This window comes from Callithrix jacchus, chromosome 17 (genome assembly GCF_049354715.1).
Source record: "Callithrix jacchus isolate 240 chromosome 17, calJac240_pri, whole genome shotgun sequence".
Taxonomy (NCBI): domain Eukaryota; kingdom Metazoa; phylum Chordata; class Mammalia; order Primates; family Cebidae; genus Callithrix; species Callithrix jacchus.
The window spans coordinates 10,850,418-10,922,506 of NC_133518.1; the positions used below are offsets into that span (position 1 = coordinate 10,850,418).

The following is a 72,089-nucleotide window of genomic DNA, read 5'->3' on the forward strand; positions in this document are numbered from 1 at the left end:
AGAGTTAATTATACTGAAGCTAATTATTAAGCCTCATAGTAAGTGATGCAACAAAAACTATACTCTATGCCCTCTGAAAATGCAAATAAGCAGTAAATGTTTTCTTCTAATTTACTTCCACTTAAAATTTTCATGATAGTTGATTGTCTGAGTGCTGTCCATTATGTGTATTTACATAACTAAACTTTAAGTAGAAATACAATCTCTCTTGATATACTGATTAACCATAGGAGCTGCTTAAAAAGAAAGAATGATCATCATAAACTTCCTGGAAACTGACTTGGATCCAATCATGCTGAAAAGTAACATCTCCACTTCCAGAGTGCTCAGTCATTTTCAAAACATAAATTGGTTTTACACTTACGCTTGGAAAATGTAAAGCTGCTACTGAAAAACACATTCAGAGATAGCAGTGACTACTGTGACTTGCAGCCAGAATCTCATTATGCCATTTGAGCTTAAAACACTATATAATAGATTAAAAACAATTTGCTCAAGTAAATGAGGTTGAATATAATCTATTTTTTAAAAGAAATGCTTCACATTTGTGTATTACACTTTTTAGCTCATGGACTGTGTTATTTTAACATTGAAAAATCTTTTATTCTTATATAATTTCAGTCCGAATATAGTGGTCATATTTTTTCCAAGATGACGTGGTTAATATATAATTTAAATAATCAAAAAATATAGAGTGTTTTGTAACACATTTTTAAAGCTGACTTTCATTTTGGAATTTATCATTTAACACTTTTGAGGTAGATAATTGTAGTTTTCAGAAGAGTTGAGTGTAGGAAAAAACTTAAAGTATTTACACCTGTTAAAAGATTTCTTTACAGAAAATTAATGTTAGAATGAAGAAGTTGATTCCTATTATTGTGAAATTTTTTGGTGTTGTTGAATGGCTGGTATTGCCATTACTGTTTTAATGTTGGTGTCCTTGTCAGTTGCATGCATCAGAATTGGAAAGGAAATGGCATTCTGTATGTGCAGACTATGGGCTGACTTAGGCTACAGTCAAACCCCTGTTCACATTTGATGCCAATGAGGAGGAAAACTATCCTGCTGGCAGTAGAATGAGAAACCAATGAATTGAGAAGTTTGGAGGAAAGTTTTACAATTAAAAAGGCTTCCCAGAAGCAGGCATGGAAGCATCAATGGAGATCAAAACCAAGAGATCAGCAAGAGGACCATAGAAACAAAATGCAGAGTTCTTCTTAAAGCAACTCAAGAGATGTAATAGAAGGCAGGTGTGCTATCACACAACTGTAGTCCCAGCAACTTGGGATGCTGAGGTGGGGAATCTGTTGAACCCAGGAAATGGAGGCTGCAGTGAGCTATGATTGTGCTGCTGCCCTCCAGGCTGGGTGACAGAGTGAGACTCCATCTTTAAAAATAAAAATAAATAAATCAAAAATGTAATAGAAGGTGGTGGGGGAAGGCTGCAGCCAGGCACGGTGGCTCCTGCCTATAATCCTTGCACTTTGGGAAGCTGAGGCAGGTGGATTGCCTGAGCTCAGAAGTTCGAGACCAAACTGAGCAGCACGGTGAAACCCCATCTATAGTAAAATACAAAATATTAGCCAGGCATGGTGGCAGGCACCTGTAATCCCAGCTACTTGGGAGGCTGAGGCAGGAGAATCACTTGTAACTGAAAGGCGGAGGTCACAGTGAGCTGAGATCGGGCCACTGCACTCGAACCTGAGCGATGGAGCGAGACTCTGTCTCAAAAATGAAAAAAAAAAAAAAAGGAAAATAAGAAAGGCTGTGAATCACCATTTTCATGGGCTTAAATAATCTTGTTATTTTCTACATTTGTGATTTTGGACACATGTTGACACCCTGGGAGTACAGTAGTAATAACATCTACTGTTGCCTCAAAAGTTTCCTGTAAGGTTTAAAAATAGTAATTTCTGGTGAATACCTAACAGTACCTTGCACATAATGAGTAGTCAGAATATTTATTCTTGTTAATACCATTCCGTATCTTTATTCACTGCTGGTCTTTAGTCTAGTTCATTGTTTGTGGGAAGACTTTCCTCTGCATGCCTTAAGGTTTCCAAGTGGTTTTGACAATCCTCAAGTTACATGATGCCAATGTTAAAGTTCTTATCATACATTTTTTCTTCTTTTTTTTCTCCTTTTTCCTTTTATTCTCTCTCCTATTTGTCTCCTGCTTGTTTTGCCTTGCTGGTTGCTTTCTGTATGCCCTCTTATTTATCTTAAACACATATTGATTGGCCTTGGGTATATATAGTAATATAATTCATCTCATGGAGAAGTCATAGTTTACTTGGCAGCAACAATGTGTAAAGGAATATTTATAACTCACTGGAATATGTAGTAAATATTTTTGAGTGATTAAATTTCAGTTTACTCAACTGGGCAAACTTGAGAATTGAAAAAAAAAGCACCTCATAAATTTATCTTTTCTAGGCAAGAGGGTTATAATGAGCAATTTCTATAGATTCCAAAGCATAACATAAGCTTGCAGAACACACTGCATTAGATTCCTAGGGCTGTCATAGCAAAATATCACAAGCCGTATGGCTTAAAACAACAGAAATTTATTTTCTTACACTTCTGAAGGCTAGAAGTTTGAAAACAGCAGTCAGCATGTCGATTTTCCCCATGAAGACTCTAGGAAAGAATCCATTCTTGTCCCTTCCTAGCTCCTGGCAATCCTTGCCATTCCTCAGCTTGTAGATCCACCACTCCATTCTTTGCCTGTGTCTTCACATGGATTTCTCTTCTGTGTCACCTTTCTTCTTTTTATGAAGACACCAGTCTTTGGACTTTGGGACCGCCCACTCCAGCAAAACATCACCTAAACTTAAATTCCATCTGCAAACACCCTATTTCCAAAAAGATCACTATCGGGGTTCTGGGTAGACAATAATTTGGGGGCATGGTATTCAGATTATTATATACATTTCAGTTCATCTCCCTGTGCACAGACAGGGTAACTTCCCAATCATACCTGTAGACATAATATGAGTAGAAGTAGAAATAACCACTATAAGCCAATGGGTCAGCTTGGATGTATACCAAGAACTTGGCAATTCACCTTTATCTTCGACTATATATTTAATTTTTCCTAAAGAAAGGAAGAGAAATTGTGCGTCTGGTTACAATAATAACCTCTAAAATCAAGATACAGAGATTATTTAAAAGGTTTGATTTTATGCCTTACTCCTGGCTTCCGAGAGAAGAATATAAAAAACTTCTGTTGTGTGTATTTAGGGCTGCTGACTTTCAGAAGAAAATACTGGAAAACCACAAACACAAACAGAAACATGTGTAACTAACTTTAGGAAGAGAGTTATTTAATGAAAAAAATGCAGCATTTTGTTTGGGAATTGAAAAACATTAATGTGAAGTTTTATTCAATAAATATAACTAATACACATTTTTAGCCAACAAAATAGAAAAAATGAGAAACAGTCTGAAGAAAGGATAGAAAGAGGAATGAGAAGAATGTGAAAAAAGAAAATTGACAGAAAAAAATAGGCATACAAAGAAAGCCAGATAAAAAGAGAGAGAAAGCCAGTAAGATGGAGAGACTGTGAAGGGGAGAAGTAGGTTTTATATTTTGTAAGACTTCTACAATAACTTTTTTGCTACTTCCAGACGTCCCCGTCATCTAACTACACTTTCTTTCACAACGGTCAGCACCTTGGACAGCGCAGATGCCAATACCAAGTTTCCACATGTCTGCTAAATACAACTATTGAATTTTACCTACGCTACTTGCTTAATAGCAACTCCTATTTCTCTTAGAGATTTTTTTTATTGTGTCCACAGGATCTTTGGGTCATTTATCAAGAGCTGGTTTTGTACAGCTAGATTTTTTTTTCTGCTAGGTTTGTATTTGTCTCTGTTGTTCTTCATCAGAAGAAGTAAGGAATTCCTAGTGAATCTTTCAGAAAATTTCCCTTGAGACAAATTAGATTTTCAGACTGTAGATATTCCTACATCTTGTGTAACATAATCATAAGTTTTACGTCCAATAAAGTATATATGCTTATTTTTTCCAGAATGAAGAACAATGCCTCTGACATTAATTATGTGAATCATTTCACTTAACTAAATATTCTCCCAATATTTATTAATCTCTACTTTGTGCCAGACATGTCAGAGACAGAACATGTCCTTCTTGTCTGCATCCACACATGACATAAGAAAAGCATAAATGCTGGTCAGTTTTTTAATTATTTTATGATTCTTTGATTAAAAAGCCATGGCATCTGCATTCATGATTGCCTGATTTTAGCAATAAATTATAAAATCCAATAAGAGTCTTCATAGAACATCTTCAGTGAAGATGACTGAAAAGGAGAGGTTTCAGTCATCTTCACTGAAACTTAATGTAATCTTTAGAGAAATATATTTTTATATCACCTCACATTACAAATTAGAGCATCTACACCTTGATACAGTCTCCCATAACAGCTAACCTCAAGGTTAAACAATATGCTGATGCTAAAGAAATAGCAGAAACAGCTATAGAATACTGCTTGAAAGAAAATGTTACACATCACAGGGAATGAACTGTTGACCCATGCTCTCATTGAGAGCAGCAAGGGATCAATTGATAACTTCTAATTATGCTTCTATGGTTATTTTTCTAAGAAAGGAAAAATTATTTCTACAATAACTGTTTCCCCACTTCCAGAGATCCCCTTCCAGAGATCTAACTGCACTTTCTGTCACAACTGTCAGCACCATGGACAGCATAGATGCCAATACCAAGTTTCCACATATCTGATAAAAACAACTTATGAATTTTACCCAGGCAAGACATGACTAACGTTTACAGCCATAAAATATTAGTACTTTTAGTACTAGCAACTCATAAATTAAAAAACGTTTGGACTTAGAGTGTTAGTTAAAGCTCATACATTTAAATGCTTGCCTACATTTTATTATATCATAACTTTAAAAAAAATCAGATGCCCCAGTTATTGCTGCTTAATTTCAAACACATGAGCAGAGATTAACCAAAGTAATTATGTAGTAATCCAGAGTATTAGTCACTGTAGTCCAAAGACACATCTTTATGATGATGTTAGTACTTCATTTTGATGAAAAATATTATAATTAAGACTAATTATAATTAAATTGGGCTGCTGGATTGGGCAATGCCTATTCTGTTAGCATCCTCTATAGTACTCCTTGGCTATATAATCTCTGATCCAGCCCTTTGAACTATATTGACCTTGTAATTAGGTTGAGAAATGAAGTGATTCTGCTGTTGGTTCCCAAAGCATATGGTTTTTTAGCCTCAGGACATTCATCAGATTTCACCACCATTGTTTCTTTTTTCTTTTCTGAAAAAGCATGGTCTCTATTAATGAAAGCCTAGCCTTGCTACTATTATCCCAAGCTAAAAATAGTCTTGTTGTTATTATCTGATAGCAAGTGTTCAATAAATGTTTTCTAGATGAAATAATAACATCATAGTTACTGAAAAGGATGCCATCATTGTTCAGTGAACTATCTTTTTGTATACCTATTTATTAAAACCCAGACTTGCCTCAGGTAAAACTACTCTTGTTAAAAATATCTTTTTAGAAAAACTACAAAGGTCATGCACTGCCATTAAAGGAATACACAGCAACTGATAATGTGGAAGCATAATGGGTATTCATGCCTCATTTTCTTAGATAAGCAATAAATTTGCCTTGGAATGAGATCACCATATTGTCGCATTCAAGTGTAAGAAAATCAGGAAAGAAGCTTTTTACACTTATTAACTATTAATTTAAAATTTTCTTTCAGGCCGGGAGTGGTGGCTCATGCCTGTAATCCCAGCACTCTGGGAGGCCGACGTGGGAGGATCACTTGAGGTCAGGAGTTTGAGACCAGCCTGGCCAATATGGCAAAATCCTATCTCTGCCAAAAATATAAAAATGAGTTGGACATAGAGGCATGCACCTGTAATCCCAGATACTTGAGAGGCTGAGGCAGGAGAATCACTTGAATCTGGGAGGTGGAGGTTGCAGTGAGCTGAGATTGTGCCACTGCACTCCAGCCTAGGCAATAGAGTGAAACTATGTCTTAAAAAAATTTTTATATCAGAAAACTTTAGTTTTTAGATGCGATATGATATCAAAATTTTGTATTCATGCCAGGTCAAAAAAATGGCTTTCTAATTAATACACTGAGTAACATTTAAAAATCAATTATTTTTGTTTACAAATTACTTTTTTTTTGTTTCTGGCTTTTTAAGTTTTAATTATTCAAACTCTCCCTCCCCTGTTGTCTTGGCTCACTGGAGTACTTTAAATTAGAAAAAAACCTTTGAATAATAAAATATTTCACAATTTTATTGGTCATTGTGATAGATAAACTTCTAAAATTCCTCTTGATGATTTCTATCTCCAAGTATCTATGCCCTTGTATAATCCTTTCCCTTTGAGTTCACGCTGGACCTAGTAACTGGCTTCTAACAAGTGGAACAGAGCAAAAGTATTTAGATGTGACTTTCAAGATTTAGTTATAAAAGACTGGGATTTTTGTATTCCTTCCTCTCTCTCTCTCTCTCTCTCTCTCTCTTCTTCTCTTCCATTTGCTCTGATGAAACAATCTGGTATGACCTAAGTGTTAAGGACTGAGGGAGGTCTCTGGTCAATTGCCAAAGGGGAGTTGAGGGATTCAATTCAATAACCCTCAAGGGACTAAATTTTACCAAAAATCCTGTGAGAGAGCACAGGTTCTCTTCCAGTCGAGTCTTCAGATGAAACTACAGCTACAGTTAGAAGCTCGATTGCAGCCTTGTGAGACACCCTAAAGCAGATGACTCATGTCAGATTCAACTTGCAGAAATTATGAAATAATAAATGTATATTCTTCTAAGTTGCTAAGTTTTGTGTTAGTTTGTCATGCAGCTCTATAGAATAAATGCAACTATACTCCATGGCTAGATGTCAGATAATAAACAGAATCAAACATAATTTAAAATAAAGATTTTCATAAAACTTAAAGATTCCAAAATTACATTAAATTTCAGTGCCTCTGAAATAATCACAGCTGACCTGTAGGTTGAGAAATATGGAGGGAATTTATCAAGAGATATAATTTATTGCTTAACTTGATTATTGCAACTGTTAATCAAAGTATAATCCTATATTTGATAAGAATATGGACCTTATTTTTCATTATAATTGCTGTTCATTATTAAACTTTACAAAAATCACACTGACATACTTAGCAGGAGAATGCATACTTGCTTCACATTAACCAACCGTGGTAGTCATTTAACTTTTAAAAATATTTTCAATTTTCTCTTCCTTGGTCTCATGATAGAATTGTACTTTCAATTTAACCAACTGAATTTGTGTTGTTTCCTGGAATACGATGCTTAATAGCCAGTGTGAAACACTGCATCAGTCTCTTCAAACTGATTGTGGAAATGTGTTTGAGACGGAGCCTCTAATAACATAGTTTCCTGAGTAACTACAATGAGTAATTAAGATGGAGCCTCTGACAACATGGTTCCTGAGTAACTACAATGAGTAATTGAGATGGAGCCTCTGACAACATGGTTCCTGAGTAACTACAATGAGTAATTGAGATGGAGCCTCTGACAACATGGTTCCTGAGTAACTACAATGAGGAATTGAGATGGAGCCTCTGACTACATGGTTCCTGAGTAACTACAATGAGGAATTGAGATGGAGCCTCTGACAACATGGTTCCTGAGTAACTACAATGAGGAATTGAGATGGAGCCTCTGACAACATGGTTCCTGAGTAACTACAATGAGGAATTGAGATGGAGCCTCTGACAACATGGTTCCTGAGTAACTACACTGAGTAATTGAGATGGAGCCTCTGACAACATGGTTCCTGAGTAACTACACTGAGGAATTGAGATGGAGCCTCTGACTACATGGTTCCTGAGTAACTACACTGAGTAATTGAGATGGAGCCTCTGACAACATGGTTCCTGAGTAACTACACTGAGGAATTGAGATGGAGCCTCTGACTACATGGTTCCTGAGTAACTACACTGAGTAATTGAGATGGAGCCTCTGACAACATGGTTCCTGAGTAACTACAATGAGTAATTGAGATGGAGCCTCTGATAACATGGTTCCTGAGTAACTACACTGAGTAATTGAGATGGAGCCTCTGACAACATGGTTCCTGAGTAACTACACTGAGGAATTGAGATGGAGCCTCTGACTACATGGTTCCTGAGTAACTACACTGAGTAATTGAGATGGAGCCTCTGACAACATGGTTCCTGAGTAACTACAATGAGGAATTGAGATGGAGCCTCTGACAACATGGTTCCTGAGTAACTACAATGAGGAATTGAGATGGAGCCTCTGATAACATAGTTTGCTGAGTAACTACAATGAGGAATTGAGATGGAGCCTCTGATAACATGGTTCCTGAGTAACTACAATGAGTAATTGAGATGGAGCCTCTGACAACATGGTTCCTGAGTAACTACAATGAGGAATTGAGATGGAGCCTCTGACAACGTGGTTCCTGAGTAACTACAATGAGTAATTGAGATGGAGCCTCTGACAACGTGGTTCCTGAGTAACTACACTGAGTAATTGAGATGGAGCCTCTGATAACATGGTTCCTGAGTAACTACACTGAGTAATTGAGATGGAGCCTCTGATAACATGGTTCCTGAGTAACTACACTGAGTAATTGAGATGGAGCCTCTGACAACGTGGTTCCTGAGTAACTACACTGAGTAATTGAGATGGAGCCTCTGATAACATGGTTCCTGAGTAACTACACTGAGTAATTGAGATGGAGCCTCTGACAACATGGTTCCTGAGTAACTACACTGAGTAATTGAGATGGAGCCTCTGATAACATGGTTCCTGAGTAACTACACTGAGTAATTGAGATGGAGCCTCTGATAACATGGTTCCTGAGTAACTACACTGAGTAATTGAGATGGAGCCTCTGACAACATGGTTCCTGAGTAACTACAATGAGGAATTGAGATGGAGCCTCTGATAACATGGTTCCTGAGTAACTACACTGAGTAATTGAGATGGAGCCTCTGACAACATGGTTCCTGAGTAACTACAATGAGGAATTGAGATGGAGCCTCTGACTACATGGTTCCTGAGTAACTACACTGAGTAATTGAGATGGAGCCTCTGACTACATGGTTCCTGAGTAATTACAATGAGGAATTGAGATGGAGCCTCTGACAACATGGTTCCTGAGTAACTACACTGAGTAATTGAGATGGAGCCTCTGACTACATGGTTCCTGAGTAACTACAATGAGGAATTGAGATGGAGCCTCTGATAACATAGTTTGCTGAGTAACTACAATGAGTAATTGAGATGGAGCCTCTGATAACATAGTTTGCTGAGTAACTACAATGAGTAATTGAGATGGAGCCTCTGATAACATGGTTCCTGAGTAATTACAATGAGTAATTGAGATGGAGCCTCTGACTACATGGTTCCTGAGTAACTACACTGAGTAATTGAGATGGAGCCTCTGACTACATGGTTCCTGAGTAACTACAATGAGGAATTGAGATGGAGCCTCTGACAACGTGGTTCCTGAGTAACTACAATGAGGAATTGAGATGGAGCCTCTGACTACATGGTTCCTGAGTAACTACAATGAGGAATTGAGATGGAGCCTCTGATAACATAGTTTGCTGAGTAACTACAATGAGTAATTGAGATGGAGCCTCTGATAACATGGTTCCTGAGTAACTACAATGAGTAATTGAGATGGAGCCTCTGACAACATGGTTCCTGAGTAACTACACTGAGTAATTGAGATGGAGCCTCTGACTACATGGTTCCTGAGTAACTAAAATGAGGAATTGAGATGGAGCCTCTGACTACATGGTTCCTGAGTAACTACAATGAGTAATTGAGATGGAGCCTCTAATAACATAGTTTGCTGAGTAATTACAATGAGTAATTGAGATGGAGCCTCTGATAACATGGTTCCTGAGTAACTACAATGAGTAATAGCCATTGTTGACTCACAATGGACAAAGCAAAACATAAATTACTTTTCTGATAAAATACTACAAGTTTTGTTACTGCAACATAACCAGGCTTAACCTAAATGATTTCTGCCTTGACATTAAGTAGATCCCATAAGTCAAAATATGGAGGCATTTGTGTGACAAACTTGTTTTTTTTTCTTTCTAACTCAAAATGCAGAAAACATTTTAATCAGATAATAGGCCATTGAAAGTTATCTTCTTTTAAGTTGCTTCCTAAAAGCTAATAGGAGAAAGAGCAGAATTTGAAAATTTTCTAAAACCTCTGAGCTTATTGATTATTTTATTTTAGTATTTGACTATGAAGTGGGTATTACTATTACTAGTCATTTTTGTAGAAATTAAACTAAAATGTAATTACAGTAAATATTCAAATACATTATGATATTATAAATATATAAGAATTATATAATTAACATATTGGGCTGGGTGTTATGGCTCATGCCTGTAATCTCAGCTGTCTGTGAAGCTGAGATGGGTAGATCACTCAAGGTCAGGAGTTCGAGACCAGCCTGGACAACATGACAAAATGCTGTTTCTACTAAAAATACAAAAATTAGCCAGGTGTGAAAGTGGTTGCCTGGATTCCCAGCTCCTCAGGAGGATGAGGTAGAAGAATCACTTGAACCTGGAAGGCAGAGGTTGCCATGAGCTGAGATGGCATCACTGCATTCCAGCCTGGATGACAGAATTTGGCTTCATCTCAAAAAATAAAATAATCATAATAATAATAAACATATTGAATATATATCATGGGAACTGTATTATCCCAAGAGCTTAGTCAGTCATGTGTTTCAACAATTTCCCAATATTTTAATCTATATCATTTTTAACTCTCTGCTAATCATCTTCTTTGAAAACAAATATGCAGTCACATCTGCCATCTGGATACATAAAAAAACAAAACCTCAAATACATTTCCACCTTCCGTTGTAGTGTCATCCCATCCTTTCTTTTACTGAAAAGCTCTTTAAAGTAGTCTATTCCACTGTTTTGATTTCCTTCCTTTGTTTCTTTCTGAATCTGCTTCAGTGTTGCAAAATTATTATTATTTCCTTATCTCCTCCCCTACAACTTGCTTCTTTCTCCATATTTCCCACCTGAGTTGATGACAACTCAATTTTTCTTTTTATGTGTAGACCAAATAATTGAATGCCATTGTTGATGGTTTTATTTTGGACATGGTCCATGCTCAATCCATCAGAGAATTGTGTTGGCTATCTTTAAAATATGTACAAATCCCAATCATTGGGATTTTGCATTGCTTCTCCTGTTGCTACATGAGTCCAAGCTGTTCTTACCTCTTGCTTGGAATTTTGCAATAGCCTACTAATTGGTATTCTTTATTCTACCATGCCTCCTACAGTCTACTTTCAGTGAAATGACTAGAGTAACCTTTTGGAAAAGTGAACCTGGTCATATTTTTTTGTTATCATTTTATTTTTTATTTTGTGTGTCTGTGACAGGTCTTGCTCTGTCACCCAGGCTGGAGTGCAGTTGCGCCACCTTGGCACATGACAGCTTCTGCCTCCAACAATCAGGTTATCCTCCCACCTCAGCCTCCTGAGTAGCTTGGGCTACTGGCACACGACATCCTGGCAGGATAATTTTTGTATTTTGGGGTGTTCAAGGTTGTCTTGAACTCCTGAGCTTCAGGCAAACCCTCTCACCTTGGACCCCCAAATGCTAGGACCACAGCATGAACCACTGTGCCCAGTTAAGCCTTATCGTGTTTTTTCCTCTGCACAATACCCTCTAATGGCTTGTCATATAATTAACAGTAAAGGGCCAGGTCCACAATAGCTTTTAAAACTTTCCATAGTTGACACCTTTTTACCCATTACATTTTCCTTCTTCTGTTCTCTTCCTTCTTTATTCTATTTTGGCCATACTTGCCTCATATCTGTTCCCAAATCATGCCAGACACCCTAATGTCTCAAGGTATTTTCTATTACCTTTTTCTAGAATATACTTCCCTGGTATCTTCATGGGTTTATCTTCATTAATTGTATTTGTTTATGTAAAATATCATCTTCTCATACCAACGATTTCTATTCCTTTTCCAACTTTGATTTTCTCCATAGCACTTACTATTACCCAAATTCTTATATATTTTTACTATTCATTTTATTTAATATCCATCTCTAAAAGTAGAATATAAGCCCATAAGTGCAGAGACTTTGTATGTTTCTATTGCTATATTCCTATTACTAGAAGTTTGTATATTATTAAATAATTTAAGGAAGAACTTGGCTCCTACCTTCAAAATATGAAGTAGTTATCTCTAGGAATGATGATGCATGCCACCATTTGTCATTTTCCCCCTGGAAAATGGTTGAGATATCTACTCCCTTCCAAGCATCTGTTTATAAACTTAAGAAAAAAGAGTTAGCATCAATTTCCCAGTCATAGATTAATGCCATTCTTCCCTCTCTATTCTTAGTTGCTTGGAATTTTGGAACTCATATAGAATAAAAAAGGAAAGTGAATATAGCTCCTCCTCATCAAATACGTGATTCGGATATTCACAAATGCACAGTTCAACCAGCGAATTGCAGCACTTGTTCAAAACAAATGAGCGAGTGACGATGTGTTGTTAAAACATTGATAATTTAAGCCTCTCATCAAATAATTGCATTGTTTTGTGCTCCTAAGCCAATAGTGTGGTACATGGTGTGGTAAATGATGAGGGTGAGTTCAGAAGGAAGGTGGATAAGCAACAAAAGAATGATGCCAAGACCAGGCAGTGAATTTTACTCGAAGTTATCCACTTGAGAAAAGAAAATAATCAGTAGTAGGTAACAATTTAAAACCATTTTCAGAGGTGAAAAAAGTAAGGGGCAAAGAGATTATCAGTTGTCTCGTTTTACAAATCAGTAAATCGCAACAGTCTGAGCTTAAACGTGATAATTAGTGCTTACATCATCTTAGTTTTCAAAATGTGAATGTCAATATTAAAATATTTAACATATACAGCAGGGCTTTCAGTTGATCTATGCTTTCTCTGCCCTTTCATTCAAGACACTAATAGAAAGTACTAGAACTAAGGATAGACATAATTAGACCTGATTACAACTCTGTCATCAACTTTAATATTAAGATATAAATTTTAAAAATTTTGATAATGGTAAAGAAAAGCAATGCCAGATAACCTTCATCAATTTTGATTATTTCAACCCCAATTTTTTTTTCTTTCTGTATTATAACTTCCAGCCCAAGTCTCTCAAATCATAATTCATATGTTTATTATCCTTTCAAAGTGTCTTCTAATTTCATAGTCATTTTATAGTCAAATAATAAAAACAACAGAAAAAATTAAATAATAAAAAATAAGTGAATAAAAACAATGTTGTCATTTTTCTGCTTTCCTTAACTATTTCTCATCAGTTTTCTTCTGGTGTCATCTGGCCTGTAATAAATGGTAAACTTTCAAAGCAATAATAATATTATTACTTTAAAAGCCTCATTCTGAAACGTATCAAGGGCTATTTGGTAAAATACAATTCCTTTTCGTTTGTCTTATTTCTCTTTTCCTTTATAATTTTTATTATGCTGTGTTTTACATTCAAGAAAACAAAGAACTGTTCTCCTGTGATTTCTAACTAAGTTTATTTTACTCTTCATAATGTTTATTGACTGACATATGTTTCTCAACTCTGTGAGCCTGTAGTACAATAAATTTAAGTTATCAGTAAACTAAATGAGACATTAATGGTAAAATTATTTTGACTCAGATTACAATATTTCTCACATACTTCTGATTTGCTATCATCATAAAACTCATTTATGTGGATTATAAAAGTGGCTCTTCTGATGAATTATGTAGTGTTCTACTTACTAGTCAAGAAATAAGCCATTTATATTCATTTGATTTACTTCCTTCAACTGAAATTTTTCTTCTTAATATTGTTATTGAATCTTATAAAATGTTTGTTAAAATCCATATTTGGCCTAAAATACACATATAAATTATAATTCTGAGAGTACATTTCAGCACCTTGAGATCTGATCTTTGCTGAATATTTTCTAAATAGTCCATAATTTTTCTCTTCAAATAAAACACTTTTAAAGAATATTTATGGCCCTTTCATAGTCAGCTTTTTGTTGCTTTTGCTACTCTTTTCTGTCCCAGCTTTTCTGTCCCAGGAAGAGTGATGGAATGACATAGAGACATACCGGGTTGCTGCACTCATAACTCCATCAGGCTATACCCTGAGCATATTCCCTTCATAGCCTGTGAGGTGCTCAGGGAAAAGTTTTCCTGAAGTCACAATAAGGCACCCCAAGTTGTTTCAATATGAATTTTCTGTATTTCCAGTAAGAAGCACATATTTGTTTTACAGAACCCATCTTTAGTAAGACGGAAACCCTCTTGCTAAAATATGACACACTCTTGAATAAAGAGATGCCTCTGATTAGACAATAATATAAGGCTCAATATAGAGCTGTTTCTGTAAATTCACAGAAACTATATCTAATGTAGTGTTATATTAGTAATATGGCTTGAATGTGTCCCCATCTACATCTCATCTCAAATTATACTCCCTATGTGCCAAGGGAGGGATGGGTTCCTCCATGTTATTCTCATGATAGTGGGTGAGTTCTCATGAGAGTGGGTTGTTTGATAAGTGTCTGGTGCTTCTCCTTTTCTCTCTCTCTCTCTCTCTCTCTCTCTCTCCTGCCACCATGTAAGATATGCCTTGCTTCCCCTTTGCCTTCTGCCAAACTGTAGGTTTTCTGAGGCCCCCCCAGCCATGTGGAACTGTGAGTCAATTAAATTTCCTTTTTTATAAATTACCCAGTCTCCAGCAGTATCTTTATAGCGGTGTAAAAATGGATTAACACAGAGAATTGCTAGCAGTAGAATGAGGTACTTCTATAAAGATAAACTGAAAATGTGGAAGCAATTTTGGAACTTGGTATTAGGCAGAGGTTGGAAGAGTCTGGAGGGCTCAGGAAGATGTGGGAAAGTTGTTAAATGGTTTTAACCAAATGCTGATAGTGACATGGGCAATGAAGTCTAGACTGAGGTGGTCTTAGATGGAGAGGAGGAACTTATTGGGAACTCGAGCAAACTTCACTTTTGCTCTGCTTTAACAAAGACATTGGTGGCATTGTGCCCCAGCCCTAGAGATCTGTGGAACTTTGAAATTGAGAGAGATAATTTAGGCAGAAAAAAATTCGAAGCAGCAAAGCATTCCAGACTTGAATTGGCTTTTCCTGAAAGCATATCATTATATGCACTCACAAAGAGATTCTTTGAAATTGGAACTTACATTTAAAGGAACTTACATTTAAACTTAAACAAGAGTTTAGGTTTGGGAACCTCCTTCTAGACTTCAGAGGATGTATGCTAATGCAAGGATGTCCAGGCAGAAGTCTGCTGCAGGGGTGGAGTCCCCATGAAGAACCTCTACTAGGAAAGTGCAAAGGAAAAATGTGGAGTTGGAGCCACTCAACACAGAGTCCCCTCTGGGGCAATGCCTAGTAGAGCAGTGAGGAAAGGGCCACATTACTCCAGATCCCAGAATGGTAGATCCATGGTCAGCTTGCACTGTGTGCCTGGAAAACCCACAGGCTCTCAAAACTAGCCTGTGACACCAGCTGCAGGGGCTGCATCCAATAAGACCACTAGGGTCTAGGTGCCTGAAGACTTGTGGGCCCACCTCTTGCATCAGCATGCCCTAGATGTGAGACGTGGAGTCAAAGGAGTTCATTGTGAAGTGTTAAGATTTAAGGAGTGCCCTGACAGCTCTTAGACTTGCATGGGTCCTTTTGTCCTTTTGTTTTAGCCAATTTGTCCCATTTGGAACAAGAACATTTAACCAATGCCTGTATACCCATTGTATCTTTGAAGTAACTAACTTTTATATATATACAGGCTTCTAGGTGAAAGTAACTTCCCTTTCCTGAGATGAGACTTTGATCTTAGATTTTTGGGTTAATTCCTGAATGAGTAAAAATCTTGATGACTATTGGGAAGGCATAATTGTGTTTTGAAGTGTGAGAGGGACACGAGATTTGGGAGAGGCCAGGGATGAATTATATGGTTTGGCTCTGTGGGGTGGGGACCCAAATTTTATCCTGACTTGTACTCCCCATGTGTTGAGGGAGGGACCTACAGGGAGATGATTGGATCATGAGGGTGCTTTCCCTCATGCCATTCTTATGATAGTGGGTGAGTTCTCATGATATCTGATGTCTAAAAGTTTGTCAATTTTCTTTTCTCTCTCTCTCTTGCCACCATGTAGGATGTGCCTTGCTTCTCCTTCATCTTCCACCATGATTTTATGTTTTCTGAGGCCTTCCCAGCCATTTGGAAATGTGAGTCAATTAACTCTCTCTTTTCTTTATAAATAGCCAGTGTCAAATATTCTTCATAGCAGTGTAAAAATGGACTAATACAATTAGAAATCTATGGGAAAAGTTTTGACGGTTAGTATGAAATATGTTCTGAGGTCAAAAAGAGCATAATTGTTTTTCACATATCAAGGAGCATCAATTTTTGGAGAGTACCAATGAAAAAAAAGAGTTACCTAAAAAGTAAACTTGCTAAAATATATGTTTAATTATTTGGAGAGATTCAGTTAAAGAACAATTGATGTTAACACTTTTCATAAATTTACACTGATTCAGAACTAAGTAAACAAATGTGATCTCTTTGTTATAGTTTGGTAATTTTATTAATATCACTTTATCTGTGACATATATAATATTGAGTTTTTTTATCTATGTTAAACAAACAAAACAATAAATAACAAAACCTTTGACAAAATCTTAAAACTAGCAAAAAATGTTCAGAATGCTAATTTATTTGAAAACTCTCTAATGAGTTATATTTAAGAAAACTGGGAATATAATTTATTAAGTGAAAACTTTAGGAATCTGACACCTGTCTCTGGGTATTTAACATGCTATGATCTGTAAGAAGGTTTAGACATTTGTCTCTGTAGGTCAGATCTTGTACAAATGCTTTCCTCTTTCAACTCTTCTATTGATGGCAATGTGCCCTACAGTAGCCTTAGTTCCAAGCTTTGGTTCTGGAAGAGAGAACCAAAGCTTGCCTTGACTGTTCCAAGCTTTGGTTCTGGAAGAGAGAGACCATGCAGATCCCAGTGAATATCATGAGTTGAGACAGAGCTGAGAGTACAGGGAGAGCAAAGTGTCTAGATTTTTCAAGACAAAGGAACCAAGACAAGAGAACTACAAGGAAAGAGAATACTGGCAATCTACAGAGCATCTCTGTAAAGTATTCAGTAGACTACTGATTATTGAGTATGTATGAGGAAACTACCCAAGCACAGAAAAAGAACCAGCTGAAAAGATCAAATGAATAGTGCTCAGGGTTGCACAGTGACAAAACTAGAACCAGCCAGGCAAGAAAATCTCATAATTTATGGAGCATTAAGTAGAACACTCAGAAATGCCATGCCTCTCTAGTGGTAAATAATTATCCTAAATCAAACACTGTTTCCAATTGGTCAAACAAAACATAAAACAAGATCTGTAAGCATCAAACTGTAGCCAATTAATTTAACCCCACCTCTCATGCATGCAATTAAAGTTACCCAGTATGCAAAGAAGCAGTAGAAACACAGCTCAGAGGGAGAGAATAATCAATACCTTAATCAATAATTTGAGAATTGAGAGAGCTAAACATGTTAAAATTTACAGAAAAGAACATTAAAGCAACTATATTAACTGTATTCCATATGTTCAACAAGTTAAGAAAACAAGTAAGATCTCTTAAAAAACAATTCAATTTTAACTCTTAGAAATGAACATTATATTGCTTAAAATTAAAAAAAATACACTGATGAGATAAATCATGGATGAATATTGCAAAAGAAAAGATTAATAACCTTGAAGACATAACAACAGAAGTAAACAAAATGTAACACAGAGAAAAAGAACCTTAAAAAACGCAAAGAACATGAATGAACTGTGGGAAAATCCCGACAACCTAATATACAGACAGAGAACTTGAAAGTGCAAAATTATACATAAATAAATAAATACTGAAATGTGCCCAATTTGATACAAAGTCCCATAGATAAAAATCTCAATGACCCCAAAGCTCCAGAAAAACGAAATGACACTATACTCAAATTGCTCAAAACCAGTCCGAAAGAGATAATCTTAAAAGTAGCCAGATGACAGGAAAGTGGGTAATGGTGATGTTATCACAAATTGGTAGAAACATTCAATAGAAATTTAGGACAGATACAGAAGGCTTGGATGCCTTTCCCAATGAAAGTGGACTAAAAATTATTTTCTAGTGCACAGTGAACATTTACAAACATAAAACACATTCTTGGCTAAGGAAGAAGTATCAATGAATTTAAAAGTTATCACATCATATAATGCATTTTATCTGATAAAAATGAAATGAAATTAGAAATAAATAACAAAAACACATTTTGGAAGATTCCCAAATATGTATTTGGAAACTAAATAGAACACATATACAGAATAAAGTAGAAAGTACATTGAACTGAATTAACATAAAACTGAAGAACATCAATATTTGTAGGATGGATCTAATGTAGTATTTAAGGGAAATTTGTGTCAGTATATGCCTGATTTAGAAAAGAAAAATTCCAAATTGATTTAAGTCCTAGGAAAACAGAAAAATACAGTAAGTAAAATACAAACCAGTGGAAGAATCATGAAGATCAAAGAGGGAGAGAGCTAGACAGAGAGGCAGACACATAGACAGAAAGAGGAAAATTAAAAGAATTAAAAAGTATTTCAGAAGATAAACATAGTTGATAAATTTTTAGCCATATTAATCAGGTAAAACTGATAAGAAAGGATGAACGAGGCACCATCACTACAGATTCCATGAATATTAACATAAAAATCTAGTAATATTATAAACAATTTGGTACAAGTATATTCTTTAACTTAGATTTAAATGAGCAATTTCCTTGAAGATCACGAGATACTAACGTTGACTCAAGAATAGCTAACCCAAATACCCTTATATTTTTTAAGAATTGAGTTTTCAGTTAAAAGCCTTCCACAAAGGAAAACTCTACTCCCAGAAGGCTTTAGTTAGACAGTCTACTAAATATCAATGGAAGAAAGAATATCTGTTCTGCAAATGCTCTTCCAGAAAATTGACCAAGAGGGAATTTTCTTAAATCATTCTATGAGGTCAGCATTATTTTGATACCAAAATTAGAAGAAGACATTATCAGTAAAGAAAATTATAGAAGAATATCCTTAATGAATGTATATCCAAAAAAGGTTTAACTGAATGCTACCAAATTAAATACAATAATATATAGAAAGATAATATATGATGAGAATAAGTGAAGTTTATTTCAGCAAAATACATGGCTTAACATTCCAAAATCAATGAATGTAATTTGCCAAATATTGTATTAAAAATAAAAGTCTTATGATAATCTCAATAGATGCAGAAAAAGCATCTTAAAAAGTCTAATATCTTTTCATGAAAGAAGATTTCAGCAAAGAAGAAATAGAGAACTTTCTTATCTTGATAAAAGACATCTATGTAAAAACTTATAGCTAACCTCATAATGAAGGCTTTTCTCTTAAGATAAAAAATGCAAAGATTTCTGCTCTCACAGCTACTATTCCACATTGGATTTGCAGCTCCAGTCAGTGCAATAGGCAAGAATGAAAGGCATTCAGATTAGAAAGAAACAAAACTATTTGCAAATGATATATTTGCCTGTGTACAAATGCAGTGGCATCTACAAAGGAGCCATTAGAATTAAAGTGAGTTTTGTAAAGACGTAAGATTAACATATGAAAATAAACATTTCTATTTTTTTGTTGTTTTTGGAGACAAAGTCTCCCTCTGTCGTCCAGGCAGGAGCCCAGTGGCACGATCACCACTGAATGCAGGATCGACTTCCCAGTCTCAAACAATCACCCTGTCTCAACTTCCCAAGTAGCTGGGACTACAGGCCTGCACCCCTACACCTGGCTACATTTTGTATTTTTTTTTTTTTTTTGTAGAGACAGTGTTTCATTATGTCGCTCAGGCTGGACTTGAGTTTGTGAGCTTAAGCCGTTTACCCACCTCGGCCTCCCAAAGTGCTGAGATTATAGGCATGAACCATTATGCCCAAACATAAATAATATGTCTATACACTAACAATTAATTGTAGAAAATTAAAATGTTAAAATACACAATATATAATAATGCCAAAATATAAGACATATTGAGGTATAAATTTGATCAATAATTTGCAAAACTTACAAAAATGGTTAACACAAAATAATTTCTGAGAGTTTTTTAAAAGAGCAAAATAAATAGAGAATATAATGTTGTTGGATCCCCAAACTCAACATCATCAAGTTTTGTACAAATTTATGTATAAAAACAATATCACTACAACTTCCAGCAGGTACTGTTCATTGACATTGATAAGCGGATTCTAAAATTTATGTAATAATGAAAAAGCAGCTTTGAAAAACAAGAAAGTTGAAGAATCTTGGCGATTTACTTTAAATGTTTTAATATTTTAAGATTTGGTATTAATATGTGATTGTATTTTAATATGTATTTTAAGTTTATAATTATCATAAACCATAATAATGAAGTTCATATACTACTGGTATGAAGATGAACAGTTAAGTGGAACATAAGATAAAATTCAGAAATAGTTCCACAGTAATGGTCAATCAATTTTTATGTAAAAGCAATTCAGTGAAGAACATATAGTATCTTTTACAAATAGTGATGGAACATGCAGTTATGCATTTGCAGGAAAACAGCTTGTATAACTAATGCTATAATAAGTCTAAATGGAAAACCTCATGTTATAAAACTTCTAGAAGAAAAGATGAATGAAAAATTACTGTGGCCTTGAATTAGGTAAAGGATTTCTTAGCTGTAACACTAAAAACACACGCTACAAAAATACAGATAAATTAGACTCTCCCGAAATTAAGAGATTCTGCTCTCTGAAAGATTTTAAGAAAGAGAAAAGACATGTCCTGAATTGGGAGAAAATATGTTTCAATTATTTATCTGACAAAATTTTTGTATTATGATTTATAAAGTGTTCTCAAAGCTCAATAATAATAAAATATACAACCCAATAAAAAATAAGCCAAGAGTTTGAAGATTTTATCAAAGAAGCTATATGAAACAGGAAATAAAACTATCAAAAGATGCTCAACATCATTTTTATTTAAAAAAATGCAAAGCAAAAGCACAATGAGATGCCACTATGCATATATTAGAATGCCTAAAACTTAAAAAAAAATTATAAAGCCTAATCATAATGAATGTTGGTATAGGAGGGAACTGAAACTCTTACCCATTGCTGGTGGGACTGTAAAATGGAACAACTGCTTTGTAAAGTTGTAAAATGGGCCAGGCACATTGGCTCACTCCTGTAATCCCAGCGCTTTGGGAGGCCCAGGTGGGTGAATCACCTGAGGTTAGAAGTTGGAAACCAGCCTGGCCAACATGGTGAAAACCTGATTCTAATAAATATACAAAAAATTAGCCAGGTGTGGTGGTGCGTGCCTGTAGTAGCAGCTACTGTGTAGGTGGAGGCGAGAGAATTGCTTGAACCTGGAGGTGGAGGTTGCAATGAGCCGAGATCACACCACTGTACACCAGCCTGGGTGATACAGCCAACAAACATCTGAGAAAAAGCTCATCATCACTGGTCATTATGGAAATGCAAATCAGAAAATGAAAAAACACACTGAGACACCGTCTCACACTAGTTAGAATGGTAATCATTAAAAAATTAGGAGAAAACAGATGCTGCAAAGGATATGAAGAAATAGGAACACTTTTACACTGTTGGTGGGAGTGTAAATTAGTTCAACCATGTGGAAGACAGTGAGGTGATTCCTCAAGGACCTAGAAATAGAAATTCCATTTGACCCAGCAATCCCATTACTGGGTATATACTCAAAGGATTATAAATCATTCCATTATAAAGATACATGCACACACATTTACTGCAGCACTGTTCACAATAGCAAAGACTTGGAAACAACCTAAATGCCCATCAATGATAGACTGGATTAAAAAAATGCGGCACGTATATACCATGGAATACTATGCAGCCATTAAAAAAAGATGAGTTCATGTCCTTTGCAGGACATGGATGAAGCTGGAAACCATCATTCTCAGCAAACTGATACAAGAACAGAAAACCAAAAACCTCATGTTCTCACTCATAAATGTGTGTTCAACAGTGGAACACATGGACACATGGAGGAGAACATCACACACTGGGCTCTGTTGGGAGATGTGGGGCTAGTGGAGGGATAGCGGCTGGAGGGAGATTGTGGAGGGATAATATTAGGAGAAATACCTAATGTCGGTGACTGGGGGATGGAGGCAGCAAACCACCATTGCATGTGTATACCTATGCAACAAACCTTCATGTTCTGTACATGTACCCCAGAACTGAAAGTATACTGATAAAAAGAAAGAAAGAAAATGATTTGGTAATGTTTTACAAAGTTGACTATACATTTATGATATTGCTCAGCTATTCCACACAGGATTTGAAATTTTCCAAATATACCAAAGAAATGAAAACATATGTCTACAACAAAGACCTGTACATTGATGTTTATAACAAGTTGACCTGCAATAGGCAGAAACTGAGATTAATCCAAATACTCATTAAATGTGAATAAATTATATTATGTCCATGCCTCAGTAAAAAAGAGGAATAAACTACCAAAAACATGCAACATTATGGATTCATCTCAAAAAATTAAACTAAATGAGAAAAGGCAGGTACCAAGCAACAGCATAAAATTTAATTTCATTAATACAAAATTATAGAAAATATAAATTAATTTACATAGATAGTGAATCAGTGGCTCCCTGAGTGTGGCTAGAATAAGGAGGGGTAGGAATGAGAAACCCTCAAGTGGTACAAGCGGACTTTGGGAGTTAAGAATATATTCAATAGGCTGGCACGGTGGTTCACAAGTGTGAACCACCAGCACTTTGGGAGGCCAAGGTAGGCAAATAACAAGGTCAGGAGTTCAAGACCAGCTTGGGCAACATAGTGAAATTTCATCTCTACTAAAAATACAAAAATTAGGTGGCTGTGGTGGTGGGCACCTGTACTCCCAGCTACTCAGGAGGCTGAGGCAGGAGAATTGCTTGAATTCAGGAGGCAGAGGTTGCAAAGAGCCTAGATCGTATCATTGCACTACAGCCTGGGAGACAGAGTGAGACGCCATCTCAAAAAAAAAAAAAAAGAATATATTCAATAAATTGGGTGAACTGATGGTCTCACAGGTGCAAACATATATAGCTTCTTATGTTACACATTTTCAATATTACAGTTATTTCTATTTCAATTACACCTTTAAAAAGCGGTTAGAAGACTTGATAATCTTTATTTCATATTAATTTTTCTCAATCTCAAAATTATAATTTATAGAAATATTTAGAATTCTACCAAAGCACAGTTAAGAAAACACATAGTGAATTTGTTCTCTGATATAACCATACATATTCCTAACTAACCCCAACTTCCTTAAATGAATGTGTGTATATATATATACACACACACATATATATGTATGTATATATATATATATATATACACACACACATATATATGTATGTATATATATATATATATATATACACACGCATATTAGCATTAGAAGTAATTTACATGAAAGGAATCAAAATCTTAATTAATTTTTATTTTGCTCAGCATCTTTATAAATATATTTCTTGGCAAACAGAAGTGTTCAATTTTCCTTCTTAACAGTCTGCTTTCCTTTCAACTACTTTCTCTTTATTTGATGACACTTGTTCTGAAAGTCAAAGGATCTCCTTCTAATGAAAGCTCCTGTTAGCATTGTGTTTCTAGAATCTGCTGTGCATCTGGGCCACACTAGCGTGCTTGGTGGGGTTGCATTTTCCCCTAATCACCTCACTGACAGAACAGATTAGTTTTATGACTGAAATATTTCCCTGTTAAGTATCTCTTCAGTATTTCTGCAACTCTAGCACCAAGGAAAGGAAAATGTAATGTTTCCATGTGTTTTATTTTAATTGAATTAGCTGCAAGAACAAAATACTTTTCATTTTCAGATTGAGAGAAAATTGCTGCCTTGGTTCCAAATCACTGCTTGGTAACCAAATAGCTCTTTTCAACCTAGATTTATTATATTTCTACTTTCATGTGGAAAAATTTTGCAGTCACTGTTGTTTGGAACATTAGTTGGTAAACTCTTTTCCTGCCTGACAGTTTCCTCATTAGGCCACTGAGAAAATTAAACTGATTCTATCACTCTCTTTCCTAATACACTGGTAATATTTTATGTGCTATAGGCTGAGAGAGAGGAAATTTAACTGTGACTTCTAAGAACCATCTTCCCATTAGGGTAACAAAATATTTTATGTTCCTGTCAGGGTGGATGTGGTGGAATGACTGAGAAGCATATTTTTTAATCTCATCGCCTACAAGCTGTGGTAAATCGCCAGGTGTACCCCTAGCGTTGTTCCTAGAACAATGTCTGAGACCTTTTAAAACAAATATATGAAGGGGCCAAATATTTCCTAATTAGAACTTTCATGTGCTCTAGGTTTTAATCAGCAGTCACTTTGAGACAGTCCTTTACAATCACATTAGAGAATTTATGCCCTTGGGTAAGACTTTCCCTGCCTGGGATTAAGGTGTGAAGAACACAGCCTTTGGAGTAAGAAACACCACTACATTTCGATTTGCCACTTCCTGTTTGATATATTCTTGACGTAAGTTTCTTCAAGTATCTGTTTATGCTTCTGTGATACAGTGTTAATAATTTTAGTTAGAGGAAAGCTAAATTTTGTCATAAACAGATGCAAAAAGCAATGACTTAATTAAATAAGCAAGAAGTTTATTCTCTCCCACAAAGCAGTTCAGAGTTGAAGACAAGATGGCTTTGTAATCTTCAAGACACAGGTTCTGTCTCTGGCAACAAGGCTGTTGTGTATCATCTCCAGCCGATAGAAAGTGTAAGGAGGAAAATGAAGGTAAGACATTTTCACATCAAAGATTCTATACAGTGTACACAGTCAACACTCCTGCTTTCTTCCTGTTGGCCAGGGCTTGGTCACAAGGCCCATGAGGGTGCATGGAAGCCTGAGAGAGAGCATCTCCAGCTGGGAGGCCCTGTGCACAGCTAAAACTTGGAGATATGTCTTTCTAAAAGGAAGAAGGAATAAAAGTAAATAAATAATCTACATTTACTAGCTATTACATATGTTGCAAATATGTTTTCTAGGTCTGGCACTTGCATTTTAGATTTTCTTATGATGTTTTGTCACATGGAGATTTTCATTTTTTATTTGACTTTAGTGAAATAATTTCCTTTTTCATAAGAATGCTTACATTTGTTTGTTTTTTAAAGGCTGTAAAACATTTCTTTATAGGAGCTTTTAAATGTTTGAAAGTTTCTTTTTAGTCATTTTGATCTTTAATGCATCTGGAGTTTATATGTTATAAGATGAGGTGTGAAGAAACAGTCTAATTGTATGTCTTCTATGGAGAAATAATTATTATAACTCTTACTGACTACCTCATTTTTTATCAATTTCTTCCTCTTCTCCTTTGTCTATTATAATTTCTGTTCTTTTGTTTTTTTTCCAGTACACAAATAAAGTTTTGTGAATAGTGATAAAGTGAACTCTCAGGTAGCAATGATTCAAGTCAAGCCTACTCCCTTGTATTTTATATTTCATATTCATCTCTCTTTTCAAGTTTATTCCATTCTCACACCCACCCATTTTTACACTTCTTTCTTTTCCTCATTTCCCTTTATCTTTCTCCTCCTCCTGCTCCTCCTTCTCCTTCTCCTTCTGCTTCTCCTTCACCTTCTTCTTCTTTTTTTTGGGATGGAGTTTTGTTCTTGTTGCCAAGGCTGGAGTGCAATGGTGTGATATTGGCTCACCGCAACCTCTGTCCCCCAGGTTCAAGCGATTTTCCTGCCTCAGCCACCCAAGTAGCTGGGATTACAGGCACCTACCACTATGCCCAGCTAATTTTGTATTTTTTGTAAAGATGGGGTTTCTCCATTGTTGGTCAGGCTGGTCTTTAACTCCTGATCTCAGGTGATCTGCCTGCCTCGGCCTCCCAAAGTTTTCTCTTCCTTCTTACTTCTTTTCCTCTCCATCTCCTCTTCTGCATCCCACTCTTCCTATTTTCATGTAAATATAATACTAAATTAGTGCATGTACTAAGTTTTGAAAAATTCAAACTTATATGTCTAACTAAAATAATAAACAAATTAGTAATTCTTCCCTCCAAATTCCAGTTAATTCTAAAAAATTATAGCTAGTTAGGAAGCTAGACAGTTGCATATGTATATATTCATATATATATATATACACACACACATATTTATATACACACACATAACTATAAAATGTATAATATACATAATATTTGTATATAGCACATAAACAAATTATATAATAAATAAGTGTATGTATATAAATAAATAAATATAAATATATATACTTAATAATCTAGGATATAATTAAACATATATGTCAAAGCAAATAAGACTAACATGTTTTGATTTTAAAGGCCTAATTGCCTTACAGAGAATTAAAAAATCCCATTACACTCTCATTCAGAGATGATGACAATATATTGAATGTTGAGACTCAGAAAACAATACACCCAATATTGTGCTTCGACAGGCTGTAATAAAGAGGCAGCCTGAAGGTCTGCCTGACCACCCTGTAAATCTCTCGATCCTTTGTTTCGCCTAAAACACAGGATAAGGCCATTCTGAAGTTTCCTTACCTGCCAGAAAGCAGAACTTACAGAGAAACACAATTGCCCTTGATCCCTTCCCTGAAACTTCATGAAATAGATAAGATTAAAATTCACATCAAAGAGAAAGATGTTGAAAATTAAACACCAAACCTAAACCACAGGTGAACTTCGTTTCAAACGATTACATGTTCTCAGGTCCCAATTCAATTCCCAAAGAGAATCATCTACAACCAATTACCTGGTCTTCAGCCCCCACTCTTCAAATCCCCTTCCAACAAAGAGGGTATTTAGATATCAATTATCTGGTCCTTTCTTTGAATTTTTATGTTTTGTATAACTTCCGTGAACATGTGCGCACATAATAAATTGATTATGCTTTTCTGAAGAACTTTTCTTAAAGGCATGTCAGCCATAACCCTTCACGATGAAGAATAAAAAGATTACTTCCTTTCCACCTCTAAATTAGTTAATTTCAAATTTACCAAAATTGTCATTCTTTTTCATGAATATGTAATGTATTTGACATAGTTATGAAATGCAGCTAAAATAGTTCTTTGATTTCCATAATGTACCATAATAAATATTAAGCAAATAACTAGAGATGTGATTTTAGTTCACTGAGAATTGAGGGAATCTTGACTTGATGGACTGACTACCCTTCTACGTACTCTTTCCTGACAGCCCATTTAATCTCCTAGTAGCTATAACACAAAAATATTTTTTTGTCTCAGAAACATATTGTTGTGTTTTCCCTGAGGCTGTATCCACATGCAATAATTATTTTACCTTTTTTTTTAAGGATACATAAGAACAAATGGTTTTCGCTGAACTTTCAAAGCATGATTTAATCAGATTAAGAAAAAAAAGGACCCAAGCTAGTTAAAAGGCATAAGTGGCAACCTTTATTGAAAAGGCACTTGATTTTTGCTCTTTGGAGATTTTAGTGTCATCAGATCACTCAAGAAATGTTAAGAGTATACAACTGACATCAGTTGAATTTTAAACCCTGGAGAAATTGTATGTACTCTGCAAACCATTCTGACTTTTGGTGGGTCTCATTTTACTTTTTAGCAAAAAATAGAAAACAAAAGCTAAATACTTTTGCTAGATCTTAAGGCCTACCAATTTATATTATACCAGCTTAAATTCATTTATATATTTTAATAGCTATTTACTAATTGCATATTATGTTAGACTTTATAGGTTGCTAAAATAGATGAAAAATAATTGAGATGAGTAAGAAATAATCATTGATTTGCCTTTAACAAGTTAAACCAAAAGGGAAAATGCATTAGTAAAAAAGCAGAGGCAAATTTCATTTTATTGTGTTCATTTTGTTGAGCTTCAGGTGTCACAGTTTTCATAAACAGAAGGTTTCTGGTAACCTTGCATTTAGTAAGTCTATCAGTGCCATTTCCCTAACAGTCCATGCTCATTTCTTTTCTATGTGTCACATTTAGTAATAATCTCAATATTTAAGACAGTTTCACTATTACTGTATCTGTTATGGTGATTTATAATCAGATATTTTATATTACTAGTGTGATTATCTTGGGGCATCACAAACCTTGCCAAAAGACAGCAATGTATTGATAAGACAGCAAACTTAATTTATAAATTTCACAGGTATTCTGATTGCTCCAACAACCAGTCCTTCCCCCATCTCTCTCCCCGTCTATTCCCTAAGACACAATAGTGAAACTAGGTCAAATATTAACCCTACAATGTCTTCTCTGTGCTCAAGTGAGAGTCACACATTTCTTACTTTGAGTTAAAAGCTAGAAATGGTTAAACTTAGTAAGAAAGATACAAGCTTCTTGGTACAAGAGGCCTAGTTTTTAGCCTCTCTGTTTGTGGCATATTTTCCTCACTAAGTTATGAATGCAATGAAATGGTTCTTGGAGAAAATTAAAGTGCTACTTCAGTGAACACATGAATGATAAAGAAAGGAAAACTGCCTTTCAGTGGACTGAATAGAAGACAAAACCAGCCATAGCATTTCCTAAAGTCAGGACATAGTCTGGAGCAAGACCCTAACCCTCAATTCTATGAAAGCTGAAAGAGTTGATGAAGCCACAGAAGAAAAGTTTGAAGCTGTCAGACAGTTTCCATAACTTACAAGTCCAAGGTGAAGCAGCAAGAGCTGACATAGAAGCTGCAGCAAGTTACGCAGAAGATCTAGCCAACATCATTGATGAAGCTGGCTTCACTAAACAGATTTTCAGTGTAAAAGAAACAGTCTTTACTGGAAGAAGGTGCCATATAGGCCTTTCATAGATAGAAGAAGTCAATGCCTGGCTTTGAAGTTTCAAAGGACAGGCCGACTCTTGTGTTACGTGCTAACGTATCTGGTGACTTTAAGTGGAAGCCAATCCTTGTTTACTATTCTTGAAATCCTGGATATGACAAAGCCTGGATGAGAGTACATCTGTTTACAGCATGGTTTACTGAATATTTTAAGCACATTTTGAGACCTACTGCTCAGAAAAAACCTTAATTTCAAAATATTACTGCTCATTGACAATGCACCTAGCCACCTAAGAGCTCTGAAGGAGATGCACAAGGAAATTGATGTTATTTTGATGCCTATTAACACAATATGCATTCTATAACCCATGGATCAAAAAGTAATTTCAACTTTCAAGTCTCATTATTGAAGAAACATGTTTTGTAAGGCTAGAGCTGCCATAGATAGTGATTCCTCTTATGTATCTGGGCAAAAGAAACTAAAACCTTTCTGAAGAGGGTTCACCATTCCATGTATCATCAAGAACATTCATGATTCATGAAAGGAAGTCAAAACATCAACATTAACAGGAGTTTGAAATAAGCTGATTCTGACCCTCATCGATGACTTTTAGGTGCTTAAGAAAAAAGTAACTGCAGATGTCATGGAAATATCGAGAGGACTAGTGGAAACTGAAGTTGTGACAGAATTGCTACAATCTCATGATAGAACTGGAATAGATGAGGAATGGTTTCATAAGACAGAAACTACTGTTGGTGAAGATGCTGTAACATTGTTGAAATGACAATAATGGATTTAGAAAATTTCATAAACTTGGTTAGTAAGTAGTGGCAGGGTTTGAGAGGATTGACTCTAATCTTCAGACAAGTTCTGCTGTGGGTAAAAGGCTGTCAAACAGCATCAGATGCTAGAGAGAAATCTTTTGTGAAACAAAGAGTCAATTGATGCAGTGAACTTCACTGTCGTCTTATTTTAAGAAACCGCTAAACTCGCGTCAATCTTCAGCAACTACCACCCTGAGCAATGAGCAGGCATCAGCATAGAAGCAACACCCTTCACCAGCAAAAAGATTACAATTCGTTGGAGGCTCAGATGATTGCCAGCATTTTTAGCAATAAATTATTTTTAAATATAAGTATTTACATTGTCTTTTAGACATACTGATATTGCACACTTAATAGACTACATTATAGTTCAAACATAATGTTTATATGCATTGGGAAATCAAAAAACTTGTGTGACTCCCTCCAAATTTATATGTTAAAATCTATTCCCAATGTGACAGCGTTAGGAGATGAGGCCTTTCAGGGGTGACTAGGTCATAAAGGTTGACCTTTCAGGAATGAGATTAGCGTCCTTATAAAAGATGTCCCAGAAAGTTGCCTCATCCCTTCAGTCATGTGCAGACACAGCAAAAAGATGGCCATCCGTGAACCAAAAAGTGTACCCAGCCCTCACAAGTTGCTGAATCTGTCATGATCCTGTTTTAAAACTTCCCAGCCTCCCTGTGGCAGATAAATTTATGTTGTTTATAAGCCACCTAGTCTATTATATTCTTACGGCAACCTGAATGGACTAAGACCTCTGTGCCATGAAAGATGAGATTTGGGTAGATATTTCCACATAAACAGCACTTCAGCAAAGGTACACAAGTATTAACCAGTTTTAAGTACACCAGGAACTGTTCCCTCTCCTCCTCCTCCTCCTCTTCCTCCTCCTCCTCTTCCTCCTCCTCCTCCTCCTCTTTCTCCTCCTCCTCCCCTCTCCCCACTCCCTGTCCTCATCCTCTTCCTCCTCCTCCTTCTCCCTATCCTCCTCTTTTTCTTTCTTTCTTTCTCTTTCTTTCTTTCTTTCTTTCTTTCTTTCTTTCTTTCTTTCTTTCTTTCTTTCTTTCTTCCTCCTCCTCCTCCTCATCCTTTCTCCTCCTCCTCCTTATCCTCCTCCTCTTCTCTTCTTCCTTCTTCTATCAGAAAGGATTAGAATGGAAGGAGAATCCTACCAAATATTTATGTAGTGTGTGGACAAAATACCTGATCTTGGGGTTATTTGAATACCTAGCAATAAAAAAAAATGACTCTATCCAGAAATTGAAAAGTTTAAACAAGACAATGGCATTCTTAGACAAATATTTGAAACAATCACCATTCAGGAAGAAACTATTGTAAAAGTGTATTTGAAGAATGGTGAGAACCTGAACATGTATAATCTAAACAAACATGGAGAGGATAGTTCTAATATAAACAGTAGTAAAGTTATTGAATTAGCAGGTGTTGATTAGAAACAGGAGTACCAGAGAATGCAGAGTCATGGGAGGCACATTCGCAGACATACATCATGTAGTACTTATATAAGAAGAATTTCTGAGAATAATGTAGAACAACTTGGATCTGAAGAGTCTCAGGTACAAGGAGAGTTGGATGAATCTATAAAATTAGGAGTTTATAATGGTTGATGGCCAAAAATACAAAGAAAATTTAATAAATTTTCCACATGATTTAACTGACATTTCAATCAAATGTGAAGTAAAATTAACCATTTATTATTATGAAAACATGATAGATGGTTTTTTTTTTTTTTTTTTTTTTTTTTTAGATGGAGTTTCGCTCTTGTTACCCAGGCTGGAGTGCAATGGCGCGATCTCGGCTCATGGCAACCTCTGCCTCCTGGGTTCAGGCAATTCTCCTGCCTCAGCCTCCTGGGTAGCTGGGATTACAGGCACGCACCACCATGCCCAGCTAATTTTTCTGTGTTTTTAATAGAGACGGGGTTTCATAATGTTGACCAGGATGGTCTCAATCTCTTGACCTTGTGATCCACCCACCTCAGCCTCCCAAAGTGATGGGTTTTTATACATTAGGCTTATTATTGGGGAAAACAGTAATTTGGATATTTTCATTGATCTAAAGACCCATAATTTTCAATGGCAGTGGTTAAATCCAGAGAAGGTATTTGGAAAATAAGTATGCTTTTGATTATCAGATGATTCAATATTGGCCTTCACCAGGTGGCAGTCAGATAGACTAGGCAACCTACAGTATTTTCAATATACCTGCACAATACAGAATTATGTCATACACTGCACAAATGTGGAATGTCCCACCAAATTTTCATGTAATGAAAAGCCTGTTTACAACCTTTTTAGTCTAGAGAATTATGTTACATTACAAATAAATTCAACTTATTTTTATACCCTTTGATGTTACATTTTAGTCTAGAGACTTATGTTACATTACAAATAAATTCCACTTTTGATTCCATTTGATGTATGTGGAATTTTCTAGGAATGCTGAACACTTGCAAATAGAGAGGGATATATTTTCTTGGTTTGAAAATTTACAAGATTCTTTCATCATTTTATAAGATTACATCAGTGCAAACAGCACTGCCTGTGATTTAGGAAAAACCTATACAACTTCTCTGTGTCAGTCTGCATTTGTAGCTACAACTTTCTCAGTCATCTTTTTTTTTCTTTGTTTGAGATAGAGTCTTGCTCTGTCACCCAGACTGGAGTGCAGTGGCACAATCTCAGCTCACTGCAGCCTCTGCCTCCCAGGTTCCAGCGATTCTCCTGCTTCAGCCTCCTGCATAGCTGGAATTATGGTTGCCCGCCACCATGACTGACTAATTTTTGTCTTTTTAGTGGAGACAGGGTTTCACCATGTTGACCAGGCTGGTCTCGAACTCCTGATCTCAGGTGATCCACCTGATTTGGCCTCCCAAAGTGCTGGGATTACAGGCATGAGTCACTGCACCTGGCCCTTCTCAGTAATCTTACACAGAGTTGTATTCATGTATGGTTCATTTGGAATGTCCTCTAGAAATGCTGTTTTCTAACATTTATGTACTGAAATGTATCATTTAATTATTTTGCTTTTACATAATCTTTATATTATAGTTGGGTAATTACAATGTTTCTTTCCAAAATTATGTTTGTAGGTAGTGATCTGCTCTATGAATTTTACTATGGATAGTAAAGATGGTATAAAAAAAGGATGTATACCTTAGAGTTTGCCATAGTGTCTGTGGAGCTTTAAAATATATTAGCCTCTTTCACCCGCATTTTGTCATTCAATCTTCTCACTACTGTTTTGGGTAAATAGGGCAATAGTCATTTTTAAGTCCCATTTTTAAGATGTAAAAGCCAAGGTTAAAATATAGATAATGATTTATCAGTGATCATACGAGTTTAGCCAGTGCCAGATCCAGAATCAGAATACAGATCCTTGCTTTAACTTTGAACACTTAGCACAACGTCATGTTGCTGCTTTAGGGTATGCAGTGAATACAGACTATCTTATAATAATTTTCTTTCTTTTCTTTTTTTTTTTCTACTCCAATGCTCTTATATACAGAATGTTGTGTCCACTGTTTGGACATTTTGAGCTTCCTTAAAACTCAAATTTAGCACAAAACTTCATTTCCCATCATATTCTTATACAAATATAAATCTTCACTAATAAAGGGAGCATGAATATTGAGTCAATATTCTGAATATTTCAGAGCCAAACTAAAACAAACAAACAATATCCCTCAATTTTAGCTTTAATTGGTAGGTATTGCAAATCAAATAAATATTTAGTTTTTCTTTCTGGCTATATTTTTTCCCCTAACCCTGGCTTGTTCTGATAATTGTAATGAACACTTCATTTCATTTTCTTGCTGTCAGCTTCAGCCCGGCAGCTTTGCTCCCTACTGCTATCAACCAATGCTCTTTTTGAGCAGGCGGTGCAGAATGGCAGCGAAGGACACACTGATTGCCTGTAATGAATGGAATTTGTGATGGTGGGTTTCCAATGGAATCTTTAAGGGAAAGCTTATTCACATCCTGCCTCAGTAGCAACAGAGCAGTGGCAAAACTTTTTTGGCTGTTTACTAAAAGCTTTTACTTTACAAAAATTTCACCTCTGCAAGATAGATAAATGGTGAAATAGCAAGTGGAAAAATTATGTTATTTAGGAATAATAGAAGAAAACATATTAGAAAACCCAACACCTCTTCCAGAACTACAAATTTAGGTGAACGGCTGATGTACCTGAATTTCTGAAGTTTTTTACTAAAATAAATGTCAACAGCTTCAAATACTTACATGTTTTAGAAATGCATTTAAGCCAATTATTAACAGAAAGAATTTGGTTGGTCTTGTATATAATAAACAGATATCTTTAGAAAACACACAAAGTTGTACATTTTGTCTCTAATAGTTGAATAGTATACTCACCAGATAAATATATCAGAGAGTAAGCTTAATAAGGTACACCATTCTCACCAAAACATTATCAATATTTAAATTTCTCTTTAAATTCTCTAGCTGTCTCTCCTTACCCAATCTTCTTTCCTCAACTTCCTCCTTTCTTTTTGTCCCAAATTTACCCTGCATAATTTTCACTAAAATTTGGGTGCAGAAATTACTACATGGCATATTTAAGAGGGTCAAACAGAAAAAATCCCAGTGGAAACAACTCGTATAATGAAAGGACTTGAAGCAAAGACACGGAGGAGGAACAGTCTTGTTAATCTTTAACTATGCTTTACCCTAGATTATAGTCTTATCACTAACATGGATGAAGTACTTTCAGAAAACCACATTTACATAAGACTTCAGTGTATCTCTAAATAAGCTTGTAAGTTCATACAATCAAGTAATATGAAGAGCCCTGAAAGAGTAGACTATGAAGGTGAGATCAGGCAAGAGATCATAACTACAGCATATTTGACTTTTGAGGAAAGTTTCAGAGCAAGGGGGTTTGGTTACCATGATTTCAGCTTGATCTTGCTTCTAAATATAATTAAGCATATGAAGCCAGGCCACAGTGGAGCAGCATTTTTTAAAAAGTTGAGAAATTGCCAACCAATGATATTATATATGGACAAGCTATCTTTCGATGAGTTGTAAGTGCCACCTAAATGTTGATGATTTAAATCCTTCATTACTCGGCATCTATGCGAATGGCGCAGTGTGGTTGATCCATTTGCCATCAGTTATGCTACAAAACCCAGCTCAATATATAAAGGATCACATCTCTATGTAAAACCAGCACTCACTCTTTTGTGCCTCATTTCGTTTTTCACAAATTTAACCCAATATATTCAAAATGTTATGTAAATGTGTAATTAATATAATATTACTAATAAAGGGGTTTTTGGTACTAAATCTTTCAAAGTCACTCTGTCTTTAAAGCTTCTATCACTTCACAATGCAGACCAGCCACACTCCAGAAGCTCAGTAGCCCCATGTGGACACTGGTTGTCACACTGAAGTGCAGCTCTGTGGGCTCTGACTCTTGTGACTTCAGGGACATGGAAGGCCTAACTTCCCTTTTCTGCCAGAGGAAAGGGAACACCCTCTTTGGCCAATATCTATCCTCAGCCCCAATGGTGAGAGAGACAGTGCCCAGAGAGAGAGAAGGGAGATACAAGTAGGAATTGTCCACAGGTAGCACACCATCTCCCACCTGCTGCTTCAGGGTGATCTATCCCCACTTCCAAAGTTCTCACAGTGAACAAAGGACACGAGGCCCCAGAGAAGGGAGCCCAGGTCTTCATATTTATCCATAGCCTTGACCTCCAGAATTTAGATGTGGAGGAAATAGATTAAGGACAAACGTTTTATTTTGTAATTCGGCCCTATTCCTAACGGTCAGACAGTGCTTCTCTTTCCGTGGCATGGGACACCACGTGAGATTAAGCAACAATCCCATGCATACATGTCTACATGCATTTCTTCATAACTCAACACCATCTGACAAGAGTTACAACTTTAAATGAGGGAAAAGAATATCAGTACCTACAGGGTGTCTTCTGTTTGCCAGGTAAACAGTAATCAGCTCTGTCATTCAATCCTGACATGCTATTAGCATTGGGTATACATATTAGTTAGCTGTTGCTGCATTAAAAGCCACCCCAAAATTCATGATTGAGCTGGTGAGCTATTTTGGCTGGGTTCAGCTGGGCCATTATTCTGGTCCCAGCTGGGCTCCTTCAGGCATAGATCATCTTCCGGTTGAATTGGCAGCTTTGCTTCTAGCAGTGAGCTGGCTGTCAACTGAGGCACTTGGTTTTCCTCTCCATGGTATCTCCTGCTCCAGCAGGTTAATATTGGTTTGTTCCCATGGAGATCGCAGAGTTCTGAAAGAAAAAGCAGACACACTAAAGAACTTTTGTCCCCAGATCCGAAACTGGGACAGTGTCATATTCACAGCTTTCTATTGGCTAGAGCTAATAAGGCCCATGAGATTCAAGTTTTGGGAAACAAAATCTGTATTGGGAGGAGCTAAAAAAATACCTTGCTAAGGACATCTATATAAGGAGGAATGAAGAATTGCTGCTGTTTTTGCAATCAGTATCATTATGTCTTCTCTTTCAAATACTTTACATAATTGTTCTAAGTCAAGGAATTTGTTCCAAGCCCCAGGATTAACTCTCCCTGATGCAAAAGGCCAGGTACCTCCACAGACCACATGACTCATACAGCTCCCTAGTCCTGCGAGGTCCTGGAGAGTGACAATTCCACAATAGCAGCAGGATTTTTGTGAGGTTCTCATCCATCTAGTACTCTTCACCACTGGGAATAATCCGCTCCAGAGAATGCTACTGCAGTGTCTTGGAAGGATCTAGAATAATCTGGGGAAATGGCAGAGCACTGAGTTTAGAAAATCAAGACCTAACATTATATTTTTCATTTCTCACCATAGGAGAAATTTGAAAACATGTATAATGCACTCCACATGTCGGCAAATTCTTTTCATCCCTTTTTGGTATTTGTAGGCTATTTATGATTTTCAACACAGACTAAATCAAAATACTGTGCCTGAAACAACCTCATAGTCTGAAAGCAAGTGACATAAATATAGATCTGTTGAAAAAATATTTCCTCCTTCTGCAGTTTAGCTGAACAGCTGAGTGTGCCTTGAAGTTGTCCTTTGATTTTACCAGAGCAGAGCTCTAAGATCTAAGATCTCAACAGACCATATGCATGTCAGGCTATGATATCATCTCAGAAGGCTGCCCATATCCTAGGTGTAGGGGTGAAGTGCTGAGAGGGTTGAACCGGCGGTTGAGTAGCCATGGATCCATAGGTGAGATTCATTCATCAGGTGAAGTGTTTTGGGGTCCTGATGTTTATGGCAAATTAACATATATGTGTTACTGAAAGTAAATTATAGAACATTACAAATAATAAATCTATATATAAACTAAACGTTAACAGTTATAATTATTGTAGTCACGATAAGTATGATTACTATTAATATCACTATTAGAAGCAATAGTTGTTGCTGCAGCTGCTGTTTTAAAAATGGTGTTAAAAACACTGAGTAAAGCTCTGTGGTTTCCTCCTGTTGCTGTTTCTGGGACTGCTGGCTCACTAGTTTGGTGCAGACTTGGGGCCTTTCCAGTGAAGCTGTAGCTGAAGAGACTTCAGGTGGTCTGCTGTAGTTGGAGAAGAGCCTGAATCAAGAATGAAAGCAACAATCCTATAAATGTAGTGAGGTAAGATGGTTCTGGGGTACCATCCTACAATTTTGAACTCAAAGGGCATAACAGCTCACACACCACTTACTGAACCAGTGGAAGTCTATGGTGAATGACAGGGTTTGTCCATGAGGCAGATCAGATTCTAATTTGATGGTGAGTTCATGAAACAACACACCCGAGGAAACATGCTCCTGCCAGTTCTGGCCCAGAGTCTGTTGCCGCACCTCTCCCTAGGGACCTGGAGAAGGTTCTCTCTTGGGTCTCTGGCTGGCCTCATGGCCAGTCATCCTGCATTTGGAGACATCATTGCTGGCTCTTCCTGAACTGGCATATTTGTGTCCATATTTTGGGTGGAGGGCAAACAAGCTGGTAGATCCCCATCTGTTCCTCATTTCTTAAAGAAAGGAGTCACTTCAATTGTCAAGTCTTAATTTACTACTACTATAAAAGGTCAAACTTTCATTGGCTAAAAATCAAATGTTTTTATCTGAAAATTAGAGTTAAATATAAATAAAACACTTTATTTTTAATATTCTAATAATATTGAGCTATAAATTTAAAGACAGTTTAAATGGTTAAATTGCTTCAAATGTTATAAAAATAAATCATTCTTATGTTTTCTCATATTTCATATATTTTTCTTTATAATTGATGAACGAATCTGCAACTATCATATGATGCTCTTTCTTTTTCTCTCTCTTTGTCGTTTTTTCTTTCTTCCTTAGTTCCTTCCTTTCCTTCTTCCCTCCCTTCCCAATTCAATCTAAAAGTAAGTGAGCAGGCCTTAGAGAAGCAGTAATAACCTAGGGCATGTCTGTCGGTGCATCCCAAGGACCGCTGGTATCATCAGTCCATATGGGGATGGCTTTAGAGTGGGAAGCAAGGCAGTACAGTAACAGCAGCAGTGGTGGCCTTCCAATAAGGCTTTATAGTAGTATGTCAAGGGCAGCTTGACATGGTCAGGAGATTGGCTAAACACAGGAGATTAAACCAATAATTAAATATATTAAGGAGGTACAGATATGGAAAAGGAGGAAGCTAGAATGAACTTTGTTGTACTGGAGTAGAATGGGAAGTGTCAGTGTGAACTCATATTTTACAATGCACATATAGATAGAAATAGAAATAAATATAGATACAAATGAGGATGCTAGCATCAGATCACACTAGTGCCCAGATAATGGTTTCTGGATACATTCTCCTCAAAGGAACAAGTTTTCCTTGCAAAAATGGCTAATTCCAGGGCGGATGTAGGGAAAGCATAGGATGAGTTTAAACAATTTTGTTACGATTGAAAATAAAAGAGTGCTCAATGAATGATGCACATCACAAAAACATAGGTGGCAGCCTGCCCTGGGGATTACTCACTGGCTAAATCTGGGACAATTTTAACACCAAAATGAATAATCATAATAGCAGATCACTGAATAGCATTTAAAAAATATAAGTCCATGCTGATATATATAAGCAAATGTATAAATAAAAAATATATGGTAAAGCTCTTTTTTAAGTAAAATACATGTAGAAGGAATGGTAAAATTAGAAAGACCTTTGAAAAATGTTTATAATAATAATTAATTCCAGCAAAATGCATCAAAGGATGATAAAATACAATAAGAAACAATATGTGCAGAATCTCAGAACGTCTCTGTACAAATTATTTTTTAAAACCCTAAAACATACAAATATATAACATTATGAAGAAATTTTCCAGAATCAACATAATCAAATTTGTCATTACCAGTAATGGAACATATCAATATCCAGTGCCACCTGTTAAGATGCAGTAAGAAGCATTGTTTTTGTAATAATTATATCAAAAATGTATAAACCTGTGTTTAGGCATAAGACGTTACTGCTCTGTAACCTTAAGAAAAGTTTCGAGGGCATGAAGCTTAATGAAAGGCTGAAGGTTTTTAGATTTAAGATGTGAGAGACCAGACAATTGCGTGCAACTGTGAGCCTGAATTTTATCCTTTTGCTGTAATTGAAGGTACATGAATAGGGTTTTGGGGCCAGGAGGCTGAAAGAGTTTTTTTATATTATTCTCGCTATTTGTATGTTTTAGGGTTTTAAAAAATATTATTCCTGCAACTTTTCCTAAAGCTTTAGTTTTTTAAAAAAATGTAATATCACACACTTATTGTTAGACGATCCTACTTATGTAATGAGAGTGTGAACTGCTCTACCTCCTGTTCGAGAAGAGAAGTCCACTGACAGTGTACTTGTATGTTGTGACAATGTCAAATTGCCATCATGTTTATAGCCACTTCCTCTCATTTTCTGTAGTTCTCTTCTTGTGAACTGGTAGCAACTAGTTTACAGGCTGCCACGGATGACCATGAGCCACAGTTGGAGTAGAAATAAGTTAGAAGAGAGGGAAGAGGGGCCCATAACTGAGACCATAACCTTTAACATCTATCGCAATACTCAAGATGATTCCTTAGCTAAGGAAAAGATTAAAAAGTGGAACATGCTTCATTCTTTAATATAATGAAAATGATATTTGTAAAGACCTGTGGTTTTTTCATAAGTTTCGTTGTTATTGATTTCAATAATATTCCTAAGCTAAGCAAACACATAGGAAGCATAGCATTTTTAATAGGAAAATGTAACATGATAGGCAATTCTTGCTATTGTTTTGCTCTTTAAATAAGTAATATAACTTTTTGTTTTTATGACAATGTTGAATAATAGCTCCTTTTCTGGCAGGAGCATAGAATTCTAATAAAATATTTTTAGGTTGGAATACATAGAACAAAATGCATAGACTTTTACAGAAACCTAAAGAAGACATTAGAAGAGCACAAATGTGATATAATTTTTGGGTTACCATTTTGTTCTGATGGTCTTTGAAAGATTATAATTTTAAAAAACTAGAAAAAACTAACATTTATTATTTATGCATTTTATTAGCACTTTAAAACATCTTATTTAGTAATTATACTAATCCTATGAGGTAGAAGTCATCATTATTATTTCAGTATTCAGATGGAAACTCTGAGGTTTGGAGGACTTAGATAATTTGCCTAATGCTACACAGTTGTTAAAATAGTTCAGAATTGCACCTAAATGTTTTGGGGGTTTTTATTCCAAAGTGCTTGGTTTAAAAAAATCCACTATTTCCATAATGGGGAGGTTAATGGCAAAGTTTCTGGATTCTTTTACTAGCAAATAATGAAGGTGTATATAAGTTTTTCTGCTGCAGTTATATAGTAGCTGAAGGTATTATTTTCATCTACCATATAATGTCTTATATGTGAACCCATCTTACTTCTTTTGATTTGGAAGTGAAAAAGATATGACCTGATCAGGATTTCCATGGCAGTTCCAAATAGTTTTCATTTTAAAATTATTTCTCCATAATTATTTGAACTTGTTTCTATTTCTCTGAATGTGACATAAATGATCTCACTTTGTTTTCTATTTGCTGCTTTCTCTTTTCAAAGAGGTAATATCTCCTGAATACAAAAAGTAATATATTGAGTTTCTATAGAAGACTTAATTCTTCTACTTTTGTTTCTACATTTGCTCTTTGAAGCAGCTTTATTTATTCACCAATCAGTGCAAAATGCCTTAATGCTATCAATCCATCATAAAATTTCAATGGATAGTTTCTTTATTTCAAACAATAACTATGTGTAATAAAAGAGACCATTTCTAAATTTATGTTTACATTTGATACTTCTCTTTCATATTAGATTACTAAATTTGGTAAATACCATGCTAAGTAAAAGTTACCTGCTTCTAAATTGCTTTTTAAATAAAAATAAATAGAACTTTTTAAAGGTATATTTAGTTAAAGTTGGCCATAAACAACCATGCACAGTGGCTCATGCTTGTAATCCCAGCACTTTGGGAGGCCAAGGCAGACGGATCACCTACGGTCAGTAGTTTGAGACCAGCCTGCCTAATATGGTGAGACTCCATCACAACTAAAAATACAAAAATTAGCTGAGTGTGGTGGTGGGCACCTGTAATCCCAGCTACTAGGGAGGCCAAGGCAGGAGAATCCCTTGAACCCAGGAGGCTAAGATTGACGTGAGTGAAGATCATGCCATTGCACTCCAGGCTGGGTGATAAGAGCAAAAACTCTATCTCAAAAAAAAAAAGAAAAAAAAAGAAAAAAAAAGGAAATGGTCATAAACATTTTAAAAATGAGATAGAAGTTAATTGATATAAATGTAATGCAGTTCTGTTTTTGAGTCATGGTCTTATAATTTTATCATTTAAACAACTTATTCTCACATCAACACTAAGAGTTTTTCTTTTAGAAATGTAGATAAATCACATCACTGGGAAGCACTTTCCAATGACTTCCTAGCTCACAGAGAAGTCTGATTCTTGTTAGAATAGAGGCCCTGCAAGATCTCATTCCCATTCTCTCTCTAAGGTCAATCTATTCTCACTTCCTCTTCCTCTTGGCCATAATTACTTTGCCCCATTTATAGGGACCCCATTGCCAGGTTTTCTTTTCCCCTCGCTATGATGAATAAAGTTATCCTTTCCCCATCTCCTGTCTCTTCAACTCCTGTATGCAGCAGAGTCAACTCATTCCTAATTTTCCTGTCCTTGGAAAAAGTATTCAGGTATCCTGATTCATTTACATTGACTAGAATAGTTCTCATCTTTTCCAGAAATTCTGAGCCCATTCTCTTTCTCTCTCCCTTTTTTCTTGTGGAGTCTCCTTTTCGTATGTTCTCCTTACTCCACACTGAGATTAAGCCCTGCCTTCGTTATTAGACATATCATTTTTTGTCTATCCCTCTTATTCAAAGAAGAATCACAAACAAGTTAAAACAAATAAAAAGACTTGAAATCCAGAGCAAAGAAATTGGGCACTGGGTAGAGACTCCATTCTGTCTTAAGGTCCTGGTATTTAGTGCCCATTCCTACTAAGCTATATCAGCATGTTTTCTGGTTAACTAAAAAGCCAGGATAATATATATTTCAAAGTTTTTGTTCATTGTATACATTGCATATAATTCTCATCCAATGTAAATTATATTAAAAATCAAATATCCCGCACAAACAAAATTTACTTCGATTTGTTTTGATACTTATACAACTTAAAAGATAATGTCATCTAGAGAAGAGCACATTAATTGAATGGAAAAAATAAGCAATTTGTACTTGGATGTTTCTTATTCTATTTTACTTTATTTGTGTAAATTTATGGGGTACCAGTATGTCGTTACATGAATATATTGCGTATTGGTTAAGTGAGGGCTTTTAGGGTATCCACCACCCGAATAATGTACATTTAATAATTTCTCATCATCACCCTCGTCCACTGTCTTTGAGTCTCCATTGTCTATCATTCCCCACTCTATGTCCATATATGCACATTATTTAGCTCTCACTTATGAATGAGAACATGTGGTATTTGAGTTTCTGTGTCTGAGTTGTTTCACTTGAGATAATGTCTTCCAGTTCTATTCATGTAGCTGCAAAAGATGTTATTTCATTCTTGCTTATGGCTCAATAGCATTCTATTCTGTGTGTGTTTGTGTGTGTGTGTGTGTGTGTGTGTGTGGGTGTGTGTGTGTATCTTTGCTATTGTGAATACTGCTGCAATAAGCATATGAGTGTGCATGTCTTTTTGATATGGATTTCTTTTCCTTTGGGTAGATACCCAGTAGTGGAATTGCTGGATAAAATGGTAGTTCTATTTTTAGTCCTTTAGAAATCTCCACAGCAGTTGTTTTCCATAGCAGTTGTACTATTTACATTTCTACCAACAGTATATAAGTGTTTTCTTTTCTCAACACCTTTGCCAAAATCTACTTTTTGTCTTTTTAATAATAACCATTGTGATTGGAGTAAGATGATATCTCATTGTGGTTTTGATTTGCATTTCTCTGATCATTAGTAAGATTAACCATTTTTTTCACATGCCTTTTGATCAGCTGTATGTCTTTTATTGAATGTCTATTAATGTCTTTGCCTGCTTTTTAATGGAGTTATTTTTGTTGCTGTTATTGAGTTATTCAAGTTCCCTGTAAATTCTGGATATCAGTCCTTGTTCAGATGCATAGTTTACACTATTTTCTTCCATTCTGCAGGTTTTCTGTTTACTCTGCTGATAATTTCTTTGGCTGCACAGAAGCTTTTTACTTTCATTAAGACCCATTTGCTTATTTTTGCTTTTGTTGCTTGTACTTTTGAAGTATTAGCCATGAATTCTTTGCCTAGACTGACGTCCAGAAGAGTTTTCTCTGGGTTTCCTTCTAGTGTTTTCATAGTTAAATTTATCAGTAAAAAACTTACATGTGAGTCCTTATCTTGAGCTGATTTTTGTGCATCCTGACAGATAGGGGTCCAGTTTTACTCTTCTGTATATGGCAATTTTCTTGGCACTATATATTGAAAAGAATGTGCTTTCCCTCATGTATGTTCTTTTGCACTTTGTCGAATAAAAGTTGGCTATAGGTATGTGGCTTTAGTTACGGCTTCTTTGTTTTGTTCCATTGACCTATATGTCTGTTTTTCTGCTTTGGTTCCTATAGTCATGTAGTATAAATTGAAGTTCAATAATGTGATGCTTCCAGCTTTTTGTTTTTTAGCTTTGTCAGACACTTTTTTGGTTCCATGTAAATTTTAGGATTCTTTTTTCTGATTCTGTAAAAACTGCATTCCTGTTTTGATGGAGATAGCATTGAATCTGTAGATTTCTTGGGGCAACTTGGTCATTTTATTGACATTGAATTTTCCAATCCATGAGCATAATTGTTTTTTCATTTGTTTGTGCCATCCACAATTTCTTTCATCATTGTTTTATAGTTTCCTTTGCAGAGATCTTTTACCTCCCGAATTAAGTGTATTCATATGTATTTTATTTTTATTTTGTAGCAATTGTAAATAGTATTGCTTTCTTGATTTCTTTCTCAGCAAGATTGTTGTTTGTTTATAGAAGAGCTACTGATTTTTCTACATTGGTTTGTGTTCTGAAACTTTACTGAATTTACTTATGAAATCTGAGAGTTTTTTTGTGTGTGAAGTCTTACAGTTTTCTACATGTTAGCTCATATTATCAGCCAACAAAAATAGTTTTATTTCTTCTTTTCCAATTTGGATGACTTTTATTTCCACCCCCACTCCCGCCCCGACTGCTTTGGCTAGAATTTCCAGAACTAGGTTGCATGCAGTGGTGAAAGCAGGCCTCCTTGTCTTGTTCCAGTTTTTTAGAATGTATGCCTTCAGCTTTTCCTTGTTCGTATAATGTTCGTTGTGGATTTGCCATATATGACCTTCATGATCTTGATGTATATTCCTTCTATGCCTGATTTGTTGAAGGTTTTTATTATAAATGGATGCTGAATTTTATGAAATCCTTATTCTGTATCTATAGTGATAATCATGGGATATTTGTCTTTGATTCTGTTTATGTAATGTATCACATTTATTGATTTGCATATATTGAACCATTCTTGCATCCCTGGCATAAAGTCCATTTGATCATGGCATACTACCTTTTTAATGTACTGTTGGATTTAGTTTTCTAGTGTTTTGTGTTTGCTGTATGTTCATCAGAATCTACAAAAACATTTTAATGTTAGTCATATTTATATCCAGATAGAGGCATGAGTAAAATAAAATAAAACTTCAGGTTAAGCAGTTTGGTTATGAACAATGATTGTTTCTCAAAATAAAATGAAAATGATAACTCAGAGTTTCAAATACTCTAGAGGTTTTTATAAATATATACTTTTACTAAGATTATCAAAAGTGAACTGTATTTTACAGCTATTAGGTATGCCTCTGGCAAAAATACTGGCGGCAACACCTCTTATAGTGGTTCATTTTTAAATTATAAAAATATATTTGAGATAGGGTCAGAGAAAAGACTGCTGATAAATGAGATTTTAACTGAATTCTATTTTCATATTTGTTAAAGCAATGTTGGTTATATGGATGACAGTTGTCCTGAGAAATGACTGAGACCACAGGACTATTCATGTATACAAACCTGTCACCTATTTGAATAGACGCCCTATGGTTAGGTTATAGGAGAATCTACTGTTATTTTGAAATAAAATTTTTTTAAAAAGAAATGGAATCAATGTCTTAGAAACATCCACATATCAGTTTCTTATTAAAAATATCATTGTTAATTCATTGAAACAGTCGTTGTTAAAATAATCTGGCTATTGAAACCAACAAGATACTCAAAATTTGAAGTTTCATCTAAAAAACATCTTAGTGGGCTAATAAAGGGAACCTACAGTATTAAGGCAGCTGACACTTTGTTCCTAGATCTGATGATGATAACATAAAGAGGAATTAATAAAGTATTTTAAAGGCAAGTATAAACATCTATTTTAGTAAGAAACCCCTAATTTTATTGCTGTCGTATCTGTATGATTACTTCCACCTGTTGTTCCAGTAGCCCACAATTGTGATATAGCCCAAATAGTCACATAACAAAAATGGTGTTTGTCATTATAGTTCTTACAAATCTATTTGTTACACCTTCATTTACTGATCAGTTAGGATTCATATTCCACTGTAAATAAAACACAAATGGATTAAATGTGAACAAATGGATTTTTCTCTTATGCAAACCAAAAATCACAAGAAAGAAATAGTTATGCATGAATGATACAGCACTTTGAGACTTATGACTCGGATACCAGGGCTAGAATTCAAGTCCTAATTTTATGCCCCAATTCTGATTCATTTATGCATCTATTCAATAACTAATTAGAAAGACCATGATCTCAGGCAGACCCTTGGCTTGGCACTTAAAAAATGGTGTTGGGAAAAATAGAAATGGTTTCTATTTATATAGTATTCATCGTTTTATAGTCTAGCAGTGTAAACAGATAAGTTAAAAATAATTAGGCAAATAAAGTATAAATATTAGTACTATGAAAAATTTTTTTAGGTATTATGAGAGACTGTTGAGCGGATTGTAGAAATAGTCTCAAATACTTCCTCTTTCTGTATTCATGCTCTTATACTAGGACATTGCAGATCATATCATATAAAGTCTAAATTTCACTTAGGTGGATCATGTGCCTTACTTTGGTCAGTAAGATTTTAGCAAATAAGATGCAAGCAAAAACTTCAGAACTATTTGCATATTGAAGATTTCTCTTTTGCCATATGTTGACTTTGAAACCAGCACAAGATCATGGAGGAGAATTATAGTGTCCCAGTTTTCAGACCGCCAACCCCCAAATATGTGAATCAGACTATTCAGGACCAGCCAGGTCCAGGCCAAACTGACAGCTGATCTCAGAACCTGTGTCTGACCATAGAGATGGGAATGAGCCCAACTGAGACCAGTGGAAGAACCACACAGCTGAACCCAAGCCAAAACACTGAAACACATAATTGTGAGTGAAATAAATAGTTTGTATTTAAGCTACTACATTTGGGTTATTTTGCTATGTGTCAAAAACTGATTGGTAGTAAGGATGCTAGCTTACAGAATCCTGGAAGCCTCCTCTGAAGAAAGTTTTTAATGGATGAATGAGAAAGTCAACCAAGAAATGGCAGGAGAAATATATTCAGACTGAAGAAAAAGCATATTTGAAAGCTTTGTGTGAGGAACAGCTTGATACATGGGAGGAAATGGGAGAATGTCAATTTTTGTTTTGTTAGAGTTCTTTCTTATTCCTGAATCTGAATGTGTTTCTTCCCCACTCTGCTTTGCATATGGCCTCAGAATTAAATTTTGATATAAATTTTTCCCACTTTTCTATGTTTAATAAAACACACACACACACACACACACACACACACACAGAGGGAGAAAGAAAGAGAGAGAGAGAGAGACAGAGACAGAGAGAAAAAAAAACTCTTTAGATCATCTATCACTGAGCTGCTCTTATTCTTACCATTCTCTCTTCAGTGGGCCAGTGTTCTCCTGACCTTGAGCTTGCTGGTTTGGGTCTTTCTATCTGATGACAAACTTTCCTGATGCCCGTTTCTTGTCCTGGGCTTTGAGAATTGACATTCATTAATTTTCTGTGTACTGCTTCTTACCACACCCCACTGTAGAAGTTTGGATGGGAAGAGTAATCGTAAAAAATGATCATGAAGACAAATAAGTAGAGGATAGAAAGAAACAGTTATGAGCAGTTAAATGAAAAAAGTAAGCTACAGAGCAACAGAGATTGTCTATAAGATAATACAATTTTTGTAAAAAGCAAAAAATACATTATTTTTTTATTATATACTACCCATATATATGCACACACACAAATGTACATATCTACATATTTGAAAGCTTTGCATGAGAAGAAGCAAAATAGATGTAATATGTATATATGTATAATACACACATGTACATGTACATATATGTTTATATACATATGTGCATGTATGTGCGCACATGTATACATGTACACATATATGTATATATGTATACACACGTATCTGTAAGCATGTAGGTATACATGTGTATATGTACACATGTGTATGCACATGTATATATATAAATACATGTATACATATATAAGTATAAATAAGTATATTATACAAATATACACATTACATATATATTAACCTCTTTAAGCTTTCAAATAGGCTTTTTCTTTGTCTATTCATATATGTGTAAATGTATATATATACCTATATACATATAGATATGTACCTATATATATAAAGGTACATATGTATATACCTATATACATATACATATACACACAAACACACACACACACACAGGCATACACACAACAACTTAACAGTTGTTGCTTCTAAATCCACCATGCTAGGATTATTCTTTTCTTTGTTTTATATCCCTTTATATTGTTTGAATATATTCAATTAAATTTTCTAAACGATGCTCACTCAGGAACTATACATTCATTAAGTTGGCTACTGAGATACATATACTAAAAATTTAAATTTACTTTGGTCAGCTGATAAAAACCCACATCTAGCACTTATGGGTATGGTTAAGGGTGGGAAAATAGAACAGACTTAGGAGTACTGATGTATGTGACTAAACTTCAGGAGAGACAAACTAGTCGAAAACCAAGTATAATGTTTGCACAGTTTGCAACATATCATCAAAGTTGATAAGCTCTCACTAGGCTTTAATGTTTTATTATATAAATCTATGTATACAAATTAACTCTTTGTTTTTTTTATTAAAAAGATAAAGAACAATCAAAATATATTTGTTAATTAAATTTTGCTATTTTGAATTTTTGTTCGTGGAGAGAGGGAGCAAGCAAGGCAAATGCAATGACTTGATATTTTGCTTTCCTTGAGAGATTCAAAGTCAAAATAATAAAGTAGTGAGAGGCATAGTTTTTCAGCATCTTTATTCTTTACATGTAAACATGCAGGAAATACGTTAAACAAATGACCACATATTTAATCACATTCCAATTACCTTGTGAAGTTTGAGGCAGGTCTTGCACACTCCTTGCTTTTGATGTTTTAAAGGAGACAGTGAGGATCACACCCTGGGCCAAGAAACTAAAGGTTTTTGCAAAGATCAATACGGTAATTATCTGGATAGGTTTAAATTATTTCCCCAGGGACAATATTTTAACTCATACTTATATTTCTTTTCATGAATAGATTCTTCAGAGGACAGTTTCGTTTATGAGACAGTTTTATTACAAAGTATTTGGCCCAACTAAATTTGATTTTCTAAATGCCTAAATAGCCATTTATTGTAGGGAAAGATTTCAGATAATATGAAAAGGTCAGGTAAGAGCTGAAATATGTAAATTTCATGTCACCATTCATTTTAAGTCAACTATTTCTTCACTATGTAAAGAATTTGCATTTGATTTCTCTGTCATAACACTCAAGTAATATGAGAGTGTTTCATTTGGTATTGATAAAATAAATAGAAATTTGAGCTTTCTTCACAGAAGCATAGCCATCTTCAAGCATTTACATAGCACTTTATATTTCTAATCTACTTTACAATTTTTATATTACTCATATCTTTCAACAACCTTGCGAATATGTCAATAGTATTAACTTAAATAGAAAAAAAAGACAGAAAGTTAAGTGACTTCTCCAGAAACCTTAGATTTTATATTCTTACAGCCTCATTGAATTATTAGATTAAAATGATGCTTCTAATCTACTATATTCTTCATTTATTGGTAACTATTTTATATGAATTTCATAATGATTATAGTTCTAGGAGAAAATGAGGAACCAAATTTTCTTTTCATGTCATAGCATAAATTATGTCAGGCATTTTATTTTCAAAAAACTGGTTTTGCAAATAATAAAAATATGTTTTTTTGATATCTAAGGATTAGTTTTCATCAGATTCTATTGTATTTTATTTTAAAATGTTCATTTGTATACTTTATTGTATAAATACCTCCCCTCTATTAATTACTTAAGAGTTGAAGTAAATTACTACGAAGTTAAAAATTCCTACTAAATTAGGTGTATCTAGATTTAATAATTATTAAGAAATATATTTCAGTTGGGCTTATGCACCATTAATTTCACTCCAACAACTCCTCTAGGTAGGCATCACTATCAGAATAGCAAAATTTGGTAATGTTGCAAAAATAGGTGGATACATTCCAAATCCTAATAAAATTTTGCTATGCAATTGCCTTAATAAATAATGCATACCCTGGTCTCTTCTCTGTGCTAGGACACTACTTATCCTTCTTCAGCATTGCTCCTTTCCCTACTGCTGGATTCGAGCATCTAGTTTTGACATGGTGCAAATACCCCAGATGGAGTCTTTGGTTCCCCTGCCAAGGTCCTGAAGAAAGCTTCTGACACTGTCAGCCATCTATTCACCATCCATACTAGCAACTACACAGAGGAGACAGAAGTGCCCCTAAATCTCTCATCATGAAGGACTCGCACCTCCACCGCCAAGTCTTCAGCGGGTCCCTTTGCACACCGTGGCCTGGATAAGCTCCTCCACGCCTGGCCATCAGCTCTGCCATGGTGTTCCAGGGCAGGGACCACTGCACCCAGAAGGGCAAGTAGTATTCTAACACAGAAAAGAGCCCACGGAATACAGTGGAAGCAGGAGGGTGAGTCACGTATTGTTAGCAGAGTTTTCCAGCGTTGCCCTTGGAATGGCTTCAGTCTCCTCTAAACACGCCTCAAGCACAGGGTGTTTGTTCCTGTGCTTCAGTCAGTAACAGCCGGTTATTGATGACTGATTTATTGATTATTACATGGAGATGTTTGCTCATGGCTGGAATTCTTCCTTATGTCAATTTCCAGTCTTCTTTGGGTGCTCCACTGGTTGGTTCTTTGCAAATCTGTGAATGCCATTTGATTTCAGGATACAGCGGGCCTGGCACCTAAAGTATCAGAGAGGAAGCCTCACCCATTCCCTAGTGGGAATTGCTGTGTGGTCTTCACCCTTTTGCAGCAGGCTCTTTTCCTCGTTCAAGGAATGTCTGTGAATCTCTTTCCCATCTGTCTTGTTGGCCAGGTGGTTGGTCTCCTGCATATGTCACTTCTCCCTCACTGCACTGCTTCGAATATCCTTGCTTCAATAAAGGAATTTAAATGCATCAGCGACCTTCTAACTTTGAAAGGAACTGGCCTTACTACTTTGGATTTGGTTTGCCCTTGGCTTTTCTCACCAGCAACACAGCGTTCATATATTACTAGGCTCTCACAGTTGTGCCTGTTCTCCTTGGCGGTCTTGTTAAGCAGCAGGCTCTTCCACAAGGCGGTCTACCTGCAGTCTGTCCTGAGCAAGGCTCTTGCACAAGTTGGTCTACCTGCAGTCTGTCCTGAGCAGCTCAAATTCTGCAGAGAAGTTCCCGCCACCACATCTATCTCCTGCCAAACTGAAGGCGGCTGCGGGTCGCTGAGTTGCCTCCCATCCAAAGGAGACAGGTGGGATTGGCTGTGGCATCTCGTTTCCCTGTTCAGATCCCCCTGCCAGGGAAGGCAGGACCCACTCTGCCAAAGGCCCTCTGCCTATTCCCTTCTCTCTGAGGAACTGGAAGTTTTGTCTGTGGTGCCTGTAAGGCAGAATCTTCCTGACACCAGTGTGTGGATGTCTAACACCACCACTGAGTCTGTGGGGACCACAGGTTTTTCTGCAGCTATTTTCTAGTATTTGCAGATGACTGTGGCTGGACTGATTTGAGTATTTTGCTCTTCTCCCTGTGACATTTACCCTCCTGCCTTTCCTTGCTGCCTTCTGCCACCCTTGGATGAATGGATCTTGTAATTCTAGCTGTTGTATTTTGTGGGTTTTTTTATTTTTGTCATTTTTCTGTGAAGCACACACATTGGATGTGGGAGGTAAAGGAGTATCCCAGTTGCTCCTGGTCACTCCAATCTTGTTTCATTCATCTTGTAACCCAGGTTTGGTTTTCATCTCTCTTGTTCCACAGCAATGCTAAAGTGTCTTACTTCCCCATTGCTTTTTGCATTAAAAAATAACCACAGTGTAATACGGTTGTCCCCTGAACTGCTAAGAGAGGGAACATTTGAAATAAGTAATGGGCCTTTTGAATGTGGGTCGCATTTACTGAAGTATGAACAATCACCTTCCAATTGGAATGCTTGTTCATTTCATATTTCAAAGGAATATTGGGTGCTGCAAATGGGAACGGAAAAGGTAAACTTATTAAGCCCGTGAATGGTTGGTGTTTTCCTGTAATTTTAAGATGCAAAATGTGGGGGGTAGATGTCAAAATACTTGCACAATATTAGGCCAGGTGCAGTGGCTCACACCTGTAATCCCAGCACTTTAGGAAGCTGAGGTGCATGGATGGCTTTTGGCGAGGAGTTTGAGACCAGACTGGGCAACATGATGAAACCGCATCTCTACTAAAATTAAAAAAAAAAAAAAATAGCTGCGTGTGGTGGTGCATGCCTGTAATCCCAGCTACTCGAGAGCCTGAGACATGAGAATCGTTTGAACCAGGGAGGCAGAGGTTGCATCCAGCAGAGGAGATCATGCCATTACACTCTAGCTTTGGTGACAGAGGGAGGCTCTGTTTCCCTTCCCCCCCAAAAAACCTTGTACAACTTTAAAATGTTGCAATTAAATGTAAGCTGTTTCTTCTCCCCTCAAAAGAGACATAATGTAAAACAATAACTTATTTCTGTCCTCGGTCACATACAAAAGTTAGGAGAGAACATTAGACAAATGAGACAGGCACTTTTCTTTTCAGATGTTTTGATCAAATAACAAGTTCTTGATAAACTTTCATCAATCTAACCAAGAAACAGATGTATATGGCCAGTGACTTCCGAAATATTTATTTGCATTACTTGATGTTTAAAGAAAAAATGGCCCTAGAGAGAACAGGAGCTGAGAGTGACATCATGTAAGAGAGAAATTTGGAAGGGGAAGAGAAGAAGGAAATGGCTGAAAATACAATGTCTCTGATTAGAGCATAGACTGATGTTACAGTGCACGGATAGAGGAGGTATCTTGAGGAAACCAAGGCTGTTTCAGGCAGGAGGGTGAAGACAGAGTCATTCTCTCTATTCCTGCCTGAGAACTCAGGGACTGTGTAGTCACCGCAGAGTGACGGTGGCAGCCAGGGCAACAGTGGGGCACTTGGACAGTGCTGGCAGATGACTTCAGAAGAAGAGCCGGAGTAGATGGTTTAGAGGCAGCAAATTTCAACTAGGAGGTTGAAGTGGAGAAACACATGACTTTATCCATTCGATGAGTATTTACTGAGTACCACTCTCTGCCAGATACTGCGCTTGTTTCTGAACTCACATGAGGCTGCTCTTGAAGAGTCTTGCAAATAGTAACAATGGTTACCTTCTCTCTGGATCTATTCTATATTCTACAAGGAACAGCAAAAAGCCATCAAAATGAGCTCCTTAATGTCAAACATAGCACACTTCTACCCACAAGAGTTGCATACGTTGTTTCTGACTCTGCACTTTCAGTTTAAATTGGTGACCCAGCTTTCCCAGAGACGTTGTCAGGATTAACCCCTTCATGGATCATATTTCTGTTTACTTACTACAAAAAACCTAGCCCAAAGGCCCTTCCACACAGTCTCCTATCACTGTGCATACCATTACCTGACCCAACTGCAATTGCTCCCTCCTTTCCTGAGTTTTCCTTCTGATACCCAATGATCACTATCAACAGCAATGACCTTTATGTTCTTCACCATATCTCTCAAGCTTCCCCTCCTGCCCCACATTAGTTCACTGAGCCCTGATCAAGCCTTCACACACAAAGCCTGCTTGCTCGCTTGCTTTTCTTCCTCTCACAGTCTATATACCTTAGGTCCCAGCATTGAGACACAAATCCTCCCTGATCTTTTTTGCTTAATTTAAACAATTTATTTTCCTTTTTTTCTCCAAAATCTAGCGTGTTTGACAGCCATTCCTTTTAACTTTATTATTTACTGCCTCCCTTGGTTCACTTCTGCCTTTCCACTCTTATCTATGATCAACATTCTTCGCAATATGGATGATCCTTCCAAAACCTTGGTTTTTCCATTCTTTCATCTTCTCACCACATCATTTCAGCTGTACTCAATGAATATCTTTATTAATTATAGTAAATATAAAACCTTTAGGCTGGGTGTGGTGACTCACACCTGTAATCCCAGCACTTTGGAAGGCTGAAGTGGTATATATATATATATATATAATCAACCATCCTCCCTTCTTGCCACCTCTTCACCTTCCAGCTCTGCTCTAATATGTCATCAGTAGCATTTTCATGACCTCTTAGAGACCACTCATGTGTTGACCTATTATTTTCTTATGCTCAGTAGCCAAGTTTATGTCCTCATGACCTCTGCATAAGCTGAGAGACTATGATTGATTTAATTCTTTCTACAAACTGTTTACTTCCCTTACTTCTTTCTTTATTGAATGTAAATGGCAAAAGCCTAGATTTGTTTAAATGTAACATTCTATCTATCTCTTTAGTGCCTGAATCTAAGACATTGAATGTCTCTGGAAAGGAACACACAAATCTGCTGACTGCCTTACTTTAAATTAAGGGCCACATATCTCAGATATGCACTCTCAATCCCTAAGTATGTGTATTTCATTTCCCTACTATGTTAATTTTTCTATTATCCCAAATAGGTTGCAGCTTTCTTCCTCCTCTGCTTCATTCATCCTCTGCATTCCTCGCTTACATTCAATGGCAAAGAAAATAAGAGTTTCATTGTTTTCTCCTTCTGCAAAGAACCAGCCTAGCCATAATCATTTACATACTTTTTGTCTTTTTTTTTTCTAACTATATATAAGTTTACTTCATTCCTATCTGAGGCCAAATCTTTGCTCCTTTGTTGATTACTTCATCTGATCTTCCCAAGATCTTTTCTTCTGTAATTATTTCCTATCTTTCAATTATTTCACTTTTTCTGTAGACAATTCCTCTTATATCCGATCTAAAACAGCAAGAACAATAACAAGAAACAACATCAACAAGAAGAAAGAATACTCAGTAGACACTAATTTACTCTGCTAATTTCTCACATCTCTTATATGTTTTATTCCATTTCTTAATTAAGAATTATAGGGTCCTTTCTTCATACTCTCACCTCAATTTCTCTCCTCAATTCACTTCCATTCACTTTTTGTTCCAACTAATCTACTAACATTTTTCTAGTGATTGTCAGCCGCAAAGTGCTTATTACCAAACCTAGTGGTCCCTGGGCCATGTAGTCCCATTTGGCCCTTTAGATTCCTTCCCCACCCCTTTCCACTTGCTTCATGCCCTGGAGGGCTGCTGTATATGGACTATAGTTGAGCTTCTTGCCTTCTGGTTTACCACTGTCTTTAGCCAATAGGAAGCATCCACAGAAGTCCAGAGGCCAAGCTAAAAGTTAGATGGGAATATTTCACTTCTCAGCATTCTCTTCACCAGGACTCGTAGGTTGATTGTGTTCTTTGACGAATGCTACTTTTTAAAAATAATAGACTTCATTGTAGGAAACTCACTTCACATTCTATAACCATTTTTTCTCTGATTGCTTTGTATTTAACAGTGGAACTTTGCTGTTACTAACTCTTGTGTTTCCTTTACACTTGGTACTATGGCTGAAATGTTTGTCTCCTCCAAAACTCATGTTGAAATTTAGTGGCCATTGTGGCAGTATGAAGAAGCGATGCCTTTAAGAGGTGATTATGCCATGAGGTGCCTGTCCTCCTGCTTTTACTGCAGGAGTATTCTTTATAAGGAATGAGTTTGCCCCTGTTTGCCTCTTTCACTCTCACACACTCTCTTTTCACCGTTCTACCATGGGATAATGCAGCAAAAAGGCCATTACAAGATGGCAGTGTTTGGGCTTCCCAGCCTCCAGAACCATGTGACAATAAATTTCTGTTTTAATAAATTTCCCAATCTAAGCTATTCTCTTAGAGCAGCATAAAATGGACTAAGACACTTGGTAAATATCTCTGCAAAAAGTCCTTTTACTAAACCTTCTTGAACTACCTTAATTTGTATATTCCATCCATTTCTTGTTGAGACCTTAATACAGTCACATTTTTATTCTTTACTCTCTTGCTTTCTCCTGATATTTTTTTCTTTGTGAACCCTTTCTTCTCTTAGCTACTGTGACTCTGTGCTTTGCTTCTTTTCTTCCTCATTTATTTATTTATTCTAGGTCTCCTTTACTAGGTCCTTTTCTTCTATTCAACTTTGAAATATTGAAGTACAGTATGGCTCATGCTTGGACCAGATCTAGTTGCTAAGTAAAATATTTCCCTAAATGATCTCTCTTAATTTCATGACATTTTAATAACATCTAGATACTAATGACACTTTATTCCTAGCCCTGACCTTTGCCTGAAATGCAGATGTTTTTAATATCATGTATCTAAAATGTATTTCTCCACATGTATTTCTGATAAGCATCTTAAAATTAACAATGGAAACTGCTTTAACTTTTTATTCCCCAGTTGTCTCTATCTCAGTAAATACCATAACCATCCACCCTATTACTAAAGCCAAATATCAAATCATCTTGATTTTTTTCTTTTACTAATATCCCATATCAGTTTTAACAGCAAATCTTGCAGACTTAACCTACAGAGCATATCTTGAACCTACACTTTTCTCTCCACCCCTACTTCTAACGTACTCAGGTCAAAGTAGGAATTGTTGCCTTTCCAGACTTCTCCTGTCCTTCTAAAATTGATTTTTCAAATAGAGGTCTTAATTATCTTTAAAAATAGAAGTCCAATCAAGTCATTACTCACTTCAAATGTCTTCTCATGATTTACACTAAAATACAAACTTCTTATCCTGGGTTATAAAGCTCTGCATGACAAAGCATTCGCTTGGTGTCCTAATGCATCTCATTCCACTCTTTCTCTCTCCCAACATACAGTACTCACTCTGGCCTTCTGTCTCTTCTTTGAATATGCTAAGCTCACTTTTATCTTAAGGCCTTCACATAAAGTGCCCTCTCTGCCTGAAACAAGTTCCCATAATCTTTACATGTCTCTCTTCTTTCAAGTCTCAATTTAAATATCACTTTTCCAAGATATCTTTCATAAATGAAATCAAAATTAAATACACAGCCATACTACAATACATTAAGTTGTTTTAATTTTCATTATAGCATTCATCCTTTTAATTAGTTTATTATATTACTTTCTAAAATTTCTTGTCATTTTCCTCCAAAAAAAAAAAAAAATTTGAGCTTCCTAAGAGGAAAGACCTTTTCTGACCTTTTCTTCACTGCAGTATCCAAGTGCCCTAATTATATCTGAAACACACGAGGTGTTTAAAAATATTTGTTGAATAAATAAGTAAGTTAATGATGCCTTAAAACATTTGGGTTATATTACAAGAAAATATTTATAATTACCTTCTTCTGAAGTATTCTAAAAGATTAGAAGACTCTGAATACTGACGAGAAATGAGCTATGCCAGCTCCACCCTTGGTAAAAACCATCTATGCAATAGGAAAACTAGTGCACTATTTAACACTGTCCTTGTTCAAATTACATTTGCAAAAGCAAAACTACATTTATTCATTCATTTTTTATGCAACCATCATTTGCTTTTATATTATAGGAAGTTTATATACATCGGCTATGCAAAAATGAAAGATTTATTCTCGCCCTCAAGGAGTCTTTGTTCTTACATTAATTGCTTTTGTTATGGCATTCCATGACTTCTGTATCGATTGCACCATCAGAAAACGTGATAGGTAAAATGAGCTTTCTATAAACCATTCAAATCTACAGAAGCTGTGGACTATGTATACATCTACCAGGCATGGCTACAGTGAGTATATTGAAGACCTGGGCTTGCATTGTTGGTGTACACACACAACTTTTTTGTAACTTTTTAAACTAAATTTTTCCCTTGATGTTACCATGCTAACAAGTCACATTTTGAATTTTGAAATCTCCAAATGATCTTATAGAAGCCATAATTATATTTGTTTGTATATTCAAAGTGTTCATTTATTTAACATAAACATTTAGAATATATTAACATTTTATAACAGGCTTCCAGAATTTCTGGCATTTTTAAATACTAGAAGAAAGACACTGATTTATCGGTACTGATTCTTCACTCCCCTGTGGTAGTCTTATACTTCTGTATCCTTGACACAGCTTCATACTGAGTAGTGTGTATTTCCCTGCACTCAGCCATTTGGCTTGGTCCTAAGATTTGCTTTGATCAATAAAATGTTATTGGTTGTGAGTAGAGGCTTGAAATGTGTTTGTGCAACTGATCAAGGCTGCTTGTTCTACCTTTGCCAAAACAGGAAAATATACTGGGTAGGCACTGACCCTTTAGCAGAGGCTTAAAATGAGACATGCAGTGCAGAACCATCTGACAGACTCATACATCTACAGCCTAAAGGAGAGTTGAGTGATCAGCCTCAGTAGAGTCACCCAAGCCGATCCACAGCCATGTGTGCAAGATAAAAGTGCTTCTTTTTTTATGCTTCTGTGATTTTTTTCTTACTGATGCTAACATAACTGATTGATACATCAGGATTCTGAAATACGAAAGATGCCTTGATCCCTTTAATTGTCTGAGGTACCCTGTGGTCAGCAATATTCCAGAGAGCTAGTCTGTCCCCGAATATGAACTGGGCTTGGATAATCTCAGGTGTCCTATATCTGATGTATCTAGAGTCTTTAGCTTTTATAATTAAAATCTGGATGTAATTTTTGAATGCTTTTACCTTCATATGCAAAGAATTATATATTTCTACTGACTGTTCTTTTGCAGCACTTTCTAAAATTGCCTAAAGAACTTTCTAAAAAATTTCCAAAGAACTTCAAAGGTTAGTTAAGAGTTTTCACAATGGAGTCTCTTGTGTCCTGTGATATTGTCTTTTTAAACCATATGCACAGCACAAGTTTTCTTCATTCAAAGCAATATGATTACACACCCTGCAATCTAGATTGTAGCTTTTACTTTTAATTTTTTTGTTTTCATTCCCCAACCATTTTAAACATCTCCTTTCTCTTCTTTAGAAATAAAAGTTCAACTCTTTAAAAAAAACTCCTATTTCTGTAATTATTTCTGTATCCAAGGCAATAAATTAACAAACACTTACTCTGTACCTGCTGTGTGCAGGATTTTATACTAGTCGCTTTGGAAGTATCAAGATATATGAGACATAATCCCTACCCTTTAGGAATTTACACTTACATTGCAGAAACAAATCATGGTTAATAACCATAGAACAAAGGAATATATGATAGGCGCCTCGTGAATGAGATGGCTAAGTGGTGCTATCACTCTGCAATGGTTAGTCAATATAGATTACTTCTAGCCACTTTTAAAGATCATCTCTCTAATAATGTTGATGCTGAATGTGCCCTAGAGGACAGAAAATCATTTAAAATTAGAATGCTGCCACTTAAACTGTCTGAAATTTTGGCAAACAGAAAAGTTTAAAAATGCTGAAATACAATGGTACATTTATTTAGTTCGACTTTTTGAAACACAGACTCAAAATATAAGTTAATCTTTGTCTTTGATTCATCGTAAGTAACTGGTATTCAGAGGAACTACACATTTTTAGTATCTAGTGCTTGTTTAGTCAACGTCAAGAACGAAACACTGTCTACACAAGCAGGGTTTTAAAACCAACTTATTGTTTATAAAGTAATAAAATAAGAATATTAGCCCATTGCTGCTATAAAGAATTACTAATTAAATGCTTTGATTATGAATTTTTATTAAAAGTTCTTTAAAGCCAAAATAATTACTCTTTTAGTGAGCCTTATAATTAAAGAGTGGTTCTTTCACTTATGAAAACTATGCTCTATGATGTGTGAGCAGAATTCCACTTTATATTCCATCATTCATTTTTTTCTTGTTGTTTTACATAGTCATTTCACTTTCTCCAACGTTTGTGTGTATAACTAAGAAGCCCAATGAGCCAGAACAGATTGTAAGACCTTGCTGCCCCTTCAACTGAGAAGTCAGTGTTTGCACTGTTTCCTTAAGGAAATAATCAACAGATTTGCAAAACAACAGAAGGAATCAACTTTGATGGCTGGTCCCTGAATTGCAATATTAAATTATGTGTTAAAAAGGTATTAGGTGCACAGTCTTCTGGAATAACCATCATCGTTACAACATATTGCTTTCCATTTGAATTAGCATATAAATGAACAAAGATGTCCAACCACATAGCGTAGATGAGATTTGCCATCTTAAGCATGTAGTTGCCTTAGAAGCAGATTGTGTAAAATGCAAACTGGTGTGCTTGGATGATGATATTTGCTTGTTTGGGAATTTAGAATTCTGGAGTTAGTCTTAGGATATTAGGGATACACAAAGCAGTTATATAATTTTTCCCAGCAGAACGTTTGAAAACCTGTTCAAAAGATGCCAGGAACTATGTAAGTAGAAAAGGTGAGTTTTCTTTGTCCAGTGGACAAATGCACAGAGGTACATGGTACATTAAAGTACTTGTAATTAGCTGGGCTTGCTGCCAGTGATAGGTATGTGAAGAAGAAAGACATGGCAAAATATAAGGCAAAAATTGTTGTTGGGATATTCTGTACACAGTGGGAACCATTGTAAGTATTCAGTTATGGCAGTCATGAGAGCAGGCCTGGTTTTAAGGAAGATCAGCAGCCGTGTACATAAGGATGATGGGAACACGTAGACAAGGTGAGTCAGAGGTCAGAGCAGGAGTCTTAATGAGAGGTGATGCAAGTTGGAATCAAAACACCAACCATGGAAATGCAGAGGGGAGATAACACAAAACGTGTTATGGTTAGAATCTGTGCGACTTGTTAATAAATAAGATGCGGAAGTAAAATGCTACATTTAAGACAAACACCCAGATTCCTTGCTAAGAAACACAGTGAGCCTGTGGTAGGAACTGAGCTAGTGATTGAAGGAGAAAAGCAGGGTAGTCCGAGACATGTTCTTTCTGTCCTACGTAGGAGACATCCAGATGGCAATACCCAGTGAGTGCTTCCTCACGGAGGACCTGCACTCCATGTCTGGACTCACTGACTTGGGTTTCATGAGAATATAGTAATTGAAGTCAAAAGTGTCTTTCCAGTCTGAGACTGTGCAAGGTATGAGCCAAATAGACCAAGAACAAGATCCTTTGATTTACCATCATTTAAAGAGCTGGAATAGTGAGTCCTTAAAGATGACTTACAAAGAATCATCAGACCAGTAGGAAGAAGATAAGAGGAGATTGCTAACTCAAAGCCAAGGAAAGACTTTCAGAGCAAGGAAGGGACACTACTATCAAGGACCATCAAATCTAAATAATGTGAATACGGACATAGTCCACTGGATTAATTAAGAGGTCATCAATGAACATTGTCAGAGATAGTGTAACCAATGTTCAGAGGCAGAACCCTCATTTCAAGGGGTTAAAGCAAAAGAGAGAAAAGAAAACCTGACTATAAACGAGAGAGGAAAAAGAGATGAGATAGTTTTATAAGAGGTCAATTGGAATTGATGGAGTTTTTTTCTTTTTATTTGGAAGAAGACCTGAATGTGTGTTTTTAAACTGAGGGAAAGAAACAAGGGGAGAAGAAAAGTAAAAGTATAGGAGTAGTAAGACAGGAAATATTAAAAAAGAAAATCTTGGAAAAACTAAGAGAATATTAAAAAGTCAATTATTTTTCATTAAAAAATACTTTTAAACTATTGAAAACACAAAACAGGAAAAAGAGACCAAATTTTAAAAAGTTTTACAAAAACAGTAAGTTAACATCTTTAGACTTTTAATATAATCCTTCAATTCTAGCCCAAACCACCCCAAGCCTGCCTTCCTCCACCTACCACTAACAGTTTGCTATATATTATTTTCTATGTTCTAGTAGCACATTTACAAACATACACCTATATGTATACATATATTGTTTTTACAAAAAATCAATCATTATGTACATATTATTTTGCAATTTAGGCTAGAAAAAACAACAACACATCATTAATATCTTTCCAGCTGAATGCGCATTTGTACCACTTTCTTATTCATGGTGGCTTTTTAATGGCTATTTAGTATGCATGTCTTTTTATTGACCATTGCCACAATGATGAATATTTAAGTTGTTTGCAAGTTTTGTTATGGAAGGAATGTTTTCAGAGGAAATCTTATTTTTCTTTAAAAAGTAGGGAGAAAAATGGGTGCAAATACAGACATCTTTTTAAGTGCGATGTTGGAAATGTAGTTGCACATCAGGGTTGTTTACTGTGCAGATTTGAGGGGGTTCCAATTTCAAATAAAATATCTATGAACTCATATGTATAAGTTAGGCATAATCACACTTTTCTTTGACAGTATATTGTACTTTTAAGAAGGTTTTTTATTGACATATGCAATGTATAGATGAGAGAACAGCTTGATGAATTTTCTAATATCAAATATATCTTGCACCCAGCATCCAGATGAAGAAAGAAAATATTACCAGAACCCCAGCGAAGCAGCTGTGCACTCCTTTCTAGGTACTGGTGATTCTAAAGATAGCCACTGTCATCACTTCTATCATTATATAATATTCCATTTATTTTGAACTCTACATAAAAATGCAATCATGCAGGATGTAGTCTTCTTTCTGGCTTCTTCTCAGCATTTTATGATATTCATTTATATTGCCATATGTAGCTGTAGTTCATTCATTCTCATCATTGTACAGCATTCCACTGTGAAAACAAACCACAATTTATTTACTTATTCTTTTGTCGATGACAAAATTTTAGCTTTCAGAAAAATAGTGCTGTTGTGCATGCTTATATGTCTTTGTGGAATATATATATATGTGTGCATGTGTGTGTGTGTGTATGTGTGCGTGTGTGTATACACATATACATATACATATGTATATAGCATTTTTATTGATTATATACCTAGGAGTGACATTGCTGAGAGCATTGTGTTTTTAAGTGGTTTTTGTGTAAGTGTAAAAATCCCTTATGCCAAAATATGTGAGGACCAAAGTATATCAATCAAAAGCTCTGTCTGGAGACAGATGATGTGGTAGGCTGGTTAAATTCTTCAACTCTGGAGTCAGACTGTTAGGTTCAAATACTGTCTCTGATGTTTTGCAATTGTGGGAAGAGATAAGTGTCTAGAAGAGTGTTAAAATATATACAGAATCTAGATGTATTTTGAAAGAAGAATTTTAGGCACATCTGGCCTGCCATAGTACCAGAAGTAGAAATTATATTTCTTAAATATTTTTTCATCATTTATTTAAGATTTTAAACTGTTTCTCATTCTCAATCTTCAAATAACTTGTTTGTGTGTTTTATATTGACCATTTTAAAGCTCCTAGATATATTTATTAATTTTATCTTTTGTAATACATCAAGCTCCTGGATTTACATAATAATTTCTTTCTTTCTAATCCAACTATATTTATTAATTTATCTTTAACATTATTTATTTTTATTATAATTGCAAACTTTTTTAGTTGAATACTTATTTCTTTCACATTTTATAGATCAACTGTTTAGAGCTGATTATTTGTTGATTATAGACTTAGCTATAACCCATACATTATATGTAGTGCTTTTATTGAATTTAATTACACTAAATACATTCTCATTTACAAGAATTTTTAATGTGTATGAGTTGTAATGTTTCTTATTTTATGTTATTAATTTCCAGTTTTATTACATTTTGGTCAAAATATGTGACTTGTAAGGTTGATTATTCATATGTATTGGGATTTTAGACATGCTAAGAGTAATATAATCAAAATTTGGTAATGTTCCAAGAGTAATAAAAGGAATGATACTATGTGCTCTGATTGTATAGCTCAAATTTCACTGATGTATTAAACTGGCCTTTGTCACTATATCAATAACTTGTCCCCAAGTTTGTGGCCTTTTCCTCTTGACCTATATGGCTGGATGATTACTTACTATGAGTCCATTACCAGGTCTGTGATCCAGCCACCAGTGAAACACAGGGGATGGGCTCTATATCTATCCTGCCAAAAAGAAAATTATAGATGTTTAACATCTTGGCTAAATTCTGCTCTGTTTACATCTTGTGGTTAAGAAACCAACTTCTGAGGTAAGACAGTTTTGAGTACATGAGTCTGTTCCTTTCAACCTGATCCAATATGCACTATATGTGGAAGAAATTCTTTACTTCTGCCATTTATAAATAATATTTTCCCTTATGTTTTCCTCTATTTTAGTAGCCCTTTGATTATTTAAGTCAGGATTTCAGAAATAGCAGATGTCATGTCTCTAGATGCAGTTTTCTAAGAATCTCTTAATTCACTTTTAAGAATCATTGAAAAATGACTTTTCGGTAAGCTAATTGTAGTTGATATTTTAATCCTCCACATCCCCCATATCCAAAACTTGATCTATCAACCTAGAAGGATGATCTGTTTTACTTTGTAAAGATTTTGGTAACAAAGATAAGGGTACTGGACCAGGAAGTATGGATAATAGAAATAATGAGAACTGCCCCATGAATGATTTACGAGAGGATAAAGAAATCTGCCCCCAGCTTATCTTTAATTACTCGTACCTTCAGAGGTGAGATGAGAATGTTCAAATTAATCGCAGTGTTAAATACTTTAGTACCCCACAGCTACTGTAGTTTTTATTACTTTCTTTGTCAGGCTGTTTAGTCTTTGGCTAATTGGGCTTCTTAATAGATGCTCTAAGTCAATTAGCATCTTAAAATCAATTTCTTCCACTAAATTTCTATTTCATATGCTCAGAGAACAATGTGCTAATGTGAAGGAGGGACTATAACGCAGTGATTTCTGTTTCAGAGATCCAACACACTAAGAAGCAAGAGTTAAGGGAGGAAGGCTGCAAATCCCACTGCCATGTGTGTACCTATGTAACAATCCTGCATGTTCTTCACATGTACCCCAAAACCTAAAATGCAATTAAAAAAGCAAGAGTTAGAATGCAATGGAAAGTTACGCAAAACTTTTATGATTGTCTTAGTCACCAAGCCAAAGTTTATACATAAAAGCTATCAGAAAGTTTTTTCATATTTTAAACCAAAATGACATATTTATATTTATATTTATATAACAGATGGATAACCAGGACTTAGCTCAGTATGTGAAATATAGGCTGTAATATTTATCTCTTCAAAAATCAGTTAATTGAGTCCAAAGAACCGAACTGTGGTAGCACGCTGTTTTCCTTGTGTAATTTTCTATGTAACATATATAATATTTCTATCTCTGCATCGGAATTTGTGTTTTGCAACAAGCAATAAACCCAACTTATTCAATTACAGATATAGTTCTATGTTTTGACTGCAGGGTATTGAAAATGTCTCTAAATGTTCTTTTAACTTTGCTTAGATTTGTTTGTATAAAACTATGTACATCATGTTATAGCAAAATTTGATGTTGTTGTTTTTTATTTCCTTAAGGGAATAAAACCTTACTGTGTCGTAACAGTCATTTAAACAGAAGGCATGTGTTGATGGGAACTAAAGCTAAAGAAGCCAGTCAGATTTCAGGACTCTGGTAACAGCCTAGCTTTCAGACTTAGAGTGAAACCCAGTGCAGCGTGCCTAGTAAAAGAAGTGCTGCTTCTAGGAGCTGGGACTTAATCACAGGTGCATCATTTTCTTGCTATGAGCCCATGGGAATTCAACCTAACTCATCTACACTCAATTTCCTCGTATGTAGATTAGAAGAATAATGAGGACTCCCTCCCAAGTCTGTTGCTGGAATAGTAATACTGAGATTGGCAGATAAGTACCAATTTGTATTGCATGGTATTTATAATAAATACCTATTATATTAGCATGATATTAAGATGGCATGAGACCTTTGACAAATTGTACCCTGAGAATGAGCTTGACTGTGAAGCCCTGTTCTCAGAAAGGCATACCCAAGAACACAAAATCATCAATATTATTTTTGTGTAGATGAATTTTAAAATGTAATGGTCATCACACATGACATATTTAATAGACATTCTATTAGAGAATAATGATCGTTACATAATAGAAGTAAAAAAGACGTATAGCTAGAATATACTGGATGTAAGAAGCTGAAATCATTGTTGCAAAAGACAGCTGTCAATGGAAATATGTAGATGTTTAAAAGATCAGTAATCTGGGGAGAATTTTGAAATTTTGGCCATGGCTCATAAAAATTTAGGCTTTTTGATAAATCAGAGAGGACACTTAGAAAATAGCAGTACATGGCAATGTATGCAGTACTCTCCCCTAAGGATGCCTGCCATCTTAATATCATGCTAATATAATTGGTTTCACTTGCAACTGATTTTTTAAAAAAAATTTAGGGAGATATTTTCATCCTGTGAATATATCAATTGTGTCTTTGTACTCATTATTTCAAACCATTCTTTATCACTGCAAAAAAAAAAAAAAACTGTCTCTGTCACATTTTATTTGGCTGTTGGAAGAAAACATGAAACATTATTCCCAAGCATACACCATAATAAAATAAATATATTTAGAGAATATATCACTGATAAATATAAACACTGTGGACAATAGAGTAAGAGAGTGAAAGTATTGTGGAAAAATCATAAGAAACTTTTTTTAGGTCTCCACATCAAATAGGCTCATGAATTTTTACCCGTAAAATTATCCTGTAAAAAATATTTTAAGGTATTGTTAACTTTTAAAAAAATCTTGAATTTGTCCTTAGAAAGGTCATAGTTGAGGTCTAATTAAAATATTCAGTGTATTTCATGAAATAACATGGTCCTGATAAGCATTTCTGAATCATGCATCTTACTAATTTTAATACTGAGGTGATGCTATAGATAATAAATTATGATCTTCTCAATTTAAAATATTTTATTATCCCATTCATTTCTTTTTCCTGTCCTCTCTAAAGATATACCAAGTAGGTACTAGAGAAGCTGCTGGAATATCTTGGTCATACATGTTTGTTTCACCACTGAGCCATTTGACGGGTTGACAGATGGATATACAGCAAATGCTGTGTCTCTTGCATCTTGGCAATCTAAAATAGGCAGGAATACGATTGTATCTTCATATAATCATGGCAATAAGTATGCGTGGCTCCAACCTCATTCAGTGGAACTCTATGGAAGAATTCCCTCTGAGTACATAGGCTGAAGTTCAGGCCTGCTATCCTTATCACATCAATTACAGTAAGCAGCAGAAAGAAACACTAAATTTTCTATAAAAATGTTATAGCTTTTTGGCACACAATAGCCCCACATTCTCTGAATGCTAAACAAGTAAATAAATCCATTCATGTATAGTTGCAAGAGCTGTTTTGTTTATGGCTATTGATATATGATTGCATAAACCCTTGGGAGTTAAAGAATCTGGTCTATTTCTCAAAAATATAAAATTAAGAATAAAAAATAATCTGTTTCACATGCAATTTCATCTATTCTTTAATGATGTAGCCAATAAATCAGAAATTACAGGTTCCTCACTTAAATAATCATCAAGATCCCAAAGTTGCAAAATGTAAGGCTTGAAATCTAATTGCAAAAAGTGGTCTTCAATTTGAATGAATTCTAGTTTTTTTAATCGAACTTTGTTTGCATAATTAGTTTGCAAGACCTTGGAATTAGACATTCAATCACTTTACAGACATAAATATAAATGTAAAGATATAAATATGTTTTTAAATATATACATAACACAGTGCTTATCTTTTATAAATATAAAAAATAAGAAAAAATTATACACAAAATGAACACTGTAAAGGCATAAAAATATTTGTGTGCTTCTTTATATATTTTTAAACTATGATTAAACTAGAAAGATACATTACTATTTCTGGAGAGTTACAAGCTAAAATTGACATTTTAAGTTCCTCACAAGGAGAGAACTCTATTACATGTGAAAATAAACCAAGAAAAGTTAAAACTGAATGAAAATCTCTTACAATAATATCAATAAAATGAGGATACAATTAACAGATGCTATGTCCAGGTATCGAACATTAGAATGGGCTACTCTACCAAAAAGGGAATTTTCTGCCACTTGTTAATACTCAAATGTCTATACAACTTGTGCAGGATTGCAACAAGGATGATACAGAAGGGACCTCTGTTATGCTTTGAAACATAAATTAAGATGACTTGAAAGTTCTCTTTCAACTCCACATACCATGGAAGATTTTACAATGTCAAAAGATCAAAATCTGTATACATAGAGTATGCACTCAAATACTGCAGCTTAATTAGCTCTCTTGTACTCTCTCAATCTTGTTACTAATTGCACAATATCCAGTGAACTCACTGCTAGGATCAAATATGACCAAAACTGACATGTACTACTTGCTCAGATATTGTTCAAATGATGAATTTTACTTCCTAATTAGTCTATTTTTTTACAAAGAGTGAACATATACTTTAAATTGGGGAGCTTCTTAAGTATACCAAAACACTAGACATAGGAAAAATACACTTTGAATGTGTGAGTGATGTCACAATTTGCATCACAGAAAACAAATGAAGACATATTTCATGGTTTCACTCACAAACAGCTTGGAAATTTTACCAGTGGAGCATAAATACTAAACAAGTATTATTATTATAAGACTAAAATTATTATATTTAATTTAAAATTATTCAGTTAGAAAATATTGGCCATATTATTTAAATTCTTTCTGCCCAATTTTAATATGTAAGTAATTTTTCAAAGCATCAGCTTAAATTTTAAAACGTTTACTAGAAGAAATCTATTTAGCATGTCTGAGTTAAATAATCATCTAAACAATTAACCTAAACAATTGGGAAAACTGTCTTGTCCCCCTCTCTATTATCTTATATAATCAGTTTTCTTGATCAATAAAAAACTAAAAATAAAATCAGGAAATATTACTGACATTTATTTAACTTATTTAATCTTGCATCAAAATAAGTAAACCAATTCAGAGATAAATGAACATTAAAATTTTTAGGAATTCCTTTTTATTTATAAGGACTCTCTTTCTAGGCAGGAATTTAAAAATTAAAATAAATGATAACATTTACTTATTGAATAACTGAATTTATTGAGTAACTTAATAATACTAATATTCAGTTATTCTGACTATCCTCCTCAAAAATGTGCAAAACCCCATAGCCCAATAGTCACTGATACTGTTAATTCCTGTAAATGTACATATGTGTCAAAACCACTGACCCACTTTTCCATAAAAACAATCATGATGTGAGTTAGAGAACATTATGACTTCTTTTTTAAAAAAGAATTTATCACTTAATTTAAAAATTACTGATTAAAAAATAAAATACATATTAAAATCATCAAATATTTTCTGTACTTTGTGGTTGTGATCAGTGTCTCAGCTTCCTCTGAAGATTTCCTTTCTTGGTCCCTTTCTTTTTCAGTTTCCTTTTTATCCCACTTCCTCTCTAGATTAAAACCTGGAGTCTCATGACTTAAATATCCATTGTATAGGTAATGACTCAACTGTCTTTATGTCCAACCTGGAATTCTTTCCAGATTCAGGGATAAAGTTTCTCCAGATTCAGAGCTAAAACAAACAAATAAGCATATGCATGCACATATATATATGTGACATCTTCTTGAGGAACTCCTCCACTTGTTTAACAAAAATCACCCCATCCCCTTTCTAAAAAGCCATTAAATGACTGAACCCTACCATCTGTTACGGTTTATTGCTTTAACCTCTAGATATACTGGCCTACTTTTGTTTACCATGGCAGTAACAGATATCAAACACATTCAATCTAATGGCTTCTTAGTTAACTTTTTATTTTGCCTGTCATTATATTCTCCCAATTTTTGTATGGCTATTTTCTCCTTATCATTCAAATGTCAGCTTAATTGCTACCACCTTGAAGAGTCCATCCTACTGTGCAGCACATGAACCTGGTTTACTTCTCTGCTTAGATATTAATCATTTCTGATGTCATCTCCAGTATTTCCATTTTAGGGGTGGGGAGAAGACCCATATTTTGTTTCACTTTGTCTTTACCAAAGTATCTCTAGGACCAATAGGATCAGAGGCTCAATAAATATTCATTGATTAAATTAGCATCCATTATTAATAACTATCTTTTAAATTTCTAATATCAAAAACCCATTAGGTGGAATTATAGTCTAAAAAGGAATTCAGGAATTCCTGTTTGAATGTTTGTGCCCCCCAAAATACTTTTGAAACCTAATAACCAGTATAATAGTATTAGGAACTGAGGCCTTTCAGAGGTGATTAGGTCATAAAGGGGCAGCTTTCTCAAATGGAATTAGTGGCCTTGTAAAAGAAGCCACAAAGAGCTGCCTTGCCCTTTCTACACATGAATACATGGCAAGGAACTTCCTATGAATCAGAAGGCAGAACTTCACCAAATACCAAATCTGACAGCACCTTGATTTTGGGCTTCCTAACCCCCAGAACTGTAAAAAAAATATTTCTGTTGTTTAAAAGCCACTCGGTTATAGCAGCATGAACAAATGGAGACACACAGTGTGTTTTCTCTTCAGTTAGTTTATTGCACATTAAGCTTTAAGCATATCCATTCACTCATGTATTCATTAATTCAACCGATCTTTGTGGGAAGCCTGCCTTTTGCAATGCAAGACAGGTCATTCTAAATTTTCAGGTTTCTAGTCGCATCTGAGGATTTGAAATTAAAAAACAAATGTGAATAAATGAATTTATTGCTAGTTTGTTTCCTCTCTTGAAACACTGTACTTTAGTCTCTTTGATTACCCATATTTTGGCTCAATTTCTGGGAGCTAAAATGCCCTCAAGGATAATTTTTTAAGGTTATGTCCAAGAAGCTTTATTCACTTAGAAGGTGTATTTTTTTCTTGGGGATTTGAAAGGCACAACTAATATGTAAATTATGTGTTTAGCTATGAAATTAAAATAAAAAGGTGGGCACGTTTACTTTCTTTAAAGCAATTATGAAACTTTTCAACAAGTTTCTTCATTTCACTACCAACTACTATTTGCATCTGTACATTTTTGTTAAAGCTCTTGCTTGTTCAATTCAATTTTCTGATTCCATTTTTTATTTCATAACTTAGATGCTTAGAATATTTCAGAATGTGTGGGCACTATTTAACAAAATATCATAGATAGATTTATCCTAGCAAATCTTGGACTTGAGACAATTAAGTACTACCTCAACTGCCAATAAGCGAGTTGAAGAATTTATCTACTTAGTTGTAAAAAAACAAAATAAAAGAGCTTAGATAAGCAGAATTGAGAAAATCATGTATGAAAATAGTTTAAAATCAATGAATTTACCATTACATACACCACAGAAAATAAATGTTTCTAGGAAAAGTTATATTCAGAAAAATATCTATTTACCATCTCACTAACTCAAGGAAGCCAGCCTAGTTGTAACACTAGACCATTTCTCAAACTGCATTTTCCTCCTTATGAAAATTCACCCTGTTTTCATACGTGGTACTTTGAGGAAAACAGAGGATATGTGACAGAAACATTGCATAAAGCACAATAGAACATGGATATTTAAAGTGCTTACAATCACAGGTAAAGCAAATTATAAAGAAAGAACTTACCTTTGTCACTAGTCATTCTGGCTGTGCACACCAAACAAACAAATCAACAGATTTCTTATGAAACACAAAACAACTTGACTTTCATTTGTTATGTTGGTGTTGGTTTTGTTGTTATTTTCTTAATGCAATTGACTCTTTCTGGTCTGAACTGATTTATTCTTTTGCTGTTGTGTAGAAACACTCTTAATGTTGTCTATGGGCATTCAAAGGCATAACAAACAACAAAACTGAGAAGAAAAATGACTGCAGCACAGATTTTAAGAAACATATTTTCCTGCTCACTGATCTCCTTTTATCTTCTGTCCATATGTTTCTGTGTTGCAGTTTTATCTCATCCACGCTTATGGAATGCTTTGGCAGGGGAAATGAATTCTGATGAGACAGACTTGGTGAAATTCCAGAAAGTTTTTAAGAAGTTCGGATACCAAACATGGGACCTACATTGCTACGTGTTGCAAGGATTTAACCTCCACTTGTCAATTGACTCTGGCTTTTTGTTTGTTTGTTTGATATGTGTGATTTTATGGTGTATGTTAGAAATGCTCAACGATTCAATTGTGTTCTTACAATTTGACAGACTTTGACCAAACCGTGAGCTCATGTTTCATTATTTACTGTACTTGGATAAGTGAAATATTTCTCAGTGTATGAGTAAGTTAGGAAAGGTATGTGTCATGATAACAAATGCAAGGAACACATGTTGTGTAGCTATAGGGCCAGATAAAGAGCAGCCATTCCCAGTAGAATCATGTAATGCCA

At 35.3% G+C, this 72,089-nt stretch overlaps 1 pseudogene; it reads left to right on the top strand.

Annotated features, from left to right (window-relative positions):
- Positions 1 to 28,832: 28,832 nt before the first annotated feature.
- Positions 28,833 to 51,272, top strand: LOC100388517 (etoposide-induced protein 2.4 homolog pseudogene; annotated as a pseudogene).
- Positions 51,273 to 72,089: the final 20,817 nt, after the last annotated feature.